Source organism: Panicum hallii, chromosome 5 (assembly GCF_002211085.1).
Source record: "Panicum hallii strain FIL2 chromosome 5, PHallii_v3.1, whole genome shotgun sequence".
Taxonomy (NCBI): domain Eukaryota; kingdom Viridiplantae; phylum Streptophyta; class Magnoliopsida; order Poales; family Poaceae; genus Panicum; species Panicum hallii.
The window spans coordinates 10,940,227-10,996,857 of record NC_038046.1 but is presented as its reverse complement, the minus strand read 5'-3'; the positions used below and the strand labels follow the sequence as shown (position 1 = coordinate 10,996,857).

General features: G+C 50.3%; 10 protein-coding genes across 16 annotated transcripts; 5 read left to right on the top strand and 5 right to left on the bottom strand.

Annotated features, from left to right (window-relative positions):
- Positions 1-1,835: 1,835 nt before the first annotated feature.
- Positions 1,836-4,027, top strand: LOC112894505 (putative pentatricopeptide repeat-containing protein At5g40405). Its single transcript, XM_025962242.1, has one exon. It carries the CDS (start codon positions 1,953-1,955, stop codon positions 3,819-3,821), a length of 1,869 nt encoding a protein of 622 aa, XP_025818027.1. The 5' UTR covers positions 1,836-1,952; the 3' UTR covers positions 3,822-4,027.
- A 779-nt stretch (positions 4,028-4,806) lies between these two features.
- LOC112894512 lies at positions 4,807-5,888 on the bottom strand. The gene is made up of 2 exons (XM_025962253.1): positions 5,409-5,888; positions 4,807-5,254 (listed from the first exon to the last, which is right to left on the bottom strand). Exons 1-2 carry the CDS (start codon positions 5,799-5,801, stop codon positions 5,033-5,035), a joined length of 615 nt encoding a protein of 204 aa, XP_025818038.1. The 5' UTR covers positions 5,802-5,888; the 3' UTR covers positions 4,807-5,032.
- A 30-nt stretch (positions 5,889-5,918) lies between these two features.
- On the bottom strand, positions 5,919-8,296 carry LOC112894506 (pentatricopeptide repeat-containing protein At1g08070, chloroplastic-like). The gene is made up of 2 exons (XM_025962243.1): positions 6,185-8,296; positions 5,919-6,034 (listed from the first exon to the last, which is right to left on the bottom strand). Exon 1 carries the CDS (start codon positions 8,022-8,024, stop codon positions 6,207-6,209), a length of 1,818 nt encoding a protein of 605 aa, XP_025818028.1. The 5' UTR covers positions 8,025-8,296; the 3' UTR covers positions 5,919-6,034; positions 6,185-6,206.
- A 223-nt stretch (positions 8,297-8,519) lies between these two features.
- On the bottom strand, positions 8,520-12,666 carry LOC112894507 (protein IQ-DOMAIN 31-like). Of its 2 annotated transcripts, none has more exons than XM_025962244.1 (7): positions 12,442-12,666; positions 11,855-11,978; positions 11,169-11,444; positions 10,543-10,746; positions 10,299-10,358; positions 9,106-10,162; positions 8,520-8,853 (listed from the first exon to the last, which is right to left on the bottom strand). In XM_025962244.1, the coding sequence occupies exons 2-7, from the start codon at positions 11,939-11,941 to the stop codon at positions 8,822-8,824; spliced, it is 1,716 nt and encodes a 571-aa protein (XP_025818029.1). In that variant the 5' UTR covers positions 11,942-11,978; positions 12,442-12,666; the 3' UTR covers positions 8,520-8,821. The 2 variants fall into 2 exon arrangements, with proteins under 2 accessions (XP_025818029.1, XP_025818030.1); XM_025962245.1 differs by having other exon boundaries at positions 11,169-11,441.
- A 4,266-nt stretch (positions 12,667-16,932) lies between these two features.
- On the bottom strand, positions 16,933-19,144 carry LOC112893826 (MRN complex-interacting protein). Its single transcript, XM_025961326.1, has 4 exons — positions 18,933-19,144; positions 18,516-18,834; positions 17,586-17,768; positions 16,933-17,478 (listed from the first exon to the last, which is right to left on the bottom strand). Exons 1-4 carry the CDS (start codon positions 19,107-19,109, stop codon positions 17,315-17,317), a joined length of 843 nt encoding a protein of 280 aa, XP_025817111.1. The 5' UTR covers positions 19,110-19,144; the 3' UTR covers positions 16,933-17,314.
- An 8-nt stretch (positions 19,145-19,152) lies between these two features.
- On the top strand, positions 19,153-22,523 carry LOC112893823 (violaxanthin de-epoxidase, chloroplastic). 2 transcript variants are annotated; one of them, XM_025961324.1, is made up of 4 exons: positions 19,153-19,607; positions 20,059-21,487; positions 21,654-22,158; positions 22,385-22,523. In XM_025961324.1, exons 1-2 carry the CDS (start codon positions 19,305-19,307, stop codon positions 21,355-21,357), a joined length of 1,602 nt encoding a protein of 533 aa, XP_025817109.1. In that variant the 5' UTR covers positions 19,153-19,304; the 3' UTR covers positions 21,358-21,487; positions 21,654-22,158; positions 22,385-22,523. The 2 variants fall into 2 exon arrangements, with proteins under 2 accessions (XP_025817109.1, XP_025817108.1); XM_025961323.1 differs by lacking the exon at positions 22,385-22,523 and having other exon boundaries at positions 21,654-22,164.
- A 42-nt stretch (positions 22,524-22,565) lies between these two features.
- On the top strand, positions 22,566-23,734 carry LOC112893824 (putative methyltransferase DDB_G0268948). Its single transcript, XM_025961325.1, has 2 exons — positions 22,566-22,752; positions 22,831-23,734. Exons 1-2 carry the CDS (start codon positions 22,603-22,605, stop codon positions 23,473-23,475), a joined length of 795 nt encoding a protein of 264 aa, XP_025817110.1. The 5' UTR covers positions 22,566-22,602; the 3' UTR covers positions 23,476-23,734.
- A 4,240-nt stretch (positions 23,735-27,974) lies between these two features.
- Positions 27,975-33,854, top strand: LOC112892025 (type IV inositol polyphosphate 5-phosphatase 3). Of its 2 annotated transcripts, XM_025959071.1 has the most exons (10): positions 27,975-28,804; positions 28,938-29,052; positions 30,028-30,099; positions 30,482-30,572; positions 30,769-30,873; positions 31,074-31,878; positions 32,162-32,346; positions 32,714-32,822; positions 32,899-33,041; positions 33,242-33,854. In XM_025959071.1, the coding sequence occupies exons 1-10, from the start codon at positions 28,637-28,639 to the stop codon at positions 33,471-33,473; spliced, it is 2,025 nt and encodes a 674-aa protein (XP_025814856.1). In that variant the 5' UTR covers positions 27,975-28,636; the 3' UTR covers positions 33,474-33,854. The 2 variants fall into 2 exon arrangements, with proteins under 2 accessions (XP_025814856.1, XP_025814857.1); XM_025959072.1 differs by lacking the exon at positions 30,028-30,099 and having other exon boundaries at positions 27,977-28,804.
- A 1,331-nt stretch (positions 33,855-35,185) lies between these two features.
- On the bottom strand, positions 35,186-39,289 carry LOC112892026 (probable choline kinase 2). Of its 2 annotated transcripts, none has more exons than XM_025959073.1 (7): positions 38,657-39,289; positions 37,453-37,574; positions 37,171-37,366; positions 36,598-36,715; positions 36,435-36,482; positions 35,887-35,990; positions 35,186-35,805 (listed from the first exon to the last, which is right to left on the bottom strand). In XM_025959073.1, exons 1-7 carry the CDS (start codon positions 39,065-39,067, stop codon positions 35,710-35,712), a joined length of 1,095 nt encoding a protein of 364 aa, XP_025814858.1. In that variant the 5' UTR covers positions 39,068-39,289; the 3' UTR covers positions 35,186-35,709. The 2 variants fall into 2 exon arrangements, with proteins under 2 accessions (XP_025814858.1, XP_025814859.1); XM_025959074.1 differs by having other exon boundaries at positions 35,887-35,987.
- A 6,669-nt stretch (positions 39,290-45,958) lies between these two features.
- LOC112891704 (alliin lyase-like) lies at positions 45,959-48,967 on the top strand. 3 transcript variants are annotated; one of them, XM_025958632.1, is made up of 6 exons: positions 45,959-46,118; positions 46,237-46,639; positions 47,172-47,472; positions 47,596-47,894; positions 48,002-48,288; positions 48,394-48,967. In XM_025958632.1, the coding sequence occupies exons 1-6, from the start codon at positions 45,989-45,991 to the stop codon at positions 48,618-48,620; spliced, it is 1,647 nt and encodes a 548-aa protein (XP_025814417.1). In that variant the 5' UTR covers positions 45,959-45,988; the 3' UTR covers positions 48,621-48,967. The 3 variants fall into 3 exon arrangements, with proteins under 3 accessions (XP_025814417.1, XP_025814418.1, XP_025814419.1); XM_025958633.1 differs by having other exon boundaries at positions 45,960-46,118; positions 46,246-46,639; XM_025958634.1 differs by lacking the exon at positions 45,959-46,118 and having other exon boundaries at positions 46,221-46,639.
- The last annotated feature ends 7,664 nt before the right edge of the window (positions 48,968-56,631 follow it).

Sequence of the window (56,631 nt, the reverse complement as noted above, 5' to 3'; positions counted from 1 at the left end):
TGAGTTAGATGCATTTTCAATCAGCCCATTTCATCTGTCCCTGTCTTGAAAGTATACACTACCCCAATACATGATCCGTATGTGTTTTTTTCCTTTCAGGCTCGACGTCATTTTCTCCAGGAAAAAGGAAAATTCGCTCCAGCTTCCAGCAACGCGCCACCATTCCTGGGAAGCCGATAACCCGAAGGCAAGAATAAAGAAGTTAATTGCGGAGGAAGCAACGGAGAGATCGGTTGGTACATGTACAGTGGCATCGGATTTGTCTTGCTTCACCATTTATGGGAAAAGGGCCGGAATGAGTGCGCCGGTGAAACTCGCTTTGAGGCCATGGCATTTTTGCCTCGAGTAGCAGCAGCGCTGTTTCTGTGCATCTCCTCCTTTGCCAAAGGCCTCCCGTTTACTGCCCTCCCTTTACGCTCTCTTCACCAGATGGTTCTCTGTCAAAGAAGCTGCTGCTGGTTGGTTGGCAACCCATGCAAGATTGCAGGCGCCCATCTTGTGGATTGATCATGATCTTGCAGAGTGCCACTAGACTGTGCTCTTTCTATCTTTACCACAGCTCATGTTATCTTGTTTGCATGGATCAAACTCAAGTCTTCACCTAAGATACTTATAGGTTATAAAAGGGCCTTACAACAGATGCTTGTAAAAGATGCCGCTGTAGATTTGTGCAGTATTTCATCATTTAAAAAACATCCCGAAGGATTCATATCTGAGGACTTGTGTACAGCACTTTTATATAATGCAATTTGGCCTGTGAATTTCTAATGCTGATTGGCATGAGGGCCTGGCGTGTTTACTGTACTTCGTGTACTATGCGGTTTAGTTCGGAGATGCAGTTCAAGTGGGCTAACCCGACAGGAAAACAACTTTGTCGGGCTCATGCCAGTGGCATTTCCGTCCTGGAGGGCGGCTGGAGAGTAGAGATGTAGTTGGCAGCCCTTGCAAGTTTGCAGTTAGCCATCCTGATTTTGATCTTGCAGGGTGACAGGGATTCAGAGAGCATCTGCTTTGGCCTCACACCCCTCTCGCTCTTTCTTTGCGTGTCCGTCAACTTTCTTCTTTTCTCCCCCTGAAACCTCGATGCATGTTTTCTAGGACTTTCTTTTGTTTAATAATACAAGGGGAAAAAAAGGCACAATCTTCTACAGTCTAAAGCTTGCCGCAGTTCGTAATGTGAAACGGACAATCTTGGCCCTCCAGAACCTTGTCCGGTAACGCACCGGATTGCACTGTTCTTCCAGCAATGGAGCACAGGAACAGTCATGCGCCTGACCTGACTGCCCATATCATGTGCGACCTCTCTGACACAGTGAAAATCGTCGTAGCAGTAGCACCTTGCCCTCCTGTTCACGAACGTAAGCTGCAAGTCTCTGCGTCGGAGTTATTCAAAAAAAAAAAAGTCTCTGCGTCGGACGCAGATTTCCGGCACCAAATCACGCGGCCTACGACAGTGACTTGGTTGGCGGCATAGCACCGTCCAGTTCGAGATCCACAACGCCCATCCAAGCTGGAGTCGTACAGAGCTGGAACGTCAAGTGAAGCTCGGCACGCACAGCAGGACGAACAGACAGTGGGCCGGCCGACCTCTGCGCCGCACGCCGCGCAGCAGACACTCCCACAGGCCACGGCGCGAAGCGCACCTGGCTTGCCGGTGCTCGCCGGCAAACTGGGTCCGGAGCACGAGGAGTTCCCGGTGCCGGTGGCGAACGTGCCTGATCGTCACCACGAGTTCATCACGATCACGCCAGGGGGCATGGGCCCGAATGCCCGTTGTGCATCCGCCGAAGGCGGCGACGCGCGCGCGCGAGAGAGAGCTCAGCACGGCGGCCCATTCCCGTGATCCCGTCCCGTCGGCCTAACCCTCCGAGATACGAGCGCTTCAATCAAAAACGGGGGAAGCCGCGCGCGCCGGACACCGAGAGAGCGGCGCGACGACCCGAACCAACCAGATGCCGCCGCCGCTGCTCCGCGACCCGGCCATGGTGCTCCCGTCCCTCGGCGCGCCGGCGCCCCACCCCCACCTCCTCCGCGCGCTCCACGCGCACCTCCTCGTCTCGGCCCGCCTCGCCTCCCCGTCCCACCTCGCCGCCTTCGCCGCCTCGCTCGCCTCCGCCAGCCACCTCGCCTACGCGCGCCTCGTCCTCCCGCGGCGCCCCGCCACGCTGCTCGCCCACAACGCCCTCCTCCGCGCGCTCGCCCGCGGGCCGCGCCCGGGCCTCTCCTTCGCCGCCTTCCGCCACCTCCCGCTGCCACCCGACCACTACTCCCTCACCTTCCTCGTCCGCGCCGCCGCCACCCTGGCGGCCTCGGCCGCGGCGGGAAGGCCCGTGCCGGGTGAGGTGAACGCGAGGCTGCTCGCGGTGTCCGCGCACGGGGCCGCGGTCCGCCGGGGCCACGCGGCGGACCCGCACGTCCAGAGCGGGGTCGTTTCCATGTACGCCGCGCTCGGGGACGTCGCCGACGCGCGGGCCGCGTTCGCGGAGATCGCGTGCCCGGACGTGGTGTGCGTAACGGCGATGGTAGGGGCGCTCGCTGCAGGCGGCGACGTGGACGCCGCGCGCGAACTGTTCGACGGAATGCCGCTGCGGGACCACGTCGCGTGGAACGCCATGATCGCGGGGTACGTGCACGTGGGCAGGTCGAGGGAGGCGCTGAGGCTGTTCGACCAAATGCAGAGAGCTGGTGCCGCCATCGGTGAAGCGACGCTGGTCTCAGTGCTCACCGCATGTGCGCAAATTGGTGCATTGGACCGTGGCAAGTGGGTGCACTGGTATATGCGCAGCCGTGGGATGCGGATGTCAGTCACGCTTGGCACTGCCTTGGTGGATATGTATTCCAAGTGCGGAGCAGTGGTGACGGCCATGGAGGTGTTTGAGAGCATGGGCGAAAGGAATGTGTACACTTGGACAAGTGCAGTCAGTGGCCTTGCAATGAATGGCATGGGGCTGGAGTGTCTTGAGCTGTTCAAACGGATGGAGAGTGCAGGGATCCAGCCTAACGGTGTCACCTTCGTTGCGGTGCTTCGTGGATGCTCCATGGCTGGGTTGGTAGACGAGGGGCAAGCATGCTTTGACTCCATGAAGGGCAAGCACGGAGTTGATCCTTGGCTTGAACACTACGGCTGCATGGTTGATCTCTATGGTCGAGCAGGGCGACTAGATGACGCCATCAATTTCATCAATGACATGCCTGTGGAGCCGCACGAAGGTGTTTGGGGAGCACTGCTCAATGCTTCTCGGATTCACAATAACGTTGAGCTGGGCAAACATGCATTGGACAAGCTCTTGGCAATCGAGTCTCAAAATGATGCAGCTCATGTCCTGCTGTCTAACATCTATGCGGAGTCACAGAATTGGAAGGGCGTTAGCAGGGTTCGGGGCATCATGAAGGCCAAGGGAGTGAAGAAGGTGCCTGGGTGGAGTGCCATCGAGGTTGATGGGAAGGTACACGAGTTTTTTGTTGGAGGCAGGTCACACCCAAGGCACAAGGAGATCGAGATGATGCTTGCAGAGATGGGTCGGAGGCTAAGACTGCAAGGGTATGCCGCCAACACCAAAGAGGTGCTGTTTGATATTGAGGAAGAGGAGAAAGAGGGCGCCATCTCCTTGCATAGTGAGAAGCTGGCACTTGCCTTTGGGCTGATTGCGTTGCCAGAAGGCGTGGAAATTAGGATTGTGAAGAACCTGAGAGTATGCAAGGACTGCCATGATTATACCAAATTGATATCTAAGGTCTTCAACAGAGAGATTATCATGAGAGACAGGAATCGGTTTCATCATTTCAAGGATGGAACGTGCTCCTGTAAGGACTACTGGTGAATTTTGAAGTGTTTGGTCAAGTGTCTTCATTTCAATTTTCGATCCATTCAGATTTATAGGTAACAATATTGACGTTTTAGAATCCTGAAACACAGATCTGACTTCCCAGGTGCAACTGATTAAGTAGAACATGATATTCAGCTTGTAACTCTGTAAGAACAGTAGGATGTCATGTACGCACCCGAGTGTATCACCACATGAACGAGTAAAGAATTTTAGCTGCCATTTTGATCAGCTGCAAAAGCATAAAACACACAGAATTTCAAGGGCAGACTAAAAAAAAATTAACCTGGATAATCACATGCAAGGAACGCAGACAGAGATACATATTTGGTCTTGTTCGTATTCGCGCAGACTAATGAAGTTAGTTGAGGAGAATCCAACATTGCCTAGATACCATAACAAGGTCGAATCAACAGCTCTTTCAGTTGAATTATTTCTCCACGAACATTTTTGAACGAAGAAACAGGACTGGAAACTGATTCTCCTCAAACATAACAGGACAAATTTCACAGATGGAATTATAACATTTTGGTGACAATTTGGAAATAGCAAACACCCTGCATAGAAAATGTTAGTACAACTTAATTCAAAACACAGAGATGAACTTGATTTCGATTCAAACTACAAAGTTGTGAGGCTATTTTTCAAGGCTGCAGCGCATGGCACAGCATGCTTATATCCAAATACAAAAGACTATAATTTTCTAATCGGAAAGTCTGGGGCTGTGCGTTATGTCCATACTCCTCACTAATATTAGGAGCCTATATGGAGGGATGAGTTTGCCCCAGGAAGGCAGGAACTCAAACTGATCCCAACGAATCTGGATCCTGATCGATTGAAACACAAATCCCAAAACTCTGGTAGAAATTTGAAGCATATCAATAGAACTTTTAGAGCAACCTCCTTATCCAGTGGAAATAGATAGTTTTTTTTTCTCTTTTTACTTAAAAGAAATGAATACTTTTTTGTACTAGAGGTCAAATAACAGAAGCACAAAACTGCAGAACTTTATATCACACTATTAAAAAGGTTTCTAGAACGAATTTATCACCTTTTAGTGGAATATAAGCTGCAATTATTTCAATTCAAGTAACTTGAATTCTTGAGAGTAACATTGAGTTTTGACAGCAACTGCCTCTGCCTTGAAGTATACATAGAGCTTCTTGTTCCAATCAGAACGCCAAAATAAAGGTAAAACTGTTTCTACCTCATGAGGCCCAGCCAAACTTCTTCATGGCGTCCTTGGTTCTCTTCTGGAGCCTCATGAACACGATAACCATGCAAGCCAGCACCCATGGTGGGAAGCTCACGGTGCCCAGCTTGGCCTGAAGCCACTCGGGCATCTTGGCCTCCTTCAATAGCACTGCAGCTACCACCGTCATTGCGGCGACCCCAAGCACCATCTTCGTGATGGGCTTCAGCAAAGAATCCTAAACCATCAAAGATGCAAACGCATAATGTGTAAGGTTTCCCCAATTCTAACTAGACGACAAGGTAAGCTAAACAATTGTTAAATCAAAGAGCAAGTGAAGTGAGGGAAAATTGGTGCGCGGTGGTCTTTGGAGGAGCAAGTTCAAAGAGTACCTTGGGCTCGCCGTCGAGGAAGATGGTGGAGCCGGGGGCGTAGGTGAGGAGGGAGCGGCCGTTGCGGGGGTTGAAGCGGATGGCGACACCACGTTTGCGGGCGGCAGGGTCGAAGGTGAAGACGGACTTGAGGCCGTACTGCTCTAGGATGTCGCCCACCTCCAGCTGGTCCTGCGTCCACCCGCCCAGCGGCGACCGGAACACGGCCACCGGACGCCCGCGCCGGAACAGCTGCACCTCCACCTGCGGCGCCGAGGCCGCCGCCGCCCCGGATCCGGGCTTCCCGTCCGGGCCAGGGGCCGTGGCTGCAGACACCTCTTGGATGGCGTCTTCGCTGGCCTCCGCGACGGCGGCTGGCGCCGGCGCCGCGGCCCTGTCAGTTTCCGACTCCATCGGTTTGGTCGATCGGGTCGAGGACTACAGGAGACTGGAAGGAATCTCGTCCTCTCTGGTTCGTCTCGTGCTTTTTTTTTATCAAAGAGAACAGGGCTGGCTGCTTAAAAGATCAGGTGCGCTAAGAAAAGTTCTTTACTGGGCTGGGCCTAAACTTATTGAAGGTCCAATAACCAAGTCATATATTCATTCCTTCCTATAGTTTTCTTAGTAAATATCCGAAGACATGAAACCTAATAAAAAAAGAAAAAAAGAAAGAAATGAATATCGGAGACATTTGACCTGGTTTCAGTGCTTTTATTCTAGTTCTACGATTGTACAAAGCACAAACTACATTCTTGCATCTACATTAAGCGAGGGAAGCCTTGTAAAGTTGTAATTACTTGATAGTGATTTGATCACTGATCAGCAAGCCTCTGAAATTAATTCAGGATCAGGATTAGTCCGGTCCAGCTGCAAGCCCAGGCCGTCGACGACGTTATAAATCTCAGCTGACCTCCGGTGATACGTATCTTGCACCAGGAACTTGTGCACCTCACCGTCCAGCTCTATCCAGCTATAGGCGGACAGCTTCTGAACGTTCTTGTTCCTCATCAGGTCCCTGATCTCCCTAACATCACCCCAGAGCCCTGCGTCCGCATAGATGTTGGACAGGAGGACGTAGATTGATGAGTTGTCGGGCTCTATTGCCAGGAGCTTGCCCGCGGCGAGCTTGGCAAGCTCAACATCCGCGAGGGCTCTGCAGGCGCTGAGCAGCGTGCTCCAGATCACCGCGTTTGGTTGAACTTCCATGTCGCAGATGAACTTGTATGCTTCCCACAGCCTTCCGGACTTGCAGAGGAGGTCCACTATGCATGCGCAGTGCTCAACTTGAGGAGAGACATGATATTTCTTCTTCATCTCTTCGAAGAACGCCATGCCTTTGTCTACCAAGCCAGCATGGGTGCATGCAGTCAATAGTGCAACAAAGGTGATCTCATTCGGCTGTACCTCATCTGATAGCATCTTTTCGTACAAGGTGATCGCATCTTCTGCAAAGCCATTAAGTGCTAGGCCTCTGATCATGGAGTTCCAAGTGATGACCACCTTCTGTTCCATCCGGGTGAAGACATTGCGAGCTCTGCCAACATGCCCGCACTTGGTGTACATATCAATCAGAGAAGATCCAAGATAGCTGGTAAGTGGCAATCTCTGACTCTCGACGTAATTCCCAATCTGTTCTCCTAGTTCGTCAGAACCCAGCTGTGCACATGCAGACAATACACCAACAAGAGTAACTTCGTTCGGCTTGCAATTGGTTGCCTTCATCCTCTCAAACAGCTCAAGAGATTCGTGTGGCCTCCCATTCTGTGCATAACCAGCAATCATGGTGCTCCATGCCACGACATCCCTTTGTGGCATTCGATCAAACTCCTGACGGGCCTCGTCAATTGCCCGACACTTGACGTACATTTCCATCAAAGCAGTGTGGACTATCATGTTCTGCAAATCGCGCTCCCCGATCAACGCCCTTGCTCGCCTACCAGTATCAATATCACCAGTTTTGGCGCAAATGGAGAACACCGTTGTGATAGTGATAGCATTTGGACTTGCACCCTCGCTCAACATCCGATCAAACAATGCCAATGCTTCTTGGAATTCTCCACCGTGTGCATAGCAGGCGATCATCGAATTCCACGAAGCGGATGTCCTCCTCGGCATACCATCAAACAGCCTTCTCGCCTTCTCCGCATCAGCAGACTTGGAATACCCAGTGATCAAGCAATTGATCGGTATTGGGTCCTTCACTGGCATCTCCTCGAAAACCCTCACAGCTGACACCATGTCCCCGTTCTTTGCATAGAAATCCACCAGTGCAGTCTGCACAAACACATCCCCTAGCATCCCACGGACAAGGGCGTGGCAATGCGCCTGCCTGCCCTGGCACAACGCTGACGAGAGGGCGCAGGACTTTAGGACAAGCGGGACGCAGCCCGGTGGGAGGCAGGCGCCCCTGCAGTGCAGCGAGGAGGTGGCCTCGATGAGCTCCCGGTGCAGCGAGAGCTTTGAGAGGCCGGAGAGGAAAGCGCTGCACAGGCCGGCTGTCGGGCGGGGCACTGCGTCGAACAGGTGGCGTGCGGCTCGGGAGGTGGAGGCGTCGGAGAGGAGGGCTTGGAGCGGTCGGGTTTTGAGGAGGTGTGCGAGGTTGGTAGGCAGGTGGAAGCGGAGGAGGCGGGGATCCATTGGCGTCGGATGGCCGGGTCCGGCTGGAGGTTTGGATCACCGGCGGTAGGGATGGGCGGCGTGGGTGTTCGACGCCTCGATGCGGTTTGCCGGCAAGGCATGTCGTGATACGCCTCTCACGGAACTGACGCCAGTGGCGTGGTGAACGCTGCAGTTCAGCCCTTCCGGGCGGTGCAGGTACGGGCCTCGCGGCGGTGGCGGTGGCGGCGTTGCCGTGTTGGGGTCGGTGCCAAAGGAAGGAAGCCGCAAAGGCTTGCAGTGTCAAACGCACAAATTTTTGCAAGAATTCTGCAAGCCCCAGTTTATGCGACAGCATAAATGATGACGGCAGTTTCACAGAACTGTCTAATAAGTTATGACTTTGGGTGGCTGGCATGTGGGTCCGGGCCCACACGTCAGTCACCAGAAACGAAGTCAGGGGAGACTCGTCCAGTGATGACAGGACGAAATTGCCCGGTATCATGTCAATTCCTTATTAGAACGAAGAGCAAGGCAGTGTGCAACCGGATGAATTTATTCGATCAATGCAGTCCTAACATCAGCGGACGAGGAATCGATTTCAATCCCGAAAGAACAGTGACTATACAATGACATGAGGCACTAGGCGTGGCACATGAACCTACAACAGACTGAACCAGAGGCACTCATCACAAAAGGTTGTTCAATACAGGGACAACGTCTCTCTTTACATCGCAGGATAAATAAAAAAGGAGCAAGCAGCGGCAGAGTTCATCCAGCTGAGGTTCAGACTTCAGAGCATCGCACTATTCAATTCCAGTCAATTATTGGTCCCCGCTTCAGCGCTTCCATTCAGCTTTGATCGCCCTACCTGTAGATGTTAAAAAAAATACAAATGAACAGGAATATCCCAAAACAGAAGACAAGGCTTTTAGTTCAGACTTTTGAGCTTCATAGACGAAACTATTCCAGCTAAATTCTTGCTGAACATATGATGACAAGATGAATCGTGCCATTAACTTGTATTGTCTATAAAAAAAACACTACGTTTTAAATTTTACCATCCCTCCTACTGCCTCGTATGGGTGTCTGTGAGGTGTGAACACAGTGAGTTCAAACTTACTGTTTGCACCGGAAGGAAGAGAGTGGCGTCGAGTGAAGCCATTCTTTTCTGCTGATGAATCAGAATCCAGCCTGGGTGAATTCTGTGCCCGCAATTTCGCCTTCGCGGACTCTGTTGCAGCCATATAGCTTGGCTTCCTTGGCTGAACAGGAGTAGCGCGAGTCCCGTTTTCCACATATTCTGATTTGCTTGGGGATGAAGACTTTCTCTTGCTAGTTCTAAGGCTTCCATTAGACAGATGCTCTTCCTTGGACCTTGCTTCCTCTTTCTTCCGTAAACCATTGGGCTCATCAATGTTCTGCAGCGGCATAACTTCAACTGCTGAAGCAGCAACAGTGGACTCATCAACATTTTCTCCTATAGAAATTGAATCAAGCTGAGTTTCCAGATCACTTTTCAAACCAGGTACCAAGTCAAAGTTATCCATATCTGAATATTCCAATAGCTGACCATTGCCAGAGTAATCTTGAGTTTCAAGAGGAAATGAAGCCTCACGTGTATTCTGTAGTGCCTTTTCACATTGGCTGTCTTGATTGTCAGAGATCCCATTCAGGAGACTAGATGTCTTTGAGATTTCGGCCACAGGATTAGATACTTTTGGAGCATCAGGTGTAGAATCAGATACCTTTGAGGAATCAACCCTGGAACTAGAGATCTTTGAGGCTTCAGCCATGGAATCAGTTACCTTCCTGAGGTTCCTTTTAACCTTCTCTAGTTCAGATAACTGGCTATCTGGTACTGAATCAGCAGGGAAGTTAGATAATTTCTTTGGATTACGTTTAAGTTTCTCAGATTCACCTGTCACGCTTGTATGGAAACTCTCAACTGTAACAGCAGAGCCCTTCCTACTGTTGCGCTTTAACTTGGCTGATTCAGTTTCCATCGCATAACTAGCCTTCCTTACCAGCAGTTTCCCATCAGAAACTCTTTTTGGTTGAAAAACAGGCTTCCAGATGCAGCCTATGGTCCATCTCTCTAGCCAGTTGTAGGTTGAATTGGGGTCCCTCTTGTCATACTGGAAGTGAAGAGGTTCTAGCACAATTGGTGAAGACAGAAGCTACAGAATATGAAAATGAGTTAGCACAACCTTGAAATATGTAAATGGAGAGTGAAGGTTTGTTACTTATAAGGAAAGGAACAAGACCAAGTCTGTTCTTACGTAATAAACTAGTGATTTGAAAAAGAATATATACCTTCCGAACATAGGCATTTGAAGATAACTTCTCTTTCCATGCATCAGATGATCTAGCACCCTGAAAAGTATGAGCAACATACTTTATTTTTCAAATTTTGATAGAAGGATACTAAATAACAATGCTGCATAGGACGATATGCAACAAACATAATTTAGTTAAAGTTAAAGCAATCACCAGTGAGTTAAACGAAGAAGAAAGATGCAAACAAAATATAAATGCATGCTCAAGAACTTATACTCACTCCAAGGTTATGTTGGCCAAGCTTCACATTGAATTGCATGTCAGCATCAGAGAGCCTAAACTTTCTTCCACGAAATAGAGACTGAAACTTCACAATCAACCAAGTAGTTCGAAGGGTTGAAACAGCCTGTCTCCTTACAAGATGCCCTCGAATCAGTGCCTGAAGTCTTATGATACCTTTCAATGCACGGAATGACCTTCGTGCCTGCACCACAAACATCACAACATTAACACCGTGCTACAGTACTGAACTGGAAATGAATACATTGTAAAATGGCATGTCAAATACACTGACACTTGTACAAGAATAGTTTCAAAGACATGAAGGATTCAAAATGCACAAAATAAATATAGTAATTGAATGGACACTATGGTGAGTGCTTCTCTAACATCCCAGAAAAAAAAAAACTGCCAATGCCAAGGTCCTAAAGTCATAACAGTTGAGATTGAGAATGGTTAATGATGGCATACAATTAACCACTCAGCCAATTAATTCATTTAGGATCTGTGCTGTCATTTCCTTCCCAAAAAAATTGAGTGGTTCCACAGAAAGGTTAGGCTAAAACTGTGAGCATGAGTAACACACTGCAGATGCATCAGAAAAGTCGGTGGAACAATAAGCATTACCAGGTAACCACGAAAGGCTGCCTGTGCCTTCACTGCAGCTTGGTCTTCTCCCAATTGCCCAGGAACTGATGTCTCGGACTTATCAACAATGCTTTGGTTCTGCGGATCTTGTTGGCCAGCCCAATCACTTGGCAAATTGACATTTTCAGCCTTCCCATTAACTGAAACAGCTCCATTTTTGTGGGCTTTAACAAGCACAGGCTCAGAGATCACTGGAGAATTCTCAGAAAATGCACGCTCCTCCCCAGCTGAGTGACCGTTATTATTTGTAACCTTCTAAAAAAAATATGATTGATCCGTCAGGGAAAGAAGGAAGAAACAAACTATGCATTAAACCTGGCTACAATATGGATAAAGAAAAAGGGAAACTGCATGGAAATGCATCAGTTTGCACGTTTTTAATTTCCAATCCCGTACGCGACAGTAAGTAGTAGCAATTTCAACCTTGGCAGCGTTGTTACTTCACTGTTAGATATATTGGACGCTCCTGACTGTATTCAAGTTATCAGCAACTGTATCATTAACCCAAAGCTGGCTTTGAGAGAAGAAATTACTAGCAAGTAATACTGCAACAGATCATTTTGGGTGCATATACGGAGGTCTCTAGGTAGGATTGCACAGATCAACTATAAAAGCCTTAGGGAAAAGTACCTTAAACAACGCATCCAAATTACAGAAGTGCTTACCGACTCATTTGCCTTGGTAGAACCGGATTTAGTTGATTTCTTCCCTAAAAGCACAGACTTGATCCACTTCCCCGGGGACTTTCCCATAGTATCCTAAAGCGGCCAATACTGGAAATTCTGGAACCTGTAAACAGAGGAGCTCATTAGTACACAGATCTATACCAGTATGGCACAACAGACTTTATTTTTACTAAGATAGAAGAAACATGCTGGACAGCCGGAGTAACCGTAATTTCGCTAAAGTTAGCATGGTTTAGCAGACTCTTTTACCGCACCAGCTTCCCAATCCCAAGTGATAAAACAAAGCTGAAGATATCGTTGAAAGAAAAACGAGCTGTAATCTTAAACACACGCAGGATAAGTCGCGCAGCACAAAGCCAAATGCAGTGGCCAAAAAAAGCAGCAGCAGCAGCACAAAGCCGAGCAAGGAAAGCTCAAACAGCAGAGGAAATCACGAAGAGCCAACAGCACGCACGCGGATCTGGGCAAACAAACACAGCGCCGCACAGAAGCTGCGAACCAAGCGCTAACGCCACAATCTACCCCGCAACCAGCGGAAACACATGCAGAAAATGCAGGGCGGGAACCTGAAACAGCGGCGCCGCGCGTCGGCCGGCCGTGGAGGAAGCACGCGAACGGCTCCGGCGGAACACCTCTCGCCGTCTCCCCGTCCCTGTCCGCCGACCTACCTACCCTTCAGGCCTCCAGCCTCCAATCCATGGGAGAGGCAGACCGGAGCCTGGAGGTATTTGTTGGTTGGTCCAGTAGCTGGCGGGGAGAGTCAAGTGGGAAGGACGGGGGAGAGTGAGCTCACTAGCTCAGGCAGTCGGGCTAGCTCGACAAAAAAGCAAGGGGGAGAGAGAGCGAGCGCGCAGGCAGAGAGAGCCAGCGGCCAGCGCACGGGGCCCGCATCGCGACAGAAACGCACACAGCTATACCCGCTCGTACCCGCCTAGAAGATACCGACCTATGGGGTCAAGGAAAGTGGGACCAAATGTCAGAGACACGGATGGTTTCGAGAAGAGTGAAAGACGTTACGGAACGCTGCGAGGCGTCGCCTTTTCCAGACGAACAAAGCTCCGCCCCCCGTCGGTACCGACGGTGGGCCCAGGGGGCGCGCACGGCCCTGTTGGGACCGCGTGTCAGCGAGGCCCAAGCGTCGCCGCGCTCCGGAGCGGCCCGGTGCGAATAGCGTGGGAGACCCCCGGTGTCGGGCGGTGGTCCCCCCACCACCCCACGGCTGTGGCGGTTAGCATCTTAATCCGCGCTCGGTGACGGAGGTTTCACCGCTCCGAGAAGCTAATTTGACCGCTTCCTCGAGTGCGCGTGGCAGACTCCTGTCTGTCTCTGACTCTCTGTCACTCACTGACCGCTTGGTAACGGCGTGGCTTCGAAGAATCCGTTCCAGTCCTGTCCCTGCCTTCGTCTCGTAGCATAGCGAGCAGTACACGCCGGATCCGTTGGTTGGCCAGGCCGCCGGGGCATCATGCTGGCTGCCTTGGCGAGAGGTGAGACTGCCACAACCAGCCCGCAAGGGCAAGCAAAGCATTCCAGACACGTTGGTAGAGCTGGAACGCCAAACGAGCCAAGCATCCCATCCTTGCTCCCTGCTCAGCTTCGGCTAGGCGGGCATAGCTTTTTCCAGTATAGAATTTTAGCATGCAAAGTAGGATAAACTAAGAGCAATGGCTGCCGGCCGGCATAGTGCGCGCGGTCGGTGGCGCGTGCACCTCGCCGCGCGCGGGACGTCTTAACGGCAACGGACAGCATCAGCCGAGGATGACGAGTGTCATGTCCAGCCACCATCACGTCCAGCGCAAAAAGAAAAACAATTTCCCCAAAGCAGGTAGCGGCGGCGACGGAAGAAGCAGCATCTCGCTCGCTTTCCTGCCCCCCTCGTCGGCTCGCGGCTCCGGGAGACCGGCGACGGCGAGAGGCATCAAGGGGAGTGATCAGGCCCCGGGTGACGAGATGGATGGGGAACAGAGGATCAGAGGGAGGCGATGGGCTTAACGAACCAACCCATCGCCTAGCGCCTGACAGGTTAACGTGCCCAACAATAATTTATAGAACGTCCGGGTGACCGAGGTCCAGGCCGCTAGGCCATATGCCAACCAGCCACGGAGCCACCAACCCGGCACGGGAGGACGGGAGGCCACCGGCGGCTCGCCTGGCGCGGCGCCACCCACCAGCCTGCGACGCTGCCCCCCGCTGGGCGCTGGCGAACAGGCACGGGCTGAGCCCGAACGGCGGACCGAATCGAATCGTCAGGGAAACGATCCACGCAGTGACCTGCTCCTGCTAGATGACGATGCCCGCCACAGTGACGATGCCACGGTCCAGACCAGACGGATCGGCGATCACTGATCACGCCGCCGGGGGAAGGCTACGAGCTGGGGAAACACGGCACGAGGCCACGGTTACTCGTGCGGTGCGGCGATAATGAGGCTACCGTGACCTGTACCGCGCGGCCTATTGACTCTTTTCGTCCCGTGCTTTCCTGTCCTATGGCTAGTTGGCTACGGTGGCGCTATCAAGCGAACGGATTTAACCCACCTGCCCGGCCTTTCGCCTTTCTTTTTTCTTCGACGGTTGCAATTCATTTTCCCCTCGGTGCTCTGACCTGAAAACAGTTCTGGGGGTACCCGGCCCAGATAGCTGGTTCAGAAATTCAGAGCAGCTGTCGTACGAGCGGTCAGATGGTCCCCGATCAAAGGAAAAAGGTGGCGATCCACCCAACCCAGCAGGGGGTCAAGAATTTCTAACAGTATTTTTTTAAAAAAAAAGACTTCTCGAACAGCGTTCAGTGAGATAAAGTGGTGGGGAGTGTCTACTAGCAGTGTAAGACGTGTAGGCCGAAAGCTCGGTAGCGTGACTCGCCGTACCGTGCACTACGGCCTGGCCGCGCGATGCAAATACCACCACGGCTGTAGAGGACACGCAAGACAAGATGTTAATGGCTATGCTGGTCCAGATCTCCCACGAGACAGGTACCGTGCCAAACAGCTAGGTGATGAAGATCCACTGTGACCCGTGCCGCCTTCGCTGTGCGGTGCCGTGCTGTGCCACATGGTCGAGTGACTCTAGTTGGCTACTAGTTGCGGAGCAGAGCAGGAATAAGAAATCTGCTCGGCCCAAGTGCTCAACCACCTCACATTCTACGCAGAAGCAAGCATCAACCAGTCTCAGCGACCAAACTGGGCGACGACCGGACCCCTGCAGCAGTTCTGACATTAGGCTGCGGAGATATTTCCTGTCCGCTACCACCAAATCCACCCCGGAGTCCGGAGGCCGTAAAAGAAAGCGATGAAAAGATATGGCGGGTACCGACTACTACTAAAAAAACACCATGTGACGCAGGGAAATGCAGCTGGGACGTCGCCGTCGCGATGCCCACGGCGGCCACGCCGCTGTGGAGCACCGAACGGGAAAGAGTAATTTTGCTCCTGAATACTCTACGATATAATTTTTTTGTCATAGGATACCACTCAATCTTGCCTTTGCTGCTGGATATCTTTTAAGTATGCATATTTGCCAATGAACACCGCAGTGACTATAATATTTATTTTGAGAAAAATAGAAGGAGAAAAGTTTGTAAATATCCAAATAACCCCTGCGCGCCGGCGCTTCCCACCCGCCACCGGCCACCCACGCGAAGCAAGGCACCCCCCCCCGGCGAAGCAGGCCGCAGGTGCCCCCCCACCCCCCCCCCCCCCCCCGGCGAGGCAAGCAGGCGCGCTCGGCCACATCGCCGTGCAGCGCCGTCACGCCGCATGCTTGAAGAAGTGTCCAGGAGCTACCGTTGCAAGGCTATTTTGGTCAGATTACCTATTTTCTCTATCCTTCCAACCAGGAAATTGATATTATAATCGCTGCGGTGTCCATTGGCAAAGATGCACACTTCAAAGGTATTCAGCAGCAAAGGCAAGATTGACTAATATCCTGTGGCAAAAAACGATATTATAAAGTGTCCAGAAGCAAAATTGCCCAACCGAGGATATATACCCCGGCCCGCCGGAGCTGTCGGCGCTCGCTCGCTTTAAAGGCGCTCTTCAAAGCGGCGCCAGCGCACAGGCACGGCTTTGTGCTTGACCAGGTGTCAAAATACTACTTTGATGGCATCCAGTTGTAGTTCTGTTGGTGTTGCCGTGTTGGTTGGCACGGAACTAAACTGAGCCGAACCGAACCGAACTGGTGTCCACCAAAATGCAAGACCGACCGTTGAAGAACGGAGCGACCTGAACCGGCTCACAATGTGGCGCCTACAAAACTGAAGCTCGGCAAAGACCAAAGAATGCCTCTTGGCCTCTTGGGGTATCGGGGGGCAACTAGACAGCAAAATCTCAGATGAGATGGTCTGAACTGATGGCCTGGTAGGCTCAGTACGACCATGGTGTTGCCAAGCTAAGGTAAACTATTTGCAGTTACCGTTGGATTATCATTATGGCATGCAAAAGAAGACTAATGATGAAAAAGGAAACGGAACCGTGAACGAAAGAGACATAAAGCTATTTCTTTCCGCTTTTAACAGAACAGAATTTGGCCACCCAAAGTGTGCAATTTTGTATGTACATAGCACGCACTCACTGCCCTAACACAATGGTCCCTCGTCCCATTCCTTTGTATCATAAGCTAGAGTGCTAGACTAGAAAAGTGTGCAGCCAAGCAAGTTGCAACAGAATTTAGCTTCAGCAGCAATGTTCCTATCAATACAGAGTTATTTTTGGTTTTCAAGTTTCAAAATAAAGGGCTCTTCGAGTTTTAAGCACCCCATTGAGAGAAAGATAACGAAGGTGCTAATAAAATAGCTGTAGGCTAACATCTTCAAGTTAACACAACATTTTCATGCTATAGGAAAACCAAACAGAGTGATGTAATGCTTTATTAACTGAGGTGGCAGGTCGAGGTGGTTGAACTATTCTGAAAATTTCTTAAAGATATCTAATTCTGGCAAGGTTACCATTGCAAATACATATGCATCTGAAACTAAAACGAATGTTGTTAGTTGAGAAAAGAGCAGATGTGAATGAGGTGCAATGATAAAATTATACTCCCTCCAGCACCAAATGTAGGTCATTTTAGGATTCTATCTAGTCAAAATTCTTTAGCTTGGCGTATCAATATATGAAAAGTAACATAGATCCACAGCACATGGTTGATGTTACTATCATAGAAAACACTTTTGTAACATATAGTTTTCACAATTTAAAATGGCATATTTTTACAAAAAAAAAGATGCAACACAAAGGTCATTAGAGACTGTAATTCTCCTAAACGACCTACACTTGAAATCAGAGGGAGTAGTTTCAATTTTTTAGGAAGTTAATGCTTACTACTCAATCTAAGTAGTTGCATTCAGCTTTTGTTCTTACAACTCAATCTATACTATGATGCAGCACAATTTTTGTCTCTATCAAACTGCCCACTACCAAAACACAAAGCATTTCAATCCAATATGGATCATATGAAATCAGGGTGCACCTCATCATCCACCACTACGTCACTAGTAGCTTCAGTAGTGGCACATTCATCGAGTTCACTCCAATGCAGCCCAGAGCTCTGAGACCCTTTCCTCTCTTCAAAGAAGCCCACGTCCAAATACTTGCTCCATTTCGATCTTTGTGCTGCACAGAACAAGTGCATGATTCTATAATCCTTCCTCAAAATAAGAAGTTTTATAATTCAGGATTGCCAAGTGATATCATATGCTGTTAGGATTTGCATGTATTACCATCAGCAGTAGTAGTTGCACAGTAGGGACTTGATCCTTGCTCGATCTGCTGCCTCTTGGATAAAGTGGGATGTGTTGATGGCTTGGTCCTCTTTCCTAGTACACCTGATTGGGCTTTGCGAGGCCTAACTTTAGGCCTGTTTTGAGGCAGTTCAGTTATCACCTCAATTCCTTCATCTGATTCTGTATTTCGATAGGGAAACAGTTAGACAATGCATCGCAATTTCAGCCAATACATGTTAGAAACTTGACAATAAATGAACATTAATTATGAAGGCAACCAGCTACACTCAAACTATGCAGCCTCATCTGAATATGTAAATCACCAATTGAACTGCTGGGTTCCACCTCCTTGAGAAAACTGTAATAGTGCAGTATCGAGCAATTAGATGTGGGCATGAGGTTACTGTCTTAAAACTTGGACTACGTCTGTTTTCATGGACAATGATGACCTTACCATACAAACATGGACATTTGGTTTTTAAGGACATAAAAAAGATGCAAGTTAAGACACAGAAGGTCACTACTCACTACTACTCAAACTTACTCCCTAAGGCTAGTGTAACACTAGTTTATATGGCTTACTCCAGTAATTCAAGACATACTAGACTGCAAAAACCTTACTCCCTAAGGCTAAGGTACACAGAAGTTTCAGCTTAGTGAGCAACGTTTGAACTTCAACGTGTACAATATACAAGTTTGCGGCTCCAATCCCGCTACTCTTACCAAAGAGGAGTAAGCATGTAGCTGCATTGGTTATTAGAACTTTAGGGACAATAACATCACAATCTCGATAGCACTGCAACGACCAAAGAACCACATTGGTTGCACAAGATCAATATCCAGTATAGACCAACATTCATTCTCAACAGGACACACAGCGGTCGAAATGTAAACTGCGGCATTACATCGAACACGTTTCGAGCGTACCTCCATCTGAAGCGTCCGCGCCCACGCCGCAACAGCCATCACGGTGCTCCCCCGGATCGTCCAGGTACTCGGACCAGTCCGTCCGCTTCTTCTCCGTGGGGAACTCATCTCCCTGCTCCTCGACCGCCGCCGGGTCCCAGCCGGCCTCGGGCTCCGCCAAAGGCGCGAACTCACGGCGGCCGCGGGCGAGGTTGGCGTCCTGGACGAAGCGGCGGAGGTCGGCGGCGCGGTAACCCCTGGCGTGGACGCGGAGCACGGACTGGCGCTGGTTGCACACCACGCACACCCACTTGTTGCTGCTCTTCTTCTCCTGCTTCACCTGCGACAAAAGCGAAACCGAGGAACAGAATCGGATTAGTTGGAACGAATGGAGTTTTGCGGAGGGGTTCGTCTGCGGCACCGGCGCGGGGCGCGCACCTGCATGGTGTCGCACTGCACGCACTGGAGGGCAAGGAAGAGCTTCGTCGCCATGGCGATCGCCGGTTCTGGAGTGGGGAGGAGACGACGAACTGGTGTGGGAGGGAGATTTGAATTTGGAGGCCGCGGATTGGAAAATTTATGCGGTTTCATCCGCGGGGAGGGGAAAGGGAGCATTTGCGGGCGGGAGTTTTGGAATTGTTTTCTTTTATTTTCAATATAAATAAACCGCCCACTATTTCTGCTACAATTTATCAGGGACGTCCATTTTTTATCGTAAGGGTCCAGCCAAGCCCAGTCAGGAAGAAAAGGTCCTGGAAGGCTTGAACTCGAAAGCTCCAGCCCAGCCGCCCGCTTCCGCCACGTCCTCCCATGGCGACCGCTCTCCCCGCCACCGCTGCTGCTTGCCTCCTCCAGCTCTCCCGGCGCCGCCTCCCTGGAACAACTCCACTGCCCTCCCCGCTGCGCGCTGCCACTTTCCGCTGCTATAGTGGCTCTAGCGTGGCCTGTGCATGTTCGTCCGGGCCCCCGCCCGCGGTTCCTGCGGAGCAAAGGGGCGGCGGCGCTGGCCAGGCCACTTCGCCGGAGGGTACCGTACGAATCGTCGCCGTGGTCGGAGAAGCTACCATAAGCCCGATTAAGGATACGCCCTGGGAAGAGGTCATGCAACATACGGTAGGTTCCCTCTCTGAACCCAACAATCCAACATTATCCAATGCGTACTGCGTGTATTAATTTGGAATAGCCGGATATTTGAATATATTCTGCTCATACTATGATTTTAGTATCTGTGTTTTATCCAACTAACAATATCTGTGACTATCTGGACGTAAAACAGATTTTCCTTTGCAGCCTCGTTTGGTAGTCTTATTTCCTCAACTATATGGTTTTGGGAACCGCACGGATCACACTTACGCGCACTGCAACTGTTAACCTGCGTTTATTGATGTTTAGATGAAATTATATGCTCCACGCTTTCTGTGCTGTATTTTACATGCTTACTAAGATGCAGATCTGAAGAATAGATATTTGAAGAGGACATGAATCAATGAATATGCATTCTTTAATATCGTGATTTGATATACAAGTTTACTGCCTTCATTTTGATTGGTTTTCTTTCTTTTAGGCTGATAGGCTGAAGTGGGTCGATGAGGGATTTGAAATGCTTGTCTTCGCAGACAACTCAATTGAGCATGATAACCTTAGGAAAGAGTTATCATGCTGTGATATGCTAGTCAATGTTGCAATAACAAATCAAGATTCTGTTCAATGGCTTATAAACAACAGCAAAGACATATCTAATGTGATTTGCTTTCAGTCATCTCCGGCTTTATTAAACAAGCTAGGTGGCACATATGTTCAATACACTGGAGAGCAGGACATGTTTGGCAAGCTAGCAAGTATTGGAAAACCAAGTGGCACAAAGGAATCAGCTGAAGTTCTTAAGACCATATCTAATGCCTGGGAAAGACACAATTCAGATGACATTAGATTTTGCTTGCTTGTTGTCGTAAATGCATACATAAGGCCAGTTGCGATGCTGAAAAACCTAAGGGCAAAAGGCCTTTCTACTCTAAGTTGTATGATAAAGAACTGTGGTCCACAGATACTTAATTGTCTGTTTGATTCTAACTGTAGGAAGGCCCTTCAGTGTTTGAATTCCTGCTCTCCAACTGATCAAGTCTGCAACTATCGCTGTATCGCATCATATGAAAGTCCGCATCTGGAGGCTTTTTCTCTCTGTGTTTTGCAGAAGAACAATTGCCTTGATCTCAATGCTGAAATACCCAATAAACCGAATGTAATACCACTGACCATGTTCAGAGAACAAAAGCTAAGCCATGAAATTGCAGAAGACCTATTTGTTGGTTGGCTGGACAGCATGGAATGGAGTTGGAGAGTGGCGGCTGGACAAAATCCAGCATATGATCAATTCCCATGTCAGTACCAGTTATTCTACAGAGGGAAAGCTAAAGGTTCATTTTGGTATGAGCCGGTTTTTCAGGTCAAAACCCTGGAAGGGAAGCTGGTCTGGAGGCGCAGAAGGTACCGTGTGAGAAGAGCTAGCACTCCTGGTACATTTTACTTCAGTGTGTTGGATAATGGTGTCGTTTCCAAAGAATTTTGGACAATTGTGGACGTTGCTGAGGATTTCGGCTGGGGTCTGTTCCATTATCATGGTGCAGCACAGGTTGCTGGGCTATCATACACTGGAGCGGTGCTTGTTACCCCAGATGGGTCTTATCCTGATGTGGATGATCCAAGATTGGCCTCTGCATTAGAGAAATGTGGTATAAAGAAATGGGAGCTCTATACGGTTGATAACAGTTGCTGCATGGGTGCACCACTGGGAACTCCTGAAGGTTCGAAGCTGCATCATCAGATTTCTCCAGGAAAAGAAGCTGGTATTTTGCAGACAAGATGATGATAAGTTCAAATACCAAGAAAGGATCCATTTCATACCCACATAATTGTCTTACTAAAGATGCCTCATGCCTGTAACCTGCAGACAAGTGGACAGACATTGCTGAAGAGAGTTCATGTGTAACCTTCAGGTATATTTTCTTCTTTCTCTTATACATGTAACCTAAATACCTAATGCCTAGGTTTTTCGGATGCCATCAGGGTTTCCAATGCTTAAGAAATAAGATTTTTAAATACAAGATTGTTGCCTATACACTACTGTCTATCTCATCCGTTGCAATGTCTGCTTTTCTGCAGGCCTTGTATATATTTACAGCGACAGATGACACTAGTTACGACCTGCAATGGCGAGCAGGCATCTTCATGACCTATGTAGAGCTGCTATACTCTTTGCAAGATCGAAACTGTTTTCCTACAATAGTGTGCCAGTCTTAAACTCCTTAATAATAGAACTCGAGAATTCTAATTTTGCTGGCGTGAATTCATCTTGGTGTTTAGCAATCTTTGGTTGAGCACTTGTGTTAGAAGTTACACCTGATATAGTGATGTTCTTGTCTTCGTTGATGAGAACTAGAATTAACTGCTTATTGTAAATTTGCAATCAAGATGAAGGAGTCTTGTCGATGACTCAGTATTTTGTATATAATATTACATTCTTAGCATCTGTAGTGTTCCTATCTGTGGCTGTTGAAGGCTTGAAACATCTTGTGATGTTCAGACAGTTCAGTTCGCTATTAGTTCAAAGGAGACCCATTGGTAAAGCGGAAGAGGTGTATCTAGCCAGACAAGTTGGAGTAAGCAAGTAAACCACCTCCCGTTGATTTACTTTGTTGAATCATTCCACAATATACAGGATACAGATTAGATGGATTTTTCTTATTTTAACCCATATTTCTACAACCTACAGGTTTTAGATTTGTTGGACTTCATGTTTAATTGTTTTACCTGGTGGCTCCGAGCAGCCCGTCCCTGCTCTTCCTGATACCATGTGGAAAATCATCTCATGCTGTGTATTGTTTCTGCTGCAGGACAAGATTCCCCATGTGATGTTGCAGTTTGAGTCAAATGTTTGATTCTGTGGATAATGCAAAGTTCCTCTTTTGAACGGGATCATAGATTAGTTTGACTTGGCTATGACTTTGACCGCTTATGTGGCCTATAAATTCCATCCAGATCAGACCCTGCAATCCGCACTTGGCGGTTGATAAGAAAAGGGGAGACATCTGAAGCCTGAAGCTGAGCAAGAATGGCTGGGCTGTACGAGAAGCCGTCGGAGACGTACGCCAAGAAGCGTCCTCGGTACCCCAAGGAGTGGTTCTCCATGCTGGCCGGCCTCACTGCCGGCCACCAGCGAGCTTGGGACGCGGGCTGCGGCAGCGGCCAGGCCGCCATCAGCGTAAGCTTCCAACCTTCAATAGCTGCTACGAGTTTGATCTGATGAATTCTGGAATGATAAAAATAAAAAATCATTCAGATGGCGGAGCACTATGAGAGCGTGGTGGCGACAGACGTGAGCGAGGGCCAGCTCCGGAACGCCATCGCGCACCCCCGGGTGCGGTACGCCCACACCCCGGAGCACCTCTCGGAGGAGGAGCTCGTGGCCCTGGTCGGCGGCGAGGGCTCCCTGGACCTGATCGTGGTGGCCACCTCCATCCACTGGTTCGACATCCCGCTCTTCTACGGCGTGGTGAACCGCGCCCTGAAGAAGCCCGGCGGCGTGCTCGCCGTGTGGGGCTACAACTACGAGATCCACCCGTTCGAGGACGCGCTGCACGGGCAGCTCTACGCGGCCCTGCGGCCGTACCAGGACCCCCGGACCAGGCTCGCCATGGAGCGGTACCGGACCCTGCCGTTCCCGTTCGAGCCCGTCGGGGTGGGCGCCGAGGGCGCGCCCGCCGACGTGGACATGGAGGCGGAGATGACGCTGGAGGACCTGGCCGGGTTCGTGATGACCGGGTCGGTGGTGACCACGGCGAGGGAGAAGGGCGCCGGCGCGGAGATGGAGGCGGTGGTGAGGGACGTGATGAAGCGGGTGGAGGGGGAGTGGGGGGACGCGCCCACCGTGCCCAGGAAGCTCGCGTTCAAGGCGTTCATGCTCGCCGGGAGGCCCAAGTGCTGAACTGAAACTGGTTGCTGAACTGCTGATTGGTGATCGCTGGTCAGTGCCTTTTCGTTTGTTCATGGTCAGGATTCAGGAATAAGCGTTGCTTGTCAGCCAGAGTGAGACTGAGACTGAAATTTCAGCTAGCCAGTCACTTGAGTATGTGTCTCGATCTGTATTTTTGTTCTCTTCTGTCGAATAAAGTCCGAGCAGATGCTAGTATGCTACGGCTAATTACTTTGGGGATTATCAATCCATTTGTTGAATTCGACATGAATCCACTGCGCTCTTATCTTGACAAATAATGCGAAAGCTAGCAGAAGAAACAGGACTACAGGAGCCATTTCTTCCGTTTCAGGAGCAAATGGTCTTGTTCTCTGCTATATTTTTGGAATCGAGTTCAGGAGGGATTCGGACTCTGTGAGATGTTCTTTGTTCCCGGATAAACCGCGTCGAAGGGTGAAGCCGCCAGCAGGCAGATGCAAGAACGCGAGATAAGCCCACACGCAGAGTTGACTCTGGTTTCGGTGTCACGTTGCCACCCTGCTGCAGTCCTGCACAGAAATGTCAAGTTGCGGGCCATAACTGGGCTCTCCAACTCATATATTCGTTTGGGCTGGGTCCATCGTGACCAATTGACTGGCCCAATAAACACGCAAACGCACGCAAAATGCCAGCCCGCCAATTCCCCGGGAGAACACACTTCCGCCGTCCATTTCGGCCAGGATTTGAGGTGGAAGCAGCCGGACTCGTGTCCTCAGCCACAAAAACATTCAATGCCTCAATGGCAGTGGCAGCCTGGCAGGCGATTTGCTGTCCGCAGCTTTTGCCTGCGTCGAAGCGGCTCTCCGCTCTTGGTTGCAACCCATCCGTGGACAGACAATGCAAGCGAATCACGTTTCTGCCAACCGAGGCGGCATCGGGAGCCACTCGACCGAATGCTCGCCAGATATTTTCCTGTTCCAAGATCGTGGAACCCTACGTCCCCTACGGATGCTCCCCCGTGCAACTCCCATATTCTTCTCCACTCCAGGAAGTGAAGACGGAAGAGCACCCCGCGTGAGCTCGACGCGTCCGCGTCCGCGTCCGCCGCCGCCACCTCTCACCGCGGCGCACGGATCGACGACGACGCGTACCGGCGCCACGCTGGTCTCGCAGCGCCATCCAAAAGAAGCGGACCGTCCGTTTTCCTAAGGCTTTACCTACCTAAGAAAACCAGTGAATAATGGATGGTCTCCGGCGAGGGAGGTCAGTGTTCAGATCGAGGGCCTCTTCCGCCGCGGCCGCTGGGGTCACGTTTCGCAGATCTTTCTGGAAGGAACGCCCCGAGATGCTCTGCACATGTAACAGTACAAGTACAGGCGCCAAAAGGGGGAAGGGAGCCCCCGGCCGCACAGCTGGAGAGTGGGTGTGCGAAGCTTTCAGCTCCCACTTCATGCATGGCATCAAAAAGAAGGGATCCCCGTCAGTCGCCGAGTCACCGTCGTCGCCGTGTCGCACTCAGCCACAGATCGCTCGCTTTGTGTGCGCGTTGTGTGGCCTGAGAGCCTCGTGCCATGTCTGCCATAGTGCCATGCTAGCTCAAACCTAAAAGATATGATGCCATCAACGCTAGTGCTTCTAGGCGAGCTTGCATGGTAACTTCAGGTCTGGATCGGATGTCAAACGAGCACGGCTCCCATCCACATCGGCCTCCTCCTGCTACGACTGCAACGATTTGTATATGTGTACCATCACCCCCGCCAGAAGATAACATAATCTAACCTCCCTGTACCTGTACTCGTACGCGTACGTCACGGAACGGACAAAGCCTGGCCGCATCGGGTGATGGTTACGGTCGGCGTCGTTCGCGGCTTCGTGTCCACGCCCCCGTCCACAGGTTCCCGCGACGCATGCGTATGTACCGAGTACCGACCGTGCACCGGATGTCCGAAACGGATACTCGATCGACACACGGCAGCCACGGTGACGCCAGAGCCCAGCTGCCGTACGCGCGCTCTGGTCGTCAAACCTCAAACGCGTGGAACGAACGCAAGAACGCCAGGAAAATCGAGAAGCGGGCACGAGCGTGGAGTCGTCGCGAGCAAAAGGTCGCGCGCTCCCGGCGCGGAGGCGCGCGGCAGCGGATGGCCGGCCGGCCGAAACCGCCATCCAGGCATCCATCCCCGGGCGGCGCGGTCCGGCGCCAGTGGGCAGGATAAAAAGTGGTGAAACGACGCGAGTCCGCGAGGTGTAAGAGAGAGACGCGCCCACCGATCCACATGCGCGCGTCCTCGCTCCTCCTCCCGGCCAGCAGCCTATTCGCGGCGAACACGCACCGGCGCCTGATTTGATCCTTACCGGTTGATGTCACTGTTGCATTATTGCAGTTTCGTTCACCGATTAGGCAATGGGCCTGCAGCACGACACCAGCACTGCTGCACCTACAAATGCTAACGATCTCTCTCTCTTTTCTTCTTTTGGAGAACCAACCAGTGGGACGGATGGGTAGTCAAGCGATGTCAGGTCCGTCCGCAATCATGCAACATTCGCAAGCGACCAACATGGCCTGATGCCCTGGTCCGTTCCTGCCTGCTCTGCTTTCATGTGCAAGCACCGTGGGAGATCAGGAGACGGCCGGTGGTGTTTCGGCATTTGAAAAAAAGGAGGATGATTTGGCTGCGGGAACCGCACGGAATCATTTTATAGCGGCCTCTAGTACACAAGAACATGGCCTGTCCGATTGTTCCGTTTCAAAAAAAAAAAAAAAAGAGGAGGGCTCGAGAGGTGCCACGTTGACAGGGCCCTTCGCCTGTCAGCAGATTTAGTAGGATCCCATTGTCACACACCGTCCATTGTGCTCGAAGAAATCAAGAAAAACAGATGACCACTGCCAGCCACCACACTGTTGCAACAATTTCGTAAGCAAAAAACTATAGTGCTCTTCGGTACTTCTTAATGAATTTTTCTCCCCCCCCCCCCCCCCCCCCCCCCCCCCCCCCGTCGGTGGAATCAGGTTGTCACATTTGGCTTGGAGCCTAGGAGGACAAAGTTTTTGCCAGATTAGAAAATGCTCAACACATCTCAGTGCCGTCCATAAAAGTTTCCTAACTCCCACCGAACTGTACGCTAGCGGTGGCGTGTTGCGTCCCAGAAAGTAGTCAAAGTACACCTAATGCCAACAAGGAAGATAAAAGAATGTCTAGCATAAAATAGCAGCAGCCCGCGGAAGAATCTAGAAACCACTGCGATCAGCCGCCTTGTTAGTACAATGTCGATCATAGCAACAGGTACAGCGACTTGCTGCTGAAAAACAAAACTATGTTCTCTCTCTAAGCAAAAAAAAAACTCGGAGTGTAACTAGGGTGATGGACGCTATAGTTCTTGATGATCCCTTTACAGGTTAATCTTGGTAGATTAGGCCTTCTAATTGGTTGGCTAGCTGTTGTTTACGACCTTCGAGAGGATCCTTCCGCTTTACGGAGCAGACAACGGAGAATGGATCCTTTTTACACACGTTGAGTAATCAGGTCGTGGCAAAAAAGTAAACATAAGCTATGGATCACAAGTTCAGCGTGGCAGAGTATTATTATCTGCCGAGGCCCCGGACCCTTTGTGTGCTTGCTGAGATCGCACGTAAAGCCGCGAGGCCACAATGCAAGCGGCAACACCGCGTCAGCGCTCAAGAAATGCGCGCGCCGTCAAGAGAAAAATGACACGGGGGTGGAGCGATGTAAAAGGCAAAAGAGGAAAAGTTTGCCACTGCTAACAGTAGCCTAGTGGCTCTGATAGTCTGATGATGGCACCACACGCTCAGGTCTCAACAACCGGCCTGCGTCGAAGCACTGCAGCTTGACGTGTCCGAACAAGCAACAACATCGGTCTACACCCTACAGCCTACCTGCAGCTTGTCTCGCTCAATCCAGGCTTGCTTTTTTTGTCTTCTCTTTTTTTTTCGTTTTGGAAAAGAGAAATCGTCAAATTGAGGCTCACTGTCAGGCTACAGGGGAGGGGACGAGACAGGAAGAAAACGAGGCGAATTCGCGTGCGTCCTCGGCTACTCGCCCATGCTGCCATGCAGATTTGCTTCCGCCGCCGCCGTTGCAAACTGTCAGTAACCGCTAGTTATACTCCCCCACAGAAAAAGTCGCGCCGCCCAGTTGGCGAGCGGCGTCCTGGACCATGCGTGCGTGCATCCAGCTAGACCACGGCTACGACCTCTCCGGATCGGAACGGCTTGGCAGGGAGCAACCGCCAGAGGCGAGGTGAGGTGAATGAGGACCGATCCGCGGTCCAGAAACGAACGACCCGAAAAGTACACGGGGCCTTGTCGGCAAACGAACAGGTCCGGTGCCCGTCGAATCGGAGCCAGCCAATCGTCCCTGGTGGATCGCACAAGGAAGGGCGACGCGGAGAGCTACGGCTGCCGGCTCCGCCGCCGCCGCCGCCGCGACGCGACCCGAGCAGCTTCGTCCCGGCTGCTACACCGCCGTAGCCAGCGGCGCGCGAGCTGTACTCGTACCGCGACGAGGGCTACCGGACGCGGGCAGGGGGCGCGACCAGCGACCCGTGCGAGGGCGACTCCGGGCAAGTGGGCGCGCCGGTCGGCACGGCCCCACGGCGAACGCGCGAGAGGCCTCTCGGCGGCCCGGCAGGCTGCAGATGCACCTGCGGCCACTCGCACGCACGCGCGGCGGGGCACGGAGGAGGGACGCGGCATGCAGATGGTTGGCCGGGGGTGGCGGGCCTGTGGAGCCCCCGCCCGCGCCACGTGGCGCCACGTCAGGGACGGCGGGTGGCGACCGTGATCTATCTGCCACAGGCTGCTCCTGCTCTGCTCGCCTTTATTATCTCTCTCCCCCTCGACCGGCGGTGAGCAGTGCGCGCCCGGGTCGGCGTCGTCCGTCAGTCACGGTCTCGCAAGTCCAGGACAGGAGCTCAGCCCGTCAGCCGAGCCAATAATAGCGCGGCGTCGCACCTCCCATTTTTATCCGAAGAGGGAAGGGGCGCGCCAGGGGAACACAGTCCGCTGCTGCCTGCAACCGCCGCCGTCGACGCCGCGGCTGCTGTCCTTGCTTGCTCCGATACTCTCCGTCTCCTGTCCTTGCTCCAATACTCTCCGTCTCTTCGTTCTTTAGCTGAGCTAGGCGAAGCGAACCTGCAACCGCCAAGCTAGCACTGTGTGCGGGCTGCATCGCAGATGGCCGCGGCGCACCCCTCGTCGTCCGCGCGGGCGCGCGCGCCGCTGCCGCCGGCGGCGGCGCGCCCATTGCATCCCCTCGCCGGCCTGGAGGAGGGGGAAGCCGTGGCGGCCGCCGCCCACCCCGGCGCGCACCGGGTGCGGCGCAGGGGGAGGAAGCAGAAGCAGGTGAGAGAGAGGAGCCTCTTGATTTTCCTGCGTCGGAGCGGTGTCTGGTTTGGTTTCTCTTCGTTGTTTCTGCTTGTGCCTCTCGCGGTGCTGATGTGCCTGTGCTGTCTGGACATGCGGCGGCGCGCTGCAGCTCTGGCCCAAGACGGTGCTGCGGAAGTGGCTCAACATCAGGTCTCCGGAGTCCGATTTCAGCGCCGACGAGGGCGACACCACCGACGACACCGACAGCGAGGTCGAGTACGAAGGTCAGCGACCCACTCATCCCCAGCTCCAGGCCTCCCCTTCCCTTCCCTGATCCTTCATTTCTCTCGCTTGCGCATGAACTGCTTGCTTGCTTAGTCCGGTTTGCTAAAATTAGCGTGTTCCCATCATGAAGAAGCCAAACCGAAATTTCCTGTGCCGTTGTATGAATGGATTGAACAATGCTTCGTGTTTGATTCTGTTTCCCACTGTTCACAAGTGGTGTTACAGTTTACCTGATGTAATTACAACTTGCTTGCTTCGCAAGTTCGCATGATATGTTTGGAAAATAACTGACCTGGGCTAATTGGTGAATGCTACTTTTGCTTCTGGCCAATCAGGATGACTCTTTTCCTGGTGCTTACTTGGCCGTGTTACTGCATGATTGCTTCCACCACAACGCTCCGGTCTAGTTTGGTTTTAGTGGGGGAATTCAAAGTTGGAGGTCGACTCCAAGGAATTGGAAAACGACCCAACTATTTACTCGTAGCAATTGGAGATATGAGTCGATTCTACGGTTGTTTGGTTCCTCGTGCTGTGTTCCTAAGCTTTCATTTTGCCTTGGTATATTCCTTCCTAAGAAATGAAACAAAAAAGGACGTCGAGATCAATGAACTAGCGGAATAAAATGTTATTCCTTGTGTTTTGCAAAACGATTAGATCTCCCACCCTGTTCCTAAGACAGCATATTCCGGCTTTTTCAATGAATAGTAAAAAATAATAAAGGAAATGGAGGTCTGAATCTGGTTGCACGAAATAGAGTTGCAGCACATGCTTGATTCGAAAAAGCAGGTAACTTTTGGAAAGGGGAAACTGGAGTATGATACTGCGCTCTACTCCTTTTGCCGATCGTTTCAAACTTTTAAAATTATAATTGATTGCTTTTAGCTAAACCTGCATTGCGTTAGATTGCCTCTCTTTTTAGCCGAGGTTTGGTGAAGGATCGTTGTCTAATAGTTGCACATGTGGAACTTGAGCAGAGATGTGTGCCTGGGAACGCAAGTTACATGATGAAGAGAGGAGTCACTGTGGACTTGGTGCTGAGACTATTGGTGATTTTCCTGGTGCTGACTAATAGTTTGGCTATTTCGTAGAGATGTAATCTGTAGTTCATGCACAGGAGTTCTATCAAATAATGACCATATTAATCAGATTTTCCACTTTCTTTTTTTTAAAAGGTCTTCCTTAGTTTTCTTCTCCCCTTACTATTAACCACATTGTAATCTGTTAGATTGCTGATGCATGCCACACAGAGTAATGCAGCTGGCAAACTAAGATACACGGCTAGTTTGTTCTGTCACTAACTCTCGATAAATACCTCCAAAGCTCCTTTGAAACGTACGCATTGGTGCTTAAAAAAATAAAAAGATATAATTGTCTGAGAAGGCACATATACCTCTTCTGTGCGTTGACACTATATTTAACATACTGCAGGAAACCAACTAGGGCCGGTTCCCTACGGGCTCCATAGAAGGCGCAAGTCAGAGACCCTCCGTGCACAGTATATTGATGTCAGGGAACTAAGGCATGGATTCCTTAAATATTTTTTACCCAACTGCTTCTTGATAGTTTTCAACTACTTTAATGGCTACTAGCTGTTCCTCAGATATTGATCTTGCCTATCACAATTCACAAGCATAAACCATAAATATCATCTGTTGAAGAAAAATACTTTACTTTGATCAACTGTTCCTCAACATTGATGGTGACCTGATGTTCAGGATATGTGCGGGGACATGGAATGTTGCAGGCAGACTTCCACCTGATGACTTGGATATTCAAGAATGGTTAGATATGGAGGAGCCAGCTGATATATATGTTCTTGGGTAAACAACCGGACCTCTCTGCTTATCTTATTAAATACAAAGGCCACCAACCATTTAGCTGTCATGTCTTCTTTCATCTGCAAATGGTTTGTACCATACCATATGATAGAAAAGTGCTACTATTTTTATATGCTGTTTTCTAATAATATAGCTGCTCTTTCTTTTGTTTAATTTAATAAGAGGATTCGATTTTCTTTCAGGTTTCAAGAAATTGTTCCATTAAATGCTGGGAATATATTTGGTGCTGAAGACAACCGTCCTATTGCAATGTGGGAGAACATTATTCGTGAAACTTTGAATAAGATCAGCCCAGATAAACCAAAATATAAATGCCATAGTGATCCTCCTTCTCCGTCAAGGTTCAAGCCATCTGATGATGCTTTCATTATGGAAGATGAACTTATTAGTGAGTCTGATAGCGAAAGTGATGGGGAGGTGCATCCGTTTAATGACCAAGATTTGATTGCTTCTGTTGATGGCATTGATGGTAACAAACGTGAACACCCCACTGATGCACCTGAAACAATTTTACAATATGATAACTTCAGCAAGCTGCCTTCAATGAAGACTTTTGATAGATCCCATAACTTAAGTTTTAAAGAATCTAATTTGGAAGAGCAGATCTGTCAGAAGCTATTAACTAAAACACTCAGTCACTCAGAGAGGCTTGGAATGGTCTGGCCAGAACCACCATTGGATATGTTGGCACAGTGTCTTCCCGACAGCACAAAATCATTAGCTTCAGGGAAGGCATTACGAACATATTTGTCTTTCAAGTCAGTAAATGGAGACTCTGGTCCATTTCCAGAGGACAATTTAGTTCCAGATTTAAACATTAACTATGCAGCAGCTAAAAGGAAAAAACCATATTTTATAAGGATAATAAGCAAGCAGATGGTTGGAGTGTATCTATCAATCTGGGTACGAAGAAGCCTCCGGAAGCACATTCAGAGTCTGAAAGTATCAACTGTAGGGGTTGGCGCCATGGGCTACATTGGTAATAAGGCATGTTTCTATAAGCCACATCGCTCTCAAATCCTTCTTTTATTCATCTAAAGAAACTATGCTGCCACAAAACTGATTTTCAAATGCATGCTTTTTTGAGATAAATGTAAATATTCAGATATTCTAATGTAGCTGTCTTTTTTTATTAGAATACCTTTGTTTTAGAAACCATTGTCTTCTAGTCTTGCCAGTCTCGTATCATACTATCACTCGCATTTACTTTCCATCAGTACGCCAATGTTACATTTATAACGAGCTGACCTCTTACTTTGGCGTGCTTCAGGGATCAATATCAGTAAGCATGTCCATATATCAAACACACTTTTGCTTTATATGTTGCCATCTGACCTCCGGAGAAAAAGAGGGAGATGAACTAAAAAGGAATGCTGACGTTCAAGAAATCCACCGAAGGACAGTATTTAATCCAGTTTCCAGACTCAACATGCCTAAGACAATATATGACCACGAGTAAGTAATAGATTCTATGTTATCATTTATGGTTTACCTCTACGTTTGGCGGTTCATCTGCTACTTATTTTATTAATAGTTCGAGTGAAACAAGACATTGTATTCAGTCATTCTTTGAATATTGCAAGCTTCTGGAACTTTCGGTTTCATTGAAGGGGTAGTTGTTATAGCGTGGAAAAACAAGAGCATGTGGTCTAGGGTTGTGAACCAAAAAAAAAAAACTTTCAGTCCACTAGTCTAGTTCATGCTAGTTTGTTTTTTCTCCCGAACATGCTAGATTGATTTGGTGAAACCTTAAACATAGCGGGAGTCTAGTTTATTACATTTATCGGCATCTAATCTGAGATTTGGTATTTCTTGAATTCAGAAGGATTGTGTGGCTTGGTGATCTCAACTATAGGATCAACTTATCATATGAGAAGACCCATGAACTCATCTCCAGGCAGGACTGGAATAAATTATTTGCTTTCGATCAGGTTAGCTTTTACCAGCATTGCAAAATGCCCCTGTTCTCATTAGTTGCAACTCACCATTCCATTATTTCTATGATAGCTGAAAGTGGAGCTGAAGAAGGGACATCTATTTGAAGGGTGGACCGAAGGGGTCATCCACTTTCCTCCGACATACAAATACAAGGTTAACTCAGAAAAGTACATAAGTGATGAGCACAAATCTGGAAGGAGGACACCTGCATGGTATGCCAGTCTGATACGTGCAATTGCATAAGTTCCTCCATTTCCTATTTCCTTTTGAATGACAATTCAAATCGTTGGTTTTGCATGACACGTGCCTGGCCATATGTTCTTCTTTCATTGATGAAAACATCAGAATTGAGGTTATGTTAAAAAATCTCAAGTTAGCGGTGGCGTATACTAATAGCAATTTTGTTCTATAGGTGTGACCGAATTCTTTCCCATGGTAAGGGTATGAGGTTACTGTCATATAAGACAGTTGATCTCCGGCTATCGGATCACCGCCCTGTGACTGCTGTGTACATGGTAGATGTTGAGGTTTTCTCTTCAAAAAAGCTGCAGAGAGCTCTTACCTTCACCGATGCAGAGGCCGAGGAACAGCTCTCCTTTGAGGAAGATAGCACTTCTGGAGTATACAACCTTGGACTATATTGAAGTCGAAGGTAATCTTGCACACATGCACAGTAAAATTGATGTTTTTCTCAAGTATACGAGGAAAGATTGGCCCATGTTGCCGCTTGATCTGTCCAGCCAGTGCCTCTCTATTTTTCAGAGACCAGCAGTTGGAACTTTGAAATAGGTAGTTCCACTTCCATGTACATTTCCCCCATGCTCTGACCATATTTCATAATCAGTTGTCATGCATTTCGCCATTTTCTTTTCCTTCCCCCTCTTAGTGTTGTGCCTCAAATGTGGAAAAAAGTGATCTCCTCTGTAACGGTCAAATGTTGGACAGTGTAAGGTTCCTGCCGACTGATTGTGGCATTGTACAGTAATTTATTTTATCCCTGCGGTGCAGCAAATGTTCCTTTTTTTTTTTGAGACCATGTTCCTTTTAACTTAACTGATCCCTGTTTAGTCAATCTGTTGTGGAGTTGATTAGATTTGAAATCATTTGGACTGGAGTAGATGAAGCTCTTTAGTCTGCATTGGCACTAAATTGCTACTTATGCTTGCAATTACAAGCTGTGGGCTGGAGCATCTAAACTAGTCCCTCCAATTCCAATCAGTTTAATTAAATTCTACCATGAAATATGTATTGAAGGTGAATTTATTTGACACTCTAGATGTTAATATATTCTTCTATAAAGTTTGTTGAGGTTGAAAAAGTCTAACTTGCAATAAAACTAAAACTCCTACTACCTCTGCCCTAGAATATAACAATTTTTAGATTTTTTTTCAACTCAAACCTTTTAAACTTTGACCGTAGATAGTAAAAAAATTATAAAGATCGATATTAGTTTATTCATAATGAAACCAACTATCGTGATATGTAATATTTTCTATTTAAAAATAATTATTTTGGAAGATATTATTGGTTAAAGATGAAAATATTTAATTTTAACTTGATTAAATGGTTGTTATACTTTGAGGTGGAGGTACTAATACTAATATTTTAGGATGAAGGGATGACAGGAGTCTGAACTGTTACCAAGGTCTTGAGGATCCTGCTGGCTGTTGTTCGGAAAACAGAACTATCGAATGACAAAACAAACAACAGTCGGTCATGGATTGCTTTCTGATAATCTAGGCTGCAGACTGCAGTGCATGGATGTTATTATCCTAGTAAGTGGGAGGTCAGAGAGGTTCGAGAAAGGTTACCGGTGGAAGTGACAGGCGCCAGTGCGGGGGACGGACGAGTCGACGCCGGCGGAACGTGAGACGCCCTCGTTTCCTCGAATCACCCGCCCTCACGCAGCCACGTAGCGCACGGTGCCCGCCGTGCGCAGCCCATCCCGCCGCAACGAGACCCGCCCTGTCCGTGAGACTACCGGTTTTCGCGGGCGTGGAGAGAGAGACGACGACGAAGCGGCCACTCGCGGCCGCCGCTCCGGTGGGTGGGCCTGTCGGGCTGAAGGTTGATTTGGGCTACAAAATCCGGGAAACGGCAATGACGCGCTAGCGGCCCAGTGTGGCTTGTTTTGCCGTGATCCGCGCGCAGGTTTGAGTGGACGGATCGATCCTTCCCTTCCTCCTCCCTTGTCACTTCCTGTGTTTACGAGGTTTCTAGAGTGGTGAACACACTGTATCGGTAGAATGTAGAAATTGATCAAATCATGATCCCTGGGTTTATTGTGAATTTGTGACTATAGCTCATCCAGTGACACCCACTCTTCACAATAACAATTTTGAAGGCTTTTTTGTGTAGGAAATAGTGCAATTATTCAACTCACGAGTTCCTTTGGAAATGCTTATTATCCATTTCCACAATATACATGGCTGTTGTACCAACAAGTATTCTACCTTTAGCTTTGTATTGTACACACTATACAAAGTATGCCATTGTCTCAAAGCACATAGCCAAAATCTCCACTATATTAGCATCAAGCATACAGAAACTGGGAGCACACAACAGCAACAGCACCACAGCCCACGGCAGTGCTAGCCAAACTGAGCATACAGCACGCAACCCCGGCGCTTTTATCATCGTTGCCTTGCCTTCGTACTGTACAAACGAGGAACCAAAGACCCATAGCTTCTTCCTTCATGAAGATGAAGCCGAAGCCAATCAAGTTCCGGAACCCAAGACGGGGTTCTTCGTCATCATTGTTGTCAGTATCATTTTCAACAGCTTCTCGCTTTGTCAGTGACATTGGACACCTCGTGTGCGCAACACAGGCCCTCAAGGAGCCCCTGAGGCCATGGGTGTTTTATTCACATGTTCAAGAAGTCAAGATTGCAGATTTGCAGGCTTCTTCTGCCAGTACTGCTCGAATCTCTGCCTTGCATACTCCTTGTAGTCGAAGTCAATGTCGTTGACATGATCCTGCACAAGATAGAAGTTAGAAAACCACACAGATGTTTTAGTTTTACAGTGACAGAAAGAAGTTCTGACCCATGAACTCACCGAGATTATTCCCCACAGGCCCCATACTAGATGACTGGCGAGCGTGTACTTGTCAATGCTTTGGAGCAGATTCTCCACCTCTTCCGCATCAGGTTCCTCACCTGCTAGGTAGTTACATGCAATTAGAATTTGGAAGATATGGTCTACAAAATACAATCGGCTAGGCAGAGAACATTCATGGTGAATAAGGACATCTCTACTTTGAATCTAAAGAATGGTGCGTTACGTTTCATCACAGTATATGGAATCTGGAAAGTTGGTGAATTGGTCAGCATTTGCTGGGTGCCGTCTTCCTTACAAAATCGAATGATTCGTTTTGTTTACCCTGGGTGTTCCATAATTGCAAGAAACTCTTATGGTCCTGTTTCATATATGCTGAAATTGCCAAACAAATAGCTTATTGTGTTTTTGACTGTGCTGAAAACTTTTATTCAGTGACTGGAGATAGGACTGAATCAGAAGTGCAAATCTGCATCACGATGACATGCTCAACTAAAATCGTGCAAACAAATTCAGAAAATCAATCCAAACATTGAACTCATACTTACCAGAAATGCTCAGGTACGTCTTGACGAAACGTTTCTGCTCATCCATATCTGTTATGTAAAAGAGAATAGTACATGAGGAAGACTGAAACTGAACCAAGATTAAGCAAACTCATTTGAAGAATAGAAGTCCATGCATCCGCAGCTTCTCCCAGTGTTGCAATACCTGGATATTTGCTGTAGTCCAGGATATGAGGATTCGCTGAATGATAGTCAGCCGCCATCTCACAGAAATGGTTAGCAATGTCGTATGCAACTGGGTTAAAGCTTGCATACTCATAATCCTGTAACAAAAGGAGAAGGGGACTGTCATGAAAGGTTGGTACGAAGCAAAAAATAATAATAATAAGGACAGCAAGCATGCATCTTTCACATAGTAGTAGCCTCCAAAACTAAAACTGTCTTTAGCAGAGGCCAGAGGCGTGACAACTTAGCATGTCCAGATTGGAGGGAACACAACAAACACACGCCAACAAATTTGAAATGGAGGGGAGAAGGGCGGTCCTATACGGTATACCAAAACAATACAACAACTCCAAGTGTCCCTGTTTTGCACAAGGCAAGATGTGTTTTCAATAGAACAGAACTCTTCCTACCTACCCATGTTCAAGATATTCTCATTTCATAGCTGTACTCACATTATAGGCACACAACTGATAATTGAGGCACGCTGAAACGAATATTGCTAGTCCAGCAAAGTATAATTAAGATTGGAAGGATGTGGATGCATAAAACTTACAATGATGGTCAGCATGTTGGTCTCTTCATCGATCATGATGTTGCCGTACTGAAGATCGTTGTGACAAAAACCAATCCAGTGGTAATCACCTGAAACATCATTATGCAATGCAGTAATCTCATTCTCCAGGCTGTCCAACCGAAATTCTTTGGCTTCATCAGATGAGCATAAGTTCTTAGCAGTTTTGAGCCAGTTCCTAGATTCATGTCAGCAGGTTCAGACATTGGTTCACACTTAAAAATTTATAAGTGACGCTTAATTATGTAGCCACAAAGACCTCACCTTAGTCTCTCCCAAATGAGCACAGATTTGGGACCAGGCATGTCAAGGTTGTGGAATTCCCTCAGTTTGGAAGCAACGAGAGCTGAAATCTCAGGATCACGAAGGTCCGCAGCTGACAGTGTCTGAAAGAAACATTCGTATTAGCTTGTAAAGTGACGTAACAGATTGGACAGCCCCATAGCATATCTTAAGCAGAAAACTTAGTAGTATCGCATTTTTCACCAAACCAAGAAAACAGCAGAAACTCACCTTTTCATGAGAGCGACACAAATAAAAAGGCAAACGAAGAATCTCGAAAGTGCTACAGTGACGTGCAGTTTCTTAGCTAGAGCATAAAGTTTTTTTAGATAATGAGCTAGAGCATAGCTTACTGTAAACAGACTCCAGAATTAAGGGAGTTAGACTATGCATAAGGCCTAAAGCTAATTCTTCCTGAACTTACTTTGTCATCTGCCCCAAGTCCAATCAGTTGCTTTGAATTTTTAGCTTCTTTGAGAGAGACGTTTCCTCGTGTCATATGGACAATCAATCTATTCAATATACAGCACCATCAACTGCTGACTTTGCACCACAAGTTTGTTGCAAGGACCGGAGATGATCCAAGCAAAAGAGATACCAGTTCATAAAGTAGTAGCTCTAGGACTGATTTGCTTGGGAAATAAACGCCTGTTAATTGTAAAATGGGCTAGTTCATTGACTACTGACTCGTCTAAATAGTTTTAAATTGACTGATAAGGACCTGAAGCTTAAGAAAGGCCAGAATACAGAGAATGCAAGATTCCCACGGCAGAAAATTCAAAGAACGAGAACCACGCTACATTAAATAAGTAGGCCCCATGCCGATAGAATCTCGGAAAGTATAAAGAAAAACGGCAGTTTTATCATGTCTAAACTACAACTAGTAAACTATAGATGAGAGCAATAAATACTACTCCCTCCAGACCCATTCTCCATCCTAATTTTAGCACCAATTTCAACTAGAACTTCACGCAAGAAGTGAAATAAGAGAAGAATCGGTCATCCCAAAAAAAAGCGCGAAAGTGCAAGATAATTCCTAAAAAAACTGGCTGGGGGAAAGCTACGAGCTCCATGAGGATGCAGAGGAGCGGAGGAGGGAAAACGAAGCTTGAATTTCATCTTTAGTAGTCATAATGTCATATAACAACAGCTGGCAGTTTGATAAGAGATGCTGTCGAGTAGGTACCCTTGCGTGGATGAACTCCTCGACGCGGCCGTTGGGGAAGCGGCCGAGGAGGCGGGGACCCTGGCCGTGGCGGGACATGCACTCGAAGGTGCGCACCTCGTCCTCTCGGTCGAAGAAGAGGTCGACGCCGTCGCCGTATATCCGCACGAGCACCTTCCTCACCTCCCTCTCCCCCCGGGGCTCCTCCGCCTCGCCGCCCGCGGAGGGGACGCCGGTGAGCCAGCGCACCTGGTACACCTCGTTGGTCATGGCGCCCTTGAGCGGCACGACCTGGAGCGCGCGGCAGTCCGCCACGTCCGCCCACGCCGCCGCCAGCTCGTGCAGCAGCCGCCGCGCCTCCTTGGGGATCCGCGGCCCCGCCTCCGCCGCCACCGCCCGCGCGACCTGGCTCTGGTTCTCGATCGCCACCATCCTGGCTAAGTTGCCAAACCGTTCCGAAGCCTCGAGAGAAGAAGAGGAAGTGGGATTGGGCGATTTCTTATGGAAATTCCTTTCTTCTTTGTTTGCTGATTTTCGCTACGAATTGTCTTTTTTTTTCCTTCTTCCTTCTCCGCTGAAGCGCTCGCAGTGAAGCGAGATTTAGAGCAAAGCAAGTTTTGTGCTGTGCTTTGTTTGGGAGGGGAACGGAGTGGCGATGGCTATCTGCGAATCAAGGACTGGGTCGCGTATAAATAGAGTTGGTTGGGCGAGGTTTTGCAGATGCCCCCTCCAACTTCCCTTCATTCCGGAGAGGCGTGGCCAAACTGCATCCTCATGCTTGGGTACCGCGTTAACCGTAACATTACTTCGTGGGGAAGGTTCGTCTCATAAAAAATAGTACCATGAGCTCCGTTTTATGGTCGGCTAGCTTCAACGCGGGAAGCACTTTTTTTAAAAAATTTTTGTGAGAGAGCATGAATGTGGTAGCGTTAGACCCTGATTTCTTTTTAGGAGAGCATGGTAGACACTTCACACTGTAACACATAAGGAACATGTGTATCATCATTTTCTAGAAAGTTTTCCCGCAATCTTGGCATAGAGATATTGATACATGGAATATGTACACACTTTCATAGTTTCCCCTATGATGCGCTTTCTACATAACGCAAAGCACTCGCATTGAGTCGCTTTTGTCATAAGTATTGCATTACGCTAGTCGGTAGCTCAAATCTTCTAGTCAATGGCTGCAGCCCAAGTTTGAATAGTCACAATGAAATGGTGACTGATATTTTCTTTTCTAAATACTCAAATAAGTGTACAAGCGTGTATATTGTGTTCCGCAAAAATAATTTTTTTTTACTAAAATTCTTCATTGTGCCGGAATTTGTAAATCACCAGTTCGTTCCGGACCAGGTTATCCGATACAGGACCTCGCGGATCCCAGGTTCCATGATCTTGGATTCTACCATGAATCCAAAGCCCGCATGGCAACAACAGACATTTCTGACAGCAAAAGGGGGAAGGTCCGCCGGCGCCAGCTGGCCGAACGTGGGCGCATCCCCTAGTTTCTCCGAAGAGGAGGGTGCGTTTCGCAAAACCGGACGACGGAACGGGCCGGCGAGCCGTCGTCCTATGAGCAGCGGCCAGCTGTACGGCGATCGTCGGCCGCACCAGATCCCGTGCGGAGGGGTGGGGGCCGCGACAACTCTGTGGCCCGCGCCGGGCACGCGGAGCACCCGGACACGTCCCTCCCGCGGGCCGCCACGACAGCGTCCGGGCCGTGCGCATGCGCGAGTAGATCGACGATCATGCGTCTCTAACCGAGCTTGATACGAGCTCTAATAGAAGCTGGCCGATTGCCGATATATCTCGCGCGCATTTCTCAAGTGGGAACCAGCACGCTTATATATCTGAGCACTGCTATTACTATGCAGGAAAGTAGCAGAAAGAAAAATGGAAAGTGTGCTTCGTCAAACCCACCTCATGTCTGGCAACCTTATCCATATGAAAATATTTATATATATAAATAAGCACATGGTCAACATTGACCATGGACTTGGTATGGGCCACATGGGGACCAGGCGCTACTCTAGCATGAATTGTTTGAAATTTGTCACACACACTTGACTTTTGGGCCCCCGGATGACGTAGTAGCGGTGGTAATCTAAGACGACATGTTCCAGCACACTTTGATCACGCCCCGCGGGGGCGCAGAGAGCTTTACCAACCACTACCAACCAGCACCACCACTACGCGACGGTTCGAGGCTTTGCTAGCTGCCAGACGACTAGAGGAGCAAGTGCGTGCTCGGGGTGTCCACGCAGATCGAGCAGCAAAAGAGCTTCACGAGTTGCTGCTCCGCACGACCGACCGGCACTACCGCCTACTACCACTGCTTACCACTTGATGACACTCTGAAGCTCTGTTTACATCCACACGACGCCGCGCGTGTTTCGTGTGTTCATCGAGGGAGAACGAGAGGCAATGGCCGAGACATTATATTCTGGTGATGGTGATCCGATCTTCTGGCATCCTTGTAAAAGAAAAATGAACTCTCTTGGCGTCGCCTGTGCAGCAGCGCAGAGCACTAAATGATGAACAAGGAGCGAGGCCCGTCTTTGATTTTTCGCGGCTGGACGGCCTCTCTCTCCAGCCCCATGTGGTACACTTGCACTCGCCCACGTGCATGGCCCGCCTGCCGGTGAGACGACCGTAGAAGAGGACAGACAGAGAGCACCGCCCACCCGAAGAGAGTAGCATGCCCAGTCACATCATCAATGGCTTCCTTTTCCTGAGCTGACACCATCGATGAGTTCTCGAGAGGAAAAGGAAACGGGCCGACAGCAGGATACATTCCGTCGCTTTCCCTGGGGAACTGTTAACGCTACGGAGAACGTGCAGGTGGCGACTTAAATCGCCGTGGCCGGTGTGCTCGTTCGGGGCCACTCGACGTCTAACTGCGGGAAAAAGATCGGCGTGCCGGGCGGGCGTGTCGCCGCCGACGCGGACCGCCGAGTCAACTCCCCGGCTCTCTGGCAGCTAGCTCCCCGGCTCTGCTGCTCTCTGCACGCGAAACTAATCCTGCGTCGGGCTGGGTGCTGCTTCCCAAACACAGACCACAAGCAGCAGCAGCAGCACCCAAGGTCGGCAGCCAGCGTGCCTCGGCCGCGGCACAAGCCTACGAAACGTTGGTCAGGCTCGAGCAGCTGGTGCTCGGTACAAAAGTCAGAGGTGACGACGAGCAGGTGGATAAGCACCAGCGCGGACCAAATAGGCAGCGAAGGTGAGAGCGGTGCGGCATACTACGAGGTTTTCTAGGGAGGCTACCGTGCAGACTGAGAGCGCATCGTGCAGCAAACCATTCTCTGCTCCTTCTAGATGACTACTCTCAGTTCTCTGCACCGCTGCCACCGGGAATTACGAATACCGCTCGATGGTACTAGTAGAGATTTTCTGATTTGTCCGAATGAGAAAGCAGGGATTCTCCGACGAAAGTTTTGAGGTCAACACCTGCATGGAGAACACGCCTACAGGCTCGTCTCACCATCTCCCCCCTACGTTGGCTGCTAGCCCTAGCCTCAAGCCAGGTGCACAGACACAGAGAACATCGGGAAAAGAAAAATGAGAGATCAGATTCGTTATCTGCGCTGACATGTGCACACACATAGCCGTCGCCGCTTCACAGACACAGAGCACGGGTGATCTTCTGACCGACCGTCTCGGCACCAGCCATGGTGCCACTTGCCGGCAGAGCCACACTCCCACTGGCCACCGGATGCCGCTCAAGCTGCGCTCGGCACCGCTGCTTTTCCAGCGGATCGAGATCGATGGTCCCTCCCCGAATTATGCCGCCGTAGGAGAAGTTGCGATAGGCCATGGATCCCGTTCGGTTTTATAATCTGCAAGATATCGGGGGAGGCATAAAGCTGAGTGTTGTGATTCGGTCGCAACAATGCAAGATGGTGGCCGGAGGGTCGAACGAAATGGAGTGACTGAAAGAGCAGGCGCCTCTCGTTCGGTCAGAGAACCTACCGCATCCAAGTTTTGTTTACATTTATATTCTTTTTGCCATAAAAGGTGTCGGGCTTTGTAGCCTTGTAGGCTGGAGACCGGTAGTTAAGCTAGGACCGAAGGCATCGTGCTGGCATATTCCTTCACCCCATGTCTACTGGTAATAACAAGTGAGTTCAGTACCAAATTTCTCATCGGATGTGGCACCGAGCGGCTGAAAATGCCTCGTCGCGGGAACGCCAAAAACCAAGAGAGATTAACCACCGGTGTTTCTACACCTGCAGACAAATTCATGCGCACACCTCCTCGGAAGTGGCTGCGATCTTTTGCGTATCACGACAAGGTCTCTGTCCAGTGTCCACTACGCGCGCGTCTCTGAACAGTGGAGTGCAGGATTGAGAGCGACCGGAAAGCGTCACCAGGCGCGCTGAAAGCGACGAAGAAGCTTCAACAGTAGCAGCGATGGTGACGCTGGGGTTGGACGATTGGACTGGCATCGCATGCTAAAGTTCGTTCGTCGACAGCTTAAAAAGAAAAAAGAGAAAATCTGACACATCGAACAAGAATTGGAGCAGCAGGGCCCAAGTAAGAACACAGAACAAGGATCGCACACGAGATAATGTGCTGCTTCTAGAACATCGATCGACCCCGACCGTTTATAAATTTTGTTTACAACATCGGGCGAAGGATAAAGCAGAGAGATTATTCTGATTTGCAGAGCCATAGGGAGAACATGGCAGGTGCGATGAACGAAGCAACTGAACGAAAGTTGCCGCTCTGGTCTGAGATCAGTGACCTGCCGCAAATGTTCTGGGCTTTGGAAATTATTTGCTTCCCCTTTTTTGAACGTTAGCAAGGGCTGAGGTATCATCTTCGATGATTCTTCCACCGCGTCTATTAATTTAATCTATGGCACATGAGCAACTTATCCGTAGTTAATTGCTCAGCGGAATGTCAAAAAAGTGAATTTTTTTTAAAAAATAGTCAATAGTCAAAAGCGGCGAGAACACAACGGTTTCTCTTGACCTGCCGAAAAAAATTCAGAGCAAATGAAAAAAAAAATCTCGAACCAAGAAAGCCATCGATCTGCACCTATCTTCTTCCCAGCTCCGCAGCGAATGAGTAGACGAGCTACTGCTGTCTGCTGATCGCTGATTGCGACAGCGAGACCTACGGTCTTTTAGCAGATCATGGCAAGTTGCTGCTTCGTAGAGGCCCCGAAGTCAGAGGTGACGAACAGTCAGAAGAGGTGAGCGGTGGGTGAGTATGAACACAACTGAACCCGCGTCGCTCCCGGTCCCGACGTCTAGTGTAGGTTAGGCCTCGAAACCCCTTCGCGTCCCTCGATCGTGCAAAGTTAGGAGCCTTCAAAAAAAAAGTTAGGAGTGATGAAAGCTTTCTTGAAACAGAAGGCACGCAAAAAACATAACACAATTGCACTGCGGGTCAACGCCTACATGGCTAAAAGCCTGCATATTGTTCTCATGATCTCAGCGGTTTGGCTTTTCGCAAAATCTCCTGCGCCATCAAAAAGGGGGAAGCTCGTAACCGTCGCCGCATGGCACATAGCCGAGAATGGATGGTCCCGGCCTTGACCGCCTCTGCACCAGCCATGTCGCCACTTGCCACCCACACTGGGATTCTGCTGAAGCCAGAAGCGCTCTTCTCACCGCTGCTTTTTTCATCAGTACGAGCAGATATGATATTTTGCCGGATCGACAGATGGTATGGTATTGGTGCCTATCTAGAAGAAGTTTCCATAAGTAATGGACCCATTTTTATAACCTGAAATAATGTCGGGGCAAGGATATATAAAAGCCGAGTATTCTGATTCGTCTATAGCTACATAACGGACGAATGAAATGGCTGAAATGAAGCTTGCCTTTTGGTTAGAGAACCAGCTGCATCGACCTCGCCGCTGATGATCTTCCGGCATAAGCCGCTGACGATCTTTGTTGCCACTAGCGGTTAAAAGCACTCACGGCGGGAATGTTAAAAGGCGTTGAGAAACCCCTTTCTTCGCCTGCTGAAGAATCCTCGCGACAAGAACCGCAGCGACTGAGGCGGCACTGCTGATCACTGCCAGCGCCAGCGAGATCTTGCGGGTGTGCCATCCATCCATTATTCCATCCACAGATCCACTGCACACCGGGTCTGAATCTGAACTGAACAGCACGGTGCACCGATGAGAGCTGAGAGCGACTGCAGAAGTCTGGAGCTCTATGAATCACCGACACTTCACTGACCCAGCCGTATCCGTATCCGATACCTGCGTATCCAATACTTCGATATTCCGATATTCTCTCTATGCTATCACTGTGTCGCTTTTTAAACTCATATCGCTATATCGCCGTACCGATACTGCTGTACCCGTATCGCGTATCGGTGATACATAGCTGTGGAGAGCACCGGCCCCCGGCGCTTAGCGTAGAAGGTCACTGAATGAAACTGAACGCGATGAAGAAGCTTCAACGGCGCAGCACTCTGCAGTAGTGGCGTACGTGCTATGCATGATCGGAGTGGCATCAGGGGTTAAAAGGTCATCGTCTGATACGGTGATATGGCTACACAAAAAAAAACAAAACAAAATCGATACATCTGACGAGAACCGGAGCAGGGACAGAACTACAGAAGGAGACGGAGCATGAACTGAAAATGCTGCTGCTGCTGCTCTCTAGGATAATGTGGAGTGAAAGTGAAAGTGAGCCTCGTAGAAGATTAGGCCTACTAGAGCTTCCCAAAAGGCCAGCAGGCCGTTAGAAGGTTCCTTTTGGGCCAGTCCGTGGGCTGCGGAAGGAGGTGTATATATGGGATGGCTGAAAAAACGAAAGGAAGCCGGGCTTGAGCTGGGTCGTAGAAAAGAAAGGTTGGCTGACATGTAAGGGCCGCATCACAACGAAGCCCAATCACAGCACGGCGTCGCTTCTCCGCCTCGATGAATGCAAACGGTAAAAACAAAAATTAGGAGGACGAGAGGCGCTAGCGGTGACAGCGACCCGATTGCGGAAGCTTCGCCAATGCCCAACCGAAGGCGATTCTTTCGTCTATGGGGACGGCGCCGGCGGTACAGGTACGCTGGACCACCGAGCGATGAGAAGAATCCGCGGGAATCTCTCGCGCTCCCGCGCGAAGCCCTTTCCATGGGATGTCGACGGAGTGGAGGAGAATCTTCCTGCATCTGCAGTGCTGCACGCGAACGCACGCATCGTCACTGCGTGATTCCCCGTTCTCGACGGGTCCGGGCGCTGGGCCCCACGGAGGCAAGGAGCCGTTTCACCACCCAAGGTAGTCGAAACTGGCTTTCTCGCGCGACACCGACTCCTCGTTGGAAATGAGCAAATGGCCAAATAGTACCGGACCGGCGACTGGTTGGGGTGCCAGAGTACCATCGCGAGGAGCACCATGGATGACCGGCATGGCAAACATTACGGCCGCCTGCTGTTGCCAAAAGATTGCTGCATGTATAGCTTTCGGGTGGACGTACCGGCACAATTTCGATTTCCGTGTCAGATCGAATCTCTTGAAAAGAAAGGTGGGTCACCGTTAAATTTTACAGGCAATTATTTGAGTGGTTGCGGCGTCCGACCCTGCTAATTGTAGTATATTATCACAACTAGCACGCGGCACAATTTTATAGACAGTCTTTTCAGAGCGCACAGCTAGAGAGACACGTCCAGTCAAAATGGAGCCGGCCGCTGGTGGTGGCGGAGGGCGGCAGCAGGCGAGCCGCCGACGACCTGCCGATCTCGGCCTCCTCGCGCTCCTCTGCTCGTCGCTGCTCCTCAACGCGATCTTCCTCGCGCGCCACTTCCTGCCGCCGTCGCGGCTGCTGGCCGGAAGCGGCGGCGGCGGGGGCACCTGCGGGCTGAGCTGGGCGCTGCAGGCGGCCAGGGAGGCCGAGGCGGTGGCCGCCGTCGACTGCTCGGGCCACGGGCAGGCGTTCATCGACGGCGTCGCCGGCGAGGACGGGCGCCCCGGGTGCGAGTGCAACGCCTGCTTCGGCGGGCCGGACTGCTCCCTCCGGACGCCCGGCTGCACCGCCGACGCCGACAGGTACGCGATCAGTCTGTCTGTAGCCTGTACTCTGTAGCTTTGATGATGTTCTCCATGTGTGCTTGGCCTGCGCCTTTCCATGTCGTCTTGGCGACCTAGTAGTAGTAGGCGTTTGCAACTGCCACAATTGAAGGCCCAGCGTTGGCAAGTAATCCTAGCTCCGCCCTAGAGATGAGCAGATGATTATACTCATATCAACTCTAAAACTCGTCGATTTCCAATATAATGCACCGTGCTACTACCATTTACTGCTCCATGGTTACTTGTCCAAGCATGCACGGCAACTAGCAACTAGTAGCAAGTAGAGCGGGGCCGCGGGCGTAGGTGGGCGGTTGTTTTCGTTCTGTCAACTCACCACCTCACCCCGCACGCCGCGGCCATGCGCGCGCTATGTTTCCCTGCCTAATTCCGGTCCTACTCCTTTCGTGTTGCGTTCGTGCTTGGCCTCATCGCGAACCATGACGCTTCCCGTGCCTACTCCTGGCCCTGCTGACGCCGCCGGCCGTGTGTCCAATAATGATTGGTGGTGCAGCGGGAACCCGCTGTTCCTGGAGCCGTACTGGCGGCGGCACGCGGCGGCCAGCGCCGTGGTGGTCTCCGGGTGGCACCGCATGAGCTACACCGCCACCGACGGCATGTTCCAGTCCGTCGAGCTCGAGCGGCAGATCCGGCGCCTGCACAGGGCCGTCGGCAACGCCGTCGCCGACGGCAAGCACGTGGTCTTCGCCGCCGGCTCCGTGCAGCTCATCAACGCGCTCGTGTACGCGCTCTCCCCCGACGCCAACGCCGCCTCGCCGCCGGCCCGTGTGGTCGCCACCGCGCCGTACTACCCGGTCAGCTGCTAGCTTCTCTTTCAAGTTTCAGTACACCGCACGTAGCTTAACAGTGTCCTTTAAACGAATCCGAGATGGGGTCAACAAACAAGTCACCGTTTGTACTATTGAACGATTGTGCAGACGTACAGAACACAGACGAAGATGTTCGACGGCCGCGAGTACAAGTGGGGCGGGACCACGGCTCAATGGGGCAACGCGTCACGGAGCTCCACCGACGGCGGCTTCATCGAGTTCGTCACGTCGCCCAACAACCCGGACGCCCAGCTCCAGAGGCCCGTCCTCGGCGGCTCGTCGGCCGCGGCCATCTTCGACCACGCCTACTACTGGCCGCACTTCACCCACATCCCGGCGCCGTCCGACGAGGACGTCATGATGTTCACCATGTCCAAGCCCTCCGGCCATGCCGGCAGCAGATTCGGGTACGTGCGGCGTAGTCGCGTCTCGGTCGTCGTGTGCACGTACAAACGCCGTCGGCGTTCAGAATAACGCATCGGTCTCGTGCCCGCTTGCACTTCTTCGTACATAGGTGGGCGCTGATCAGGGACGAGAAGGTTGCCAAGAAGGCGTACGAGTACGTGCAGAACAGCGTCATGGGCGCGTCCCGGGACACCCAGCTACGGATGCTGGGGATCGTGAAGGCGATGCTGGCAAACCTGCACGGCGAGGAGGACATCTTCGCCTTCGGGCACGAGGTGATGAGGAACAGGTGGCGCCGGCTGAGCGCCGCCGTGTCGCGGTCCCGCCGCATCTCGCTGCAGAAGATGGTTCCCGAGTACTGCACCTACTTCAAGCGGGTCAGAGAGCCCTCGCCAGGTGATGAGCGTCTGACCTTTTGATAGACATCGCAACTCCATGATCGACACCACCGCCTTATTACTTAACCAGCTGTTCGTTACTGTGCTCGGTGTCGGTGGACAGCCTACGCGTGGGTGAAGTGCGAGAGGGAGGAAGACGAAGACTGCCATGAGGCGCTGCTGAAGGCGAAGATCATCACGCGCACGGGCGTCGGGAACGAGGCCGGCAGCCGCTACACGAGGATCAGTCTCCTCAAGACGGACGATGACTTCGAAGTGCTCATGGAGAGGGTCACAGATCTTGTCGATGCCGAGAAGAATGGCGATGCTCCCGGTTCCAGCTCCATGTGATGGTAATAACGGCAGGAGTTTAATTGGTTCCGGACGGAATGGGCATGGTAAAATACAGTTAATACCGGAAATGATCAGCTAGGCGCTGATGATTGTTCTACAAAATTACTTGAACGGTCAACTAGAAGTTGATTGTTTCCCAGGGATGAGCTTGCCGGAATAGCTGGGCATGACTGTAAAAAAAAGTACAAGAGATGATCAGCTACGGGTTGATTGTTGTCACTGCTCAGATCATTAGGTCGTGTTAATATAGGAAAGAAAAATATGTGTATGTTGTGTAGTGTATGGAACACAGGTCGGTAGTAATGGATTGGCTACAAATATTTTCTAAAAAAATGCATGAATAATTGAACTTTGTAAAAATAACTTAGGATCTGCGCTTGCATGCGAAAATCAATACTGTTTCGGTTTAGCTTTTCGGCAGCATCTTGCGCCTACGTATCAGTATCTATAGATGGTAAAACGGGCCACCCGGCACGGCCCGACTAGACATCGCTTATTAAATGAGCCGTGTCGTGTCCGCCCATAGGCTGAGCTTTTGGCTCCAGCACGTCACGAGAGGGAGTTTTACCCATGTCGTGCCGACCCGTCGACCCGATTGGCCCGTTAAATCCCCAACTAGCCCGGTAGGAACGGCGATGGACGCAGGCGCAGAGCGGGCAGGCGCGACGCCGGGCAACTATGGCGCGGGGAGGGGAGGAGGGAGCGGCGCGCCGGCGCCGGCTATGCGCGGGGAGGGGAGGAGGAAGCTGCTGACGCAGCACCGGGAGGGGCGATGCTAGCAATGGTGCGGGAAAGCGAGGAGGGGGTGGCGCGAAGCGGAGGAGGAAGCCACGTTGCAAGAAGGGGAGGAGAGCACGGCGCGAGGGAAGGGGAGGAGGCGGCGACGCGAGGAAAAGGGAGGGCGCGACGAGAGGAAAGAAGAGGAGGCGGCGCGTGAGGAAGGTGAAAGCGTGAGGAACATTAGGAAGGGAAGGGAAGGGAAAGGTGTGGGAGGTTAATCAGGTTGTGCCGGCCCACGGGCCAAGGGAGTGGACCAAGCACGGCACGGGGATGGTCTGGGATTTTTTTAAAAAAAGGGGTTTAAAAAAATTAAATTAGGAAAAGGGGTGCCGGTTTGGAAATATTTGAAAAATGGGTGCCTCCCGTCCGATCAACGGGCGGGAGACATGGGGCCGGAGACCTCCCGCCCATCCAACGAGCGGGAGGTCATAAAATATTTCCCAGGCCCCTCCCGAGTGCCTCTTCGCGAATAAGAAACTTTTCTTATTCGCGAAGAGGCCCCTGAGGCGGCATCCCACCCGTCCAACGGGCGGGAGGTCCCCCGAGGGGCATCCCACCCTCCCAACGGGCGGGAGGTTACCCGGAGGGGCATCCTGCCCTCCCAACAGGCGGGACGTCCCCCCCCCCCACTATTTAAGCCCCCACCCACCCCCAAATTCTCAGATTATTCAGCCAAAATCTAGAAAAAAAGAAAGGGAGTAGAGGAAGAGAGGAGAGGAAGCGGCGAAACCCTGTTCACACGTCGGTTTGGAGGTATATTCTCGTTCCAGTCGTATAATTATCAATTGTTTTTAGGAATATTTGTTAGGGTTGTTATATTTTGAATAGTTTTAAGTATTTTCAATAGCTTTTAGAAATATTTGTTAAGGTAGTTCTATTTTAAATAGTTTTTAGTATTTTCAATAGTTTTTTAATATATTTCTTAGGGTAGTTATATTATGAATTATTTTTAGTAATTTCAATAGTTTTTAGATATATTTTTTTGGGTAGTTATATTTTGAATAGTTTTCAGTATCTTCAATAGATTTTAGAAATATTTGTTAGGGTAGTTCTATTTTAAATAATTTTTAGTATTTTCAATAGTTTTTAGATATATTTCTTAGGGTAGTTATATTTTGAATAGTTTTCAGTATTTTTAATAGATTTTAGAAATATTTGTTAGGGTAGTTCTATTTTAAATAGTTTTTAGTATTTTCAATAGTTTTTAGATATATTTCTTAGATAGTTATATTTTAAATAGTTTTTAGTATTTTCAATAGTTTTTAGCAATATTTCTTAAGGTAGTTCTATTTTAAATAGTTTTTAGTATTTTCAATAGTTTTTAGATATATTTCTTAGGGTAGTTATATTTTGAATAGTTTTTAGCAATATTTCTTAGGGTAGTTATATTTTGAATAGTTTTTAGTATTTTCAATAGTTTTTAGCAATATTTCTTAGGGTAGTTATATTTTGAATAGTTTTTAGTATTTTTAATTGTTTGTAGAAATATGTCTTAGGGTAGTGTTATCGCCATAATCTGACCGGACCAGAAGTGGGCCATGGAGCAAGATGGGCTTGGAAGGCAATCACGATAAACTTGCGAATTGGACCCTGTACAGGAGAATGAGGCCAGAAAGGCCGTGTAATTTAGATATAGGCAGTCAAGATTCGTGTCGTGTTTGGTTAGGGTTAGTTAAAGAGGACAAGTCTACGGACTATAAATATGTACTATGAATAAACAAGAAGGACAGAATCATTCATCAACAACTCTCGGCGCATCGCCTCCCCTGTTTTAGGGTTTTCATCGGGTAAGTGCCATGCGGCCCCGATCATGCTTTGCGTGATCGGGGTAGCATTACCCTTGCTCGTTTGTTCATATGTTGCTCGTTCTGAAGCCTTGTACATGGCGAGTGGCATTAGTTATCCTAGCACGCATAGAGTGATGTTATTCTTTTGCATCTTAATCACGCTTTGTTCGTTGCTCTCGTGTGCTTAATCATCATGTTCGATTACGAATGCGATGATTGTATCTTGTTTCGTGTTTATCAGTAGATCCGATCTGTTATAGCTAGTTTCTATTTATTTGGAAGCTTGGTTCGATATGTGCATGATTAGGCCTTGCAAACGAGTTGAATGTTCCGACAGGACGCGTTAGTATCGGCTTGTAGCTAGAACAGGGTTGCTCTAGGAATCGGCTTTTCGGTTGTTTCTTTAATCTCTGTTTAGATTGTTTGTTCCGATGCTTTCGTGTATCTGTTAGGCTCAATCACGTGTAGTATGTTCCGATCGTGCAGTGAGGGCTTAGTTATCGTGGGTTGGATTAAATTGATATTTATGAAGCAAGGCTTATTTAAATATATATATATATATACACGTTGCATGTTGCCTGTTGCAAAGATCCGATCCGGTATTGATGCAATCGGCTCTCTATAGCCGATACTGGGGAGGAGATAATGAGCCGACCACGACTCGGACTAATCTTTACACATGTTTGTGCACGCAGGAGTTTGACACGTCACACCTTCCTGATCACGTGCAGGATCAGGTGGCACGCCTAGCGACTTCAAGTTAGGGTGCGCGCCAGATCACTGGGCCGTTGACCGAGAGACCGGGGCCCACCAGTCGTCCCGGAAGCCTCCCGGCTCCTCGTGTTGCCTGTCACTGCCCGTCAGTGGGTTTTGGCCGACAACAGGTAGTTATATTTTTCATGTAGATATGGCGCAGACACCGGAGCTCCTTGACGCGAACACCGACGAACGGCACAGGTCGTACATGGCAGCGGTGGAGGGGCAGCAGCCTCACGAGTTGTGCCCTCATGTAGCAATGGAGTTGTTGCACCTGGATGACCGCTGGCTTGACAGGTGATACTTTGTATTTTTTTACGGAATGAATGTATAGCTTGTACGACAGTTGTAACCACAATGCAAAATATACAGGTTACGTGCGGCTGGTTTGCTGCCACTCGCACGTATGCTTCAGGCTGGCGACGGCCAAGACGGTGGCGCCAAGAAGCGGATGCAGCTGGACCGCTCTCTACTTGCGGCGTTGGCGGACAGGTGGCGTCCGGAGACGCACACGTTCCACTTGCCGTGTGGGGAGATGGCCCCCACGCTGCAGGACATGTCGTACCTGCTCGGGCTTCCCATTGCAGGTCAAGTTGTTGGTCCGGTTGCCGTGCCACCTACCTGGAGGGCGGAGCTTCAGGAGCGGTTTGATTCAGTGAACCCGCTACATTTTGTGGACGTACCTGACGCGTCTGGCCTCGTCAAGGGTTGGGTAAAACAATTTAGGGTACGTAGAATTATTTTTAATTAATTTAATTGAATCATATGTGACTATCTCTAAGCATTGAAGAAATATATTTCAGGCTCAGGATCTCCACCCTCTGGCTGGTCAGTACGAGGTGTCGCGCTGCCTGGAGGCATATCTGTTGTGGTTGTTCGGTTGGACTCGTTTCTGCAACTCTAGCGGCAATTATGTGGACAAGATTCTCATCCAGTACGCGTGCGCGATTGCGGATGCAGAGCCGGGCCAAGTACCTGGGTGGAGCTGGGGATCGGCAGTGCTTGCTGCCACGTACCGAGACCTTTGCCAAGCCTGTTTCAAGACGGAGAGGACCGCCGTCATCACAGGCTGTCCACTTCTGCTACAGCTATGGTCGTACGAGCGATTCGCCATAGCACGCCCCCTAATCAGCGAGGAGCCTTATCCGCCCGAGATGTATGGGATGTGGCACGAGGATAGCCCCACGATGGGTTCGCTTTGGACCGATCGACGGGTAAGTTCTTTAATTTACTGTTGTACGTTTCTGTATATGCAAAGTACCGACGCAGTTGAGTAATTTTGCAGATGAGCTGGGCACATCGGCAGGTCCGAAAAGCATACCCGCAGTTCGTGTCCGAATTTGATCGGATGCGGCCACAGGATGTCATCTAGACCCCGTACACCGCTGCGGCTGTCTAGACACGTGCGCCGCACGGGTTGTCCTCCCTCTGCATGCGTGACGAGGCATACTGGCTCACAAAGGCGAACCTAATGTTTGATGTTGTCGTGGAGCCGTACTGCATCGAGCGAGTGATGAGACAGTTCGGGCGACGATAGCACTTTCCTCTCCTACCTCGAGCGTTCCAGGTCGTGCAGCGCAACGTACACGAGTAAGTTTGTGATAACTCGTTTTGTATTAATTATATAATCGTTATCATGAAATAATATTGTCTTTCAAATGTTTGCACCAGATATTCGCGCACGGGATATCATGCCAACGAGGTCAACTGGGTTGTCAAGCTGCAGGAGTACGTAGGAGGCTGGCTAGATGCACCTGACGATACGTGGGACGAGCCGCAGCCACACACGGAGGCGTCTTACGACGCATACCTCCGCTGGTACCTCACTCGCACGCGTCCGTACGTCACTCTTTCACGTATTGATGACGCGGAGCATCAGCACTAGCCGACCATCTCGGACACGTATCCCTTGTACCGTGATCAGGCGCAGCGTGGCGCGGTACGTCTTTCGCAACTTGAATTATTAAATCTTTTTTTATAAAAGATCGATAACAATATTACTCTTCTTCCCATTAAGTATGTAGATCGAAGCTACATCTCAGATCATGTTGCTTGAACATGGAGTACGTGTACCGGATGCACAGTATAAAAACAATTTTCGTAAGATTCAAGACAGCTTGACTCGAGCGTTACGTGCACTGACGTGTCGCGGCAGAGACGACGTGGGGGCCTCCAGTTCATCTCGTGCGTCCGCCCACGTGTACACAGCTGGCCCGTCGACCTCTGCTGCACCGCACACAGCGTCCAGCGGTATTGCCGCCAGTTCCAGCTGTAAGTCCTTTATAATTGCCATTTCTATCAACTTTGATTTACACGACTAATTTCGTTTATTTTTATAGTCATGCACTTGACGGCAATGGGACCTTCTCCTGGAAGAATGGAACCTCAGACGTTTGGTGCCTACGCTCCAGGAACGTCTCTCCCGTCAGGTTCGACGCCAGCTGCTCCGTACTCTCAGGGCTATACTCAGCATGCATGGTCGATGGGAGCTTCTGCACATGGTGGTCTATTCGGTGTGCCGGACTGGGACGACTGGGAGGGCGGCTCCGTCACTTGGTCGGAGTTGGTGGGCGGCGGCGCCGGATCTGACATCATTGGTCCCTCCCAGATGTATGACGCTCCAGGTGCACAGTCCTAGGATGACCCGTTCATGCCAGCACCTCCTCCGCCTCGTCCTCACCGTGCTCCAGATGCATTCACGTACTCGGAGGGCCACATACGCCGACGGCCTAGGACTAGGGGGGAGGACGAAGAGAGCGCGAGGTTCGGGACAGGCGGGGTAGATACTCCTGATTCGGTGGACTCTACATATTTAAACTGTTTTTGTATTATACTATTTTATTTTTAATGGGTTGATGTATCGTATTATCGTAATATTTGGATTCTACGTTGCAAAACGTTATCGTTTAACCATCTTCATACGAGTTTTAGATACGGTAATCTTCTTCGTAAAATTGAATTAAAATTTAATATGTATACAAAAGAGTATGGCGAATAAATCTTGTATTTGAAAAAAGTATGAATTTAAAATAGTATGTAAAATAAGAATTCGAACATAAAATAAGAAAAAAAATTAAAAAAATGAGAAAATAGGAACTTCGTGCCCGTTGGGCGGGCGGGACGCCTCGGCACATCTCGCCCGACGGACGGGCGGGATGCCTCAGGGGCCTCTTCGCGAATAAGAAACTTTTCTTATTCGCGAAGAGGACCTCGGGAGGGGCTGGGAAAAATTTTCGGACATCCCGCCCAACCAACGGACGGGTTTTCGCCAGCCCCACACCTCCCGCCCGTTGATCGGGCGGGAGGCATCCATTTTTCGAAAATTTTCAAAACGGTACCCTTTTTCAAATTAATTTTTTATCCTTTTTTTTAAAAAAACTCGATGGTCCGGGCTGGTACGGGCAGGACAAAGGTCATGCCGGGAAGGGCCAAAATTTCGTGCCGTGGACCATCCATGGATCTCGTATCTTCTGGCCAACTATATCAGTATCACAGTATCAGCATCGCTCATCCGTTATGCCTGAGAATATTGAAGTACCGAACCATGCTAGTACTACGTCCTAAAAAACCCCCAAAAAACTAAAGAATTATAAACAGAAAATAATGGGGGTTTATTCCTGAAATTCAGCCGCAGGGAAAAGGTACAATAAACAGTAGTAGAGTAGACTAGCTTTAGGCTATCTCCAGCGGGCTTCGGTAAAAGCTCCTGTTCTGTAAATTTGAAGGATACTGTAGCGCCTCTTCCCCTCCAACGCTATCCGCTATCGCATACTCTAAAATGGGGGAGGAGCGCTGCGTCCCGCACAGAGGAAGGGGCGAGCGGCGTCCTCCATCCCGGTGCTACTGCCACGCGGCGGGAGGCGGGAGCAGGGGCGGCGGGCGGCGGGGCGGCGGGCGGAGGGCGGCGGGGCGGAGGGGCGGAGGGCGCAGGGGCGGCGGGCGGCGGGGCGGAGGGCGGAGCGGCGGCGGGGCGGAGGGCGGAGCGGCGGCGGGCGCGGAGGAGCGGAGGGCGGAGCGGCGGGGCGGAGGGCGGAGCGGCGGCGGGCGGCGGGCGGCGGGGCGCGGAGGAGCGGCGGCGGGCGCGGAGGGCGGAGCGGCGGCGGGCGCGGGAGGGCGGAGGGGCGGCCGGCGCGGAGGGCAGCGGGCGCGGGGGGCGGCGGGCGCGGAGGAGCAGGGGGCGGCGGGCGCGGAGGAGGCGGGGGCGCGGGGCCGGAGGGGAAGGGGCGGCGGGGCAGGGGCGGAAGGGGCGGCGGGGCGGCGGAGGCGGAGGGCCGGAGGGGCGCGGAGGGGAAGGGGCGGCGGGGAAGGGGCAGGGGCGGAAGGGGCGGCGGGGGCGGAGGGGAAGGGGCGGCGGGGCAGCGGGCCGGAGGGGAAGGGCGCGGCGGGGAAGGGCGGCGGGGGCGCGGGGCCGGAGGGGAAGGGCGCGGCCGGAGGGGAAGGGCGCGGCGGGGGCGGAGGGCGGCGGGGCAGGGGAGGCAGAGGGGCGCGGGAGGAGGGGCGGCTGGGAAATGGCAGTTGGAGTAAGTATAGAAAAAAATTGAGATTGTGGGGTATAGAGGATAGAAATAGAGGATGTTGTTGGAGTTAAATTTGATATAGAGTATGAAGTTGATTTGGAGGAAAAGGATAGGGGATGAGATTTAGAGGACATCGCTGGAGATAGCCTTACCGGTGTCCTCTAAATT

Coding starts and splice junctions, on each gene's coding strand:
- LOC112894505 (XM_025962242.1), top strand. CDS start 1,953: ATGCCGCCGCCGCTGCTCCGCGACCCGGCCATGGTGCTCCCGTCCCTC.
- LOC112894512 (XM_025962253.1), bottom strand. CDS start 5,801: ATGGAGTCGGAAACTGACAGGGCCGCGGCGCCGGCGCCAGCCGCCGTC. Junction 5,255..5,408: donor TCCTCGACGGCGAGCCCAAG/GTACTCTTTGAA, acceptor TTGATGGTTTAG/GATTCTTTGCTGAAGCCCAT.
- LOC112894506 (XM_025962243.1), bottom strand. CDS start 8,024: ATGGATCCCCGCCTCCTCCGCTTCCACCTGCCTACCAACCTCGCACAC.
- LOC112894507 (XM_025962244.1), bottom strand. CDS start 11,941: ATGGGAAAGTCCCCGGGGAAGTGGATCAAGTCTGTGCTTTTAGGGAAG. Junction 11,445..11,854: donor CTACCAAGGCAAATGAGTCG/GTAAGCACTTCT, acceptor TATTTTTTTTAG/AAGGTTACAAATAATAACGG. Junction 8,854..9,105: donor TCTTCCTTCCGGTGCAAACA/GTAAGTTTGAAC, acceptor TAACATCTACAG/GTAGGGCGATCAAAGCTGAA.
- LOC112893826 (XM_025961326.1), bottom strand. CDS start 19,109: ATGCTCCCTTTCCCCTCCCCGCGGATGAAACCGCATAAATTTTCCAAT. Junction 18,835..18,932: donor TGCAGTGCGACACCATGCAG/GTGCGCGCCCCG, acceptor CTTTTGTCGCAG/GTGAAGCAGGAGAAGAAGAG. Junction 17,769..18,515: donor CGCGGACGCTTCAGATGGAG/GTACGCTCGAAA, acceptor ATCGAAATACAG/AATCAGATGAAGGAATTGAG.
- LOC112893823 (XM_025961324.1), top strand. CDS start 19,305: ATGGCGACCGCTCTCCCCGCCACCGCTGCTGCTTGCCTCCTCCAGCTC. Junction 19,608..20,058: donor AAGAGGTCATGCAACATACG/GTAGGTTCCCTC, acceptor TCTTTCTTTTAG/GCTGATAGGCTGAAGTGGGT.
- LOC112893824 (XM_025961325.1), top strand. CDS start 22,603: ATGGCTGGGCTGTACGAGAAGCCGTCGGAGACGTACGCCAAGAAGCGT. Junction 22,753..22,830: donor GCGGCCAGGCCGCCATCAGC/GTAAGCTTCCAA, acceptor AAAATCATTCAG/ATGGCGGAGCACTATGAGAG.
- LOC112892025 (XM_025959071.1), top strand. CDS start 28,637: ATGGCCGCGGCGCACCCCTCGTCGTCCGCGCGGGCGCGCGCGCCGCTG. Junction 28,805..28,937: donor GGGGGAGGAAGCAGAAGCAG/GTGAGAGAGAGG, acceptor GGCGCGCTGCAG/CTCTGGCCCAAGACGGTGCT. Junction 31,879..32,161: donor TGGGCTACATTGGTAATAAG/GCATGTTTCTAT, acceptor GGCGTGCTTCAG/GGATCAATATCAGTAAGCAT.
- LOC112892026 (XM_025959073.1), bottom strand. CDS start 39,067: ATGGTGGCGATCGAGAACCAGAGCCAGGTCGCGCGGGCGGTGGCGGCG. Junction 36,716..37,170: donor CCAACATGCTGACCATCATT/GTAAGTTTTATG, acceptor CTTTTGTTACAG/GATTATGAGTATGCAAGCTT. Junction 35,991..36,434: donor GACGTACCTGAGCATTTCTG/GTAAGTATGAGT, acceptor GTAACTACCTAG/CAGGTGAGGAACCTGATGCG.
- LOC112891704 (XM_025958632.1), top strand. CDS start 45,989: ATGGATGACCGGCATGGCAAACATTACGGCCGCCTGCTGTTGCCAAAA. Junction 46,640..47,171: donor TGCACCGCCGACGCCGACAG/GTACGCGATCAG, acceptor TTGGTGGTGCAG/CGGGAACCCGCTGTTCCTGG. Junction 47,895..48,001: donor CATGCCGGCAGCAGATTCGG/GTACGTGCGGCG, acceptor CTTCGTACATAG/GTGGGCGCTGATCAGGGACG.